The sequence below is a fragment of the Genypterus blacodes genome, unplaced genomic scaffold, assembly GCF_046128005.1.
Source record: "Genypterus blacodes isolate CSIRO-AG114 ecotype Tasmania unplaced genomic scaffold, CSIRO-AGI_Gbla_v1 ptg000062l_1, whole genome shotgun sequence".
Classification (NCBI taxonomy): Eukaryota; Metazoa; Chordata; class Actinopteri; order Ophidiiformes; family Ophidiidae; genus Genypterus; species Genypterus blacodes.
In genome coordinates, this window is record NW_027466874.1 from 3082828 (window position 1) to 3154916 (window position 72089).

At 44.6% G+C, this 72089-nt stretch overlaps 2 protein-coding genes across 3 annotated transcripts in view; both read right to left on the reverse strand.

The window, feature by feature from the left end:
* Positions 1-5386, reverse strand: part of LOC143003676 (disks large homolog 4-like) — a 63707-nt gene extending 58321 nt beyond the window's left edge. For both annotated transcript variants that reach the window (XM_076154451.1, XM_076154450.1), the window contains exons 1-4: positions 5046-5386; positions 3624-3797; positions 1078-1828; positions 906-978 (exon numbers count right to left, since the gene is read on the reverse strand). In XM_076154451.1, the coding sequence (XP_076010566.1) occupies positions 906-978; positions 1078-1828; positions 3624-3797; positions 5046-5064 (1017 nt within the window). In that variant the 5' untranslated portion in view covers positions 5065-5386. The remainder of the gene's footprint in view (positions 1-905; positions 979-1077; positions 1829-3623; positions 3798-5045) is intronic.
* A 6853-nt stretch (positions 5387-12239) lies between these two features.
* On the reverse strand, positions 12240-39614 carry lrrc7 (leucine rich repeat containing 7). The gene is made up of 32 exons (XM_076154412.1): positions 39417-39614; positions 36215-36332; positions 36053-36131; positions 35820-35909; positions 35409-35465; positions 34686-34749; positions 34525-34599; positions 34283-34427; positions 33924-33996; positions 31098-31227; positions 30613-30728; positions 30177-30246; positions 29916-30015; positions 29482-29606; positions 29260-29355; positions 29101-29199; positions 28776-28898; positions 27153-27264; positions 25511-25724; positions 24284-24787; positions 23877-24098; positions 23480-23714; positions 22904-23254; positions 21568-21816; positions 20490-20702; positions 19253-19417; positions 18198-18317; positions 17746-18040; positions 17316-17575; positions 16522-16614; positions 13632-13706; positions 12240-12466 (listed from the first exon to the last, which is right to left on the reverse strand). The coding sequence occupies exons 1-32, from the start codon at positions 39603-39605 to the stop codon at positions 12356-12358; spliced, it is 4968 nt and encodes a 1655-aa protein (XP_076010527.1). The 5' UTR covers positions 39606-39614; the 3' UTR covers positions 12240-12355.
* Positions 39615-72089: the final 32475 nt, after the last annotated feature.

Below are 72089 nucleotides of genomic sequence, written 5' to 3' on the forward strand. Positions count from 1 at the left end.
AGACACCGACTCGGAAACGTGGCAGCTGTGCCAGTGAGCCTCCAACCACCCTGTTGTTCTCCAGCTGTTGTCTTCATTTCGGTGGCAGCTGCTCGACACATATTCCTTCACTTTAAAGAGCGCCGTGGTTTAAATCCACGCGCTGCTCTGTATGTACACAAGCAGGGCTCACACACGCACGCACGCACGCCCCGCTCTGCTGCTTTATCAGGTCATCTGGTTTGGGCTTCATGTGGGAGTGAAAGGTAACAGTGGGAATCACGACGGGTGCTCTACTTAAACTTTGACTGTGGCTGCTGCCAAACTCCCCTCATCGCAACATTGCCCCAATTCATTTAGGGAGCTTGTTTCAAATACTTGTCTCAAACCCGAAACTCACACACAGACACCCCACACACACACCAACACACACAGTTTTCAAATTGTTGCTGCTCCCGTCCTGCTCTACTTTCGTGCCGCTCCGCCCTCCACCCCCGGCCCTCCAGTCATTCGGCACTCCAAGAAGCGGCGGGCTGTGAGGACGGCGACGCTCTTTCATGCATGAGTGAACATGACTACTCGCCTTCAGCAGCTCGATCTGCCACGTGTGAAATGTGTTTTTCCCACAACAGCTCCACAGCGGCGAGCCAGTAAAAGAACACAGAGCCATTTACAGTCAATGCAGCCGAAGCTGAATAGCAAACAACATCAAGGTAAACTGAAATCAACCAAATATCCGCAATAAATCAAAGCAAAATCATCAGGACGAAACGAGCTGCATGAACCCACATTCAGCTCATTCTGAACCATAAATCTGTTCCGATCCAAGCTGATTCTCTCAAACAGCCATGAATATTCTGTCCATGCAAACCAGCACCTTCTCAGTACACAGATCCATCTCGGTCCGACTCAAACCCGCGCCTTACCTTGTTGGGTGTGGGCGGGCTGGTCGGCGTCCTCGGGCTCGCTGGACTGTTAACAGGTCCTGGACTAGTTGGACTAGGGTCAAAAGGGAGAAGGTGTTTAGAGGTCATCTGACAACAAACAGATCGTTTCACAGCAAAGATTCTACAATAAGCTAAAGAGGACACACTGTACCTCAGACGGGGCCCTTTCGGGGGAGGCCCCCCGGCTATTGTGGGGCTGCCAAATGAGAATTTCCCCTGGTTGGGGCTCGATGGGCTTGTGCTGGAGCTGACTTTGCCTCTTCCTGCATCCTTGCTGGAGGCTAGAGTTGCCACGGTGATGGTGGCATCTGTGGCTCTGTTAGACCCTGGGCTGGTGCTAGGAGTGGTGCTGGTGGAGGTGAGTTTGCCTGGAGATGTTGGAGTGGCGATGCCTGGGATGGTGTTGGACACCAGGGCTGAGACGGCGAGAGAGGCCGAGCCGCTTTGTGGATTAGTTCCTGGTGAGACTTCAGAGGCGGTGGAGACAAGGTGTGGCTTTGTTCCGTTCAGAGACGTTTTGGGCCCTGCAGGGATTTCAACATAATTTGCAGGGACTCTGGTGGGTGTGGGAGCAGTTGGAGAGGAGAGCTTGGACGTCTCTGCTGCCAAACCTGTGGAGGCTCCAGTTTGGACGGGAGGAAGAGGGGCGCGATACTTGTGTTTGCCCGCCTGTGATGGAGACGCATCGGACTGCAACGCTGATCCAGGAGACTTTGATGCGGAGGGAACGGGAGGAGCTGGTGCCTTGACTGATTTGGGTCTTGTGGTCAGTGGATGAGACTGGGATTGACCTCCTGAGGCTTGAGGGCTACGGGGGGCAGACAGCTCCCATGGGCCTTCTGTCTGATCCACAGAGCGTTTGCTGTCTGCAAGCAGAGTCAACTCATAGTACTCCTGGATATCTGGAAGAAAAAGAAGAGAGATTACGCTGGTGACGAATAAATTATGGGATTGATTAATAAAATCCTGAATCGATAAAGGAATGATAATTGAATACATATATACATGAGACAGAATGACTAACTTTTTCATTTCAGCGATCAGCTTATAAATACTACCTTAGAACACTCAACTCATTTTAAACATCATATTTTATATTAACGAGCACACAAATCAAGTAATCCTGTACAAAAGCGTGTTCCTGCTGCTTGTAAACAGTCATAACTGTACATACTAACAGAACTTATCCCCGTGTTTGGCTGCCCACCACCTGACCATGGTGAAATAAATAAGTGTGATCATATTCTAGTCTATTGTAATCATTAAAATCCAATTTAATGTGATGTGCTGCTGGCCTCTAGTGGCAGCAGAAAGTTACTGCGCCTGTATTTAAGGTAAACAGTTCCTCAGATATACTATAATATCTTAAAAGTTCTACAGTGAAAGAGAAGAATTAATCACTACTTTAGAAGTTTGCGCACTGACAGAAAGTATTAGGCTGAAACTTTTAGATCAGAGGTTTGGCTTCTTCTTCTCTGCCTTCAGAGCTGACAGGCAATTCTATGCTTCATCATAAAGACGGCAGGTTCCCTCAGACAGACAAGCAGCTCAGAGAGGTTTAGAGAGGCTCAAAGAGGCTCCACGGGCACAGAGGGAGAGAAGAAAGAGGAGGAAGACTAAAACAATTATACGTGAGAAGAAAAGGCAGTGGTTTTGTCCTGGTATGAACACGCCATTTACACGTGCAGAAACATGCTGCAGGAACACACAAGTGTTCATATAGAGTAACACACCACTGAGTATGTGAGGTCGGAAAAAACACTAAGCAACAAAAACCCAAAAAACCCAATAACATATCTGACAGAAACGAAGGTAAAATTAATAAAAGATGCAACTTAAAATGTGTGACTGAAGCGAGTCAAAGGTCAAAGACGAGCACAAACAGAGGAAGTGGGCTTAATGCTGAACAGAGAGCAGCACACACAAGTACACACAAGCACACACACACACACACAAAACACCAGAGGAGCTGAAAGAACTGCAGGTGTGGGTGTGACCAGAAACAGGTGGAACCAGGAAACTAACTATGCACAGACACACACACAAGCACACACACACACACACACACACACACACACACACACACACACACACACACTGCTGACTGCGTCATCTATTAAGCAACAGTTGCTGAACTTAGACACAGACAAACTGGTAACTCTACACAGGAATGTACACTTTCCTAAATGTGTGCCTTCTCACAAAAGCCCTGCGTGTCTCTGTCACTGATCCACTTGATGACTGATCTTCAGATTGTGGTGAACAGACAGGTGATTGCCCAACTCACACATCTCGTGCTAGACATCAGAAAACCAGAGGTCTCACTGTCCCTCTTGTGCCAGTGACTTGACCTTCTGTTCTGTGACCTACATCCTCATGTATATTCGGGCAAAAAAAACCTTGTCCCTGTCCGATATCCTTCATGCTGCAGAACTGAACACACACACAAACACAGACACACTGACACACTGCTGCTCTCCCTTTAAAGACCAAAAGTCCCTATTTCTTTGTAATGACGTGAGCTACGAGAGAGTAAAACTGCTCCACAATCTTCCTTAGATCTTCCTGAAGACAAAACAGATTATTTCAGCTAAATTTAGCAAATTTAAAGGCCAAAACCTAAAAAGAACTACTTAAACTTGAATTGGTTAAACTACTACTACTACTAAAAAACAATGGTTATGAGCGTGTTTTTACCGAGCAGAGCGTTGAACAGCTGGCTCTGGAACACATCGATGACTCTGTCCAGGGACTGACTCAGCTGGTGGTCGTTGTCTTCAGATCCCTGTTTGGTCGGGTTCTGGTTCTGGTGCTGCCTCTGGTCTAGCTTGACCCGATACTGCTGCAGCAGCTCCAGGGCTCGCTGAGCGTCTGAGCACAACGTAAACAAATTAAGAGAGGAAGAGTTTATACAAGATGCAAAAAAAGCTCATAGGTACAGTAAGAATTTATTTGAACAGTTTCTTCAAGCAGGCTGGGTTGGAAAAATCTCACTGAAATGAAATAAAAAGCTACTTGAATAAGAAAAAGTAAAAATAAAATAAAGCAAAAATAGTTGGAAGATGATACTCAAGCCTCTTATTATTATTACTTTTATTAATCATTAATACTACTATCATTAGCCTAATAAAGTTTACTGTGAGCTCTTCAGGAAAATAGCAGAAGAGGATCTGTGTGATTCTCTGCAGAGTTACTATGACTGAATATGAACAAGGCTGTTTCATTTCCATTGAAATATTGACAGTAAATTCTAATGCTCTGAAACTACAACTTTGACAGTGAATAAATGAAACTTAACACTTAACACACAAGAATTTATGGGGTAAAACAAACACAGTTGCAAACACATTCCAGGGCTCTGAACAGCTGATTAAACCGGAAACACTCACAGATCCGCGTCAAAGCGACTAATTGTGTCGATAAACGCCACACTGGCAGCGACAAAGGTCACAATCATATTATAACACTCCATATCTGCCGTTTGTTTGATTATTAACTACAAATGTGTAATATTTCATTGCATTAATCACTCAAAGCGCTTTGACACATACAGTGATAATCAAGTCAATCTCATTCAGCCGTGTGTCTCTTCACGGACACATTAGGCAGCGTAATTACCAGATGCAGGTGATTTATGTAGAAATACAGCTGTAACTGATGATAACATGCCGCCAAATTTACCAGATGGACAGAATAACTCGTCACATTTGTAATGTCACCTTAAGTTAGGTGTTTATGTCAAAAAGCAATTTAACGTAAAAATATCGGTATCTGACCGACATGAACGCAGCGTAAACGAGACATAAGTTGGTTTCGTCTTCAATAAAATGTTGCTTAAATTGTTGCCATACAAGCCGAATTACACACAAGAGGTGGATAATTCCCCAAAGCGTTGAAATAGTGTCAAATATCGTGTGTTTGTGTGTTATTTAGCGATGTGACTTTAAATTAATGAGTTTACAATGGAGCTTTGGTACGAGCGACAGAAAGCTTGTTTATATCCTATGTTCCTAAACACCTCAACGAGTCAGTGCAACTTTCAACAAACTGAACATTGCCTCGCTACCAAACACATATACGACCAAACACAAAGTTATTAAACAAAAACATTTCGCTTACCTTTCTGTCGCACAGGCATTCTGACGGTGACACACACACACACACGCCCTCCCAAGGCTGAGTGTGTATGTGTGTTATCACAGATGTGCGCGTCCGTCCCGGGACACCAACACTAACCACAGCACAGCGACAACCTGCGTGGACGTGTGTGTGCGTGTGCGTGCGTGTGCGTGTGAGAGAGAGAGAGACGGTGAGAGAAAGGTCTGAGAGGCAAGTCGAGTTAAAAATCACAGAGAAGAGAAAGTGTTGTGGACCGCTGACAGAGAGACTCGGACTTGGCCCCCTGCGCGTGTGTGCGTCTCTCTCTCTCTCTCTCTCTCTCCTCCAGCTTGATCTCTTTCACTTTGGTGAAACTTGTTCTTCTCTGCTGCTGACTGTGTCTTCATACAGGTGATCCAGTACTTCGTCCAACCGGTTTTATACGCACAAACACACACATACACACGCACGCCTTAGAAGTCCCCTGAGACACACACACACATGCGCACATCCACCTTAAACAGAGAATCAGAGTGCATTAAAGCAGCTCTGAAGGGCTCTGGATAAGCAGCAGTGTGTTGGTAGTATTGTGATGTTAAGAAGCATATTGTGCGTGTGGATGAAAGGCTGATGTATTCAGGCCTGTGGGCTCTGCTGGAGCTGCAGCACCTCTTCAATGCTCCACCTGAGTGTGTGTGGATTCCACCTTACACACACACACACACACACACACACACACACACACACACACACACACACACACACACACAATAAAAATGTAATAAAACACCAATATGATATATCCAAAAAATTCACGGCGATGAAGGTGCAGTTTGTCATACAGTTCTTTGCAGGTCATCACCTCATATTAGAGTTATAATCAAGTGTTAAGACAGGCAGCCTTCCTGTCTGTGATCATGTGGCCTTATAGATGTGTAGACTGGGTGCTGCAGTGTGGCTCCTCGGCTAATTTCAGTACAGTTGTGATAATGAAATCAACAATTCATCTTCCTCCTCAGACTTGTACCGACACTCCGCAGGTTCATTCCCACCAGCGGCCTGAGCCAGTGAGTCCCACGGTGCAGTTAGTGGTTTTGTTGTGGTAAACGTTGCTTTGTGCTCAGTGGATTAAAGCAGCTCTGTACCGGGTTTGGCCCCATTCTTCAGCTTGATCCACATCCACACAAACACACACACACTGTACCAGAATTACCACAGTTTATCCTAAACAACACACCTGTTTGTACTTTCATATGATGAGAACCAAATGGTCCCACAGTAGATCCGGCAGTGCAATGTTTTGTTTAGGACACAGAACAGATCAACTCAACTGTTTTCCATATATAGTGTATATATCTTTTTTTCACATATATGACAATTGGGGACTTCACATAAAGAATCATATTTATAATAAGAGAAGTGAAGCTTCTGGAGACAAGAATGACACATTAGAGACAGCAGTGTGTGCTAATCATATGCAGGATATACGTCACCTCTGACTGTCAGACATAATTTATTTCAGCCTCTGTGTGTCTGTGGGCGCAGTATGTCCGTCTACAAACATGTACGCGCACGCGCACGCGCGCACACACACACACACACACACACTGAATGCAGGTCATGGAGTATTGTCATTGATCAGCTCACAAGAGCTTATTGACTTATTTGGTGGGTGCATAAAAAACTCTTTCTCTGTATCTCATAGACACAAACGCTCACACACACTGATATCAGCCTAATGTGCCAGTTCGAATGTGTGTGTGGGTAGAATTTATGCATGTTTGTGTATGTGGGTGGGTCAGTCAGCGGACAGAAGCGTCATTTTGTCCAAACTTGTGTGTGTGAAAGACAGAGTAAGAGAGAGAGAGAGAGAGAGAGGGGAAAGAGAACAAAAGCACATCACTCTGCTTTCGTCAGTGTGTGAGTGTGTGTGTGTTATTACCCGATCTATTGTTAATTGTCTGCCTTTACCACAGTAAGCGGGGTTGTTCAATAGAAGTTCTTTATGCCAGCAGCGCTTGGTACAAAACAGACACGGAAGTTTACATCAGACGGACTCTAACACTATATAGTGGTAGATTATAAGGTAGATATACTTCCCAAATACAGCACATGTACACAAACAACATGTACAATATAGAGACTTGTATGATAAAAGCCTGAGTGAGCTGTGCCCCCCCCCCCCCTCTTCCTCTCCTTTATCCTCAATGGACTTCAGCTTGACATTCACACCATAAACCAGTCTTGGCGTCCACGAATAAATGACAAAGTGATAAGATTTATCACCGGCTATAAAGACAGGAAGTGAGCAGAGTTCAGCTGAGGTGATCCTGCAGCGCACTCATGGAGGCAGCATGTATAGCAGGAAGGATTCATACCAAACCTGCTTTCATGTCACGATCAGAGTGACGCCTCTAAATGTTGACCAATGATCTATTTCCTTAAAGAGCCATAAAATTAACACAAATTACTTCATTTCTGTTTCACCATCCTAATAAAAGCATAATACAGCAAAAGTCAAAGGTCAGAGCAGCAGACAGGCTGGGCCCAGAGCACCAGCTAGACTTTCCACGCTGTTCAGGAAATTGTACGCACGTCAATTTACAGAAAATGTCACAAAGTAATTATTATTGATCATTCTAATCGATCCTGTTGTTCAGTAGTGTGCTACGGGTTAAAGCCAGTGGGCCTTATTCTGTCTGTAACAACACTTACCACGGCAGATCCGCCTCCTCCATAAACACAGGACGCCATTTGTCCCCGTTTAATCGACGAAGAAACTCTGCCTGTTTGTGAGGCTGCAGGACAAACAAGTGATCCTCAGCTCGGACGAGTGACAGGAAGAGATGAGATGGAGGGATAGAGAGAGAGAAAGGGAGAGAGAGAGAGGGATGAAAGAAGAGTCAGGTTGTTAGACTAATGGACAGAGACAAAGGAGCGTCTGTCCGGTTTAATCCAGAGATGAGCAGAGGATCTTCATCTCCCTCATCCCTCCATGTTTCCTTCTTTAATCTCATTCTCTTCTGTTTCCTTCTTACCTGTTTCATCCTTTGTTTCTTCTCCTCCGTTCTACCCTTTGATCATCACGGCTCTCTATTGCATCTGTTGCCTTCCTTCCTTAATGTATTTCTCTCTGTTCTCACTTTATACCTCTATCCTTTGCTTCCTTACATCTTCTCCTTTTCCATCCTTTACATCCTCACTTCCACTAATTCTTCCTTTCACCTTCAGTCCTCCTCCTCCTTTACTTTACCCGTCTTCTTTCCTTCCCTGGTTCCTCTCCTTTCTCGCTCACCCTCGCTGCCCCTGTTTCCGCCCCCAAAATTCCATCGGCCCTCCTTAGTTCCTCCTTCCTTCTTTTCGTTCAGTCTTTCTATTATCCCTCTGTTCACTCTTTCATTTCTTTTTGGTCCATTGCTTTCCTTACCTACTCTTCCTTCTACAGTTTGTCTCCTTTCTTATTCATTGATTTCCCTTTAATTAGTTGGGGCATTTCCTTTCTGACTTCCTCCATTCCATTATCCATTCATTTTACCTGTCCTATTCTGTCCCCTCCTTCCTTCTTAACAGAGGAACAGACAGACACACACCCCTCTCTCAGCCCAGTGCACCACAGAGGGTCAGATTACCAATAGTGACATTTTTATTATTTGTACAATAGAGACTTTAGTACATTATTCAAAACACTTCTTATATACTGAAAAATGGTACGTCCCGAAGCCCAAAATTGCTCCAGTATAATCGCTGCACAGCATTTTTTCAATTTTATACATATATTATTTTTTGTAAAAACTGTATCTTAAATAGTATGTACAGATAGCATCTGTAAAATGCATTCTAAACACATGATATATATTATATATACTTCAGCAATTACATTTCTCCGCATTAATACTCAACTTAAAACTGGAAGGATTTCAACTTGCATGTGCAAATAAATAAATAAATAAATAGTTTTGATAAATTGTCACTAAAATCAGTCCAGCTCATAACTCAACGGCGGTTTCTCTCTTCAGAGGTCAAAGTACTTTTGTCACACAACAGAAGAAGCAGCATTCAAGTTGGGTAGGTGTAGGTACTGCAAAAAGCATGAGTACATTCACAATCAATATGAGTCATTTTAAATTGGATTTCATTCACAGCTATGTACAGTGACACTGTCCTCAGCATTTGTTCAGATCCTTATGTAGTTTAAACACATAGAAAATGACTTTTTAGAGTCATATACATATATATAATATATATTTGTATAACACAAATTCACAATTACAGTAGAAATACATTTTATACAGTTTTGGATAGTACATGTGTAGGTCTCCAAGTCATACTGTGCGTACTTCCATCCATAACTTTATTATAAGTGTCCTTATAAAATATCACAATTTTTGAGCAAAGCTAAGGTATATCAATATATTTAGAAAGAATTACCTGAAACATGTAGTAAAAATAATTATATTATCAAACCTTTTTCTCTGTTCTCATCACAATATTCTTTGATATTTCAAACTCTAAATAGGGTTGGGTTGGTACCTGTGGTCAAGCTCACCTAAACTCGCTCAACCACAGGACTAAACTGTGCCATTTTGTGCCCCCTTATTGAATTAACTAAGTTCTAATGCTCATTGGGGGAGGCTGACACAAAATGGCCACAGGATGACACTGTTATGTCAAGTAAAAGCAAAGGACAGTGAAGGATGTTTTGCTCTGGATGAAGGTTACACAGAACAGAACAAAGCTCACTGCTGTAGCGTCTTGGGGACACGTGGTGCACTTACGCACACAGAAAATGGTCGTTTTCGCGCTTTTCCTTATGCCAGGACTTTTTTTTTTTGAGGTGCAATCACCAAGCTTGCATTTTTAAGAGACCACATTGCTTTTAACCCTTTGGCCAGAAAATACCCGTTATCCTTCTCATAGAGACTCGGCTGCTTACACCAGAGTCACAATCTGTTTCTTCCTTCTCTTAAGTGTCAGATAACAACCACCAAACGATCCAAATCCGATTTTAAACATCAAGCAACAATGTGGGCAAAATGCAGTTTCTGTGCGTCCAGATGCATCGTGTAACATTTCCTTAAGTTACTAACACATTGTTGAGTTTTGCCGACGCCTTTGTGGAACAGATCTGATCTTTCCTGATTTGTCTTCAAATGGAAAGTCAGATTCAGTGCAGACTTACCCATGAAGACTAGAGTATCACCCTATGGAACACCTTTCTGATTCTTATAGGGAAAAGTGCTGTTTTCCACAAGGAGGCCAAGGTCAGTTACCAATTAGTTTGTTGCTCAAGAGCACTTTGGCAGGATGGATGCTTACCAAAGCTGGGCCGGCAGTTGCCTGAATCAAAATTAGATGTGTTCTGAATGTGATTACTCATGCTGACTAATGCAGATTGCTGTCTCTGCTTCTTTCCTTACATTAGGAAAAGACTACTAATTTTGCAGAGTGGATTAAAACTATAAATAGAAGTCCCAAAGCTTCAGTCATAACAAATGACTTCAGCTTCAGAGTACTTCCCTTCACACAGAGGCACTAGGCAAGGATGCTCATTGTCTCTTCTGTAACAGAAACCTTAAAAACACAAATGTTAAAGGTGCAAAAATCAATAATAATGAACAAAAAATATCACTTTATGCAGATGAGGTTATTTTATACTTTATAGTGCCAGAAGGGGGGAGGGGAGGGGGGTTTGGGCGATATTGGGGTGATTAAATGAATCTCTTTGAATCAAGTGCTTGTCTCTTGCACGCCACACTGCTGCCCTCACTGTGTGCAGATCAGATCTGGGCCACGAAGAGATGAAGCGCTGGAGTTAAGGGGCTGTGTAAATACACCTCAGCGGAGGCGGTGAGGGTGGTGGTGGGGGTTATGGGGGCTGGGCTGGGCTGGGAGGTTAACATGGCACCAAATGCAGAACATATCGGTCTCACTGCAACTCAGCGGTACAACACAACATCTCAGAGTGATGTTGAGACTAGATTGGTTACGATTGGTTCAGAATGGACAGAGGATGGCTGACAAATACTGAAATCATGCGATGACTTTATCCTCCAAAACTCAAACAGCTACAAAGGGATGTGATGTTGTGACAATACTGGAACATAGAATGTGGGAGTATGGCACAGTTAATGGGAACAACATGTTGTATGTACATGTATACAGCGTGTGTGCTGTAAAGGGTGCACCATAAGTTGTGAAAGGGGGCACTCACGATTAACATCGATTAACAAACTGAGTTTATGTGTGTGTGTGTGTGTGTGTGTGTGTGTGTGTGTGTGCGCGTGTGTATGTGTGTGTATTTTCCTGTGTTGGCAGTGGTGTGTATGTGTAAACATTAGCATGACTTGCTCAATAGATGGCACTGTAGGACAAGTTAGGTTCTGCGGACACACTGGATGGGCAGAACCTCAAAAATATTGCTTTAGCTCTTTCAGCACGGCTGTGCAAGCAAACCGTTTTCCTTAACAGAAGACAAGTAGCAGTGATTTTCTATACAGGGAAAGAAAACTGTGGTTTAATCTATGTGATAAAAAAACTTCCATTTGGAGAAAGTATCCCTGTATGCTCATAGGTGGAGAGATTTAAGAATGGGATTTATCAGCAATAATCATATTAAATCATGAGCTGTCTGTCCAGGCTATATGGAGAGTGCAGCTCTAGATCGCTGCGTCTCTATGTATGTACACAAGGCAGAAAGTCTTAAGAATTCAATTTCTGTACAGTGGAGGCAAGCATACCTGCAGAACAGAACGGAAAGACCAGAACAGGAGATGGCAGAGAAGAGAAGAGGAACACAGAACATGGAGAGTGAACCACAAGCTGCACCAAACAAATGAAGAAAAGTCTAGCATGGGCTGCAAAACCAACAAAATAAAAAAACAGCATGAAGAAAAGGAAAAACACCCCAGAACTCTAAGCAACCAACAAAACTAACCGGTCAGACGAATCAATCAGATGACTGCCCGAGTAACAAACCGACCACAACATCCAAACTGCAGTAGCCCTGTAGGAACTCTATCTCCTCCTGAAGTGTAGAGTCCTCCTGTTAGTCTGTCCACTCGTTGATCAGGTCCCTGACCGCCAACAGACAGACAGGCGGGCAGACAGAGGAGCCGATATGTTTCCTGTGGTACATTTGGCACTAGTATTTGCCTTTGGTCCAGCAATAGGCAAATAAAAGTCACTGTGTTCACCTAAAAAGGTAGAAAGGCGGCTCATTTTTTCAGTTTCACAAGCCTCCAAAAGAGGGCAGGTGGGGTGGCGTGGGATGGCGATGAGCAGAGAAGGAAAGCATTGTTGTGTTTGTTTGTTTGTTTGGATAGAAAACTATTTTAGTGCGTGCTGTTGTCTCTCAGAACCACCAAGTCCACAACCCGCTGGAAACTCTTCAGCAGAGAGACGGCTGTCTCGTGCTCCATGTGTAAAAAACTATGTCCGTTAGCCTGCAAGGCAAACAGGCAGCACAGTCAATAGCATGTGTGAGTGTATGTGTATGCATGCGTGTGTGTGTGTGTGTGTGTGTGTGGTATGTGTGTGTTCAAATGGCTCTGCGAAATATGTGTTAGAAAGTGTGTGAGTAGTGTTATAAGTGTACTTCTATGATTCTGCATGTGTGAACTTTATATGTGTGTGTATGTGTGTGTGTGTGTGAGCATGCAGAAGGGAGGAGGGTCACTGCCATCACTAGCTCTGTAACACATCACTGTAGAGGGGAAGAGAGAGAGAGAGAGGGAGAGGGAGAGAGGGAGAGGAGGAGCTACACAGTCATGCTGCAAGTAGAGAAATAGTAAACAGAACAACAAGCTTTAAGACGTTTCATCCAGCTAAAGTGCACATCTGTGAAGAGAAGAAGAAGGGTGAAGGAGAGGGATGAAGAGAAGAAGAGGGGAGGAAGCTACATCTGTTTATAAAGTACTGACATCTCTCCTTTGACATTGAGGTGCTGCGGCTAATTGTCTATCCTGCAGTAACGTGGGTACATATCTATCAGAGAGATCACACAGACACACACGCTGGAGAGCTGAAGGCTGAGCTGAGTTTAGTTAAGAAATCTGAAGGCTGCTCCCGTTTCAGCAGCGTGTCCTGTCTGTTTCACTATTTAGCAGCATTAAGCTCATTTGTTCAGTGTGAGTATTAATAACAGGCTGCCTTGCGTCCTTTCCTGCATGGCTCCAACATCTAACCTATGATAGGGAGTGATTGATAAGATCTAGTCAAACTGAGTGTATAAACTGAAAAGGCTGTTCACATCTGACTGATCTGATCTTGGCTGTCACAGGCTAATGATGAAGAGAGGGAGAGTCAACAAATACACACACAGAGGCAGAAAATACTGGCAGGAAAATACTGAAGTCTGATACCAAGTAAAGATAACGCCAGGAGAGACTTGAGATAAGATTACTGCTATGAGAGTGAGTGAATATGTCTTGCACCTGGACAACCTTTATGAAAAACTGTACTACAGTGTCCACAACTTCATCTTTTTTGTCCTGCCGAGTGTCCCGCCTCCTTGTGTAAAGAGGAAGAGGAGTGTCAGGAGGGGACAGAGGGCAGCGTGCGGCTCTTTCTGGCCAAAAAGCTCTGTAAGGATGAGTGAGAGGGTGTTACCTGCAGTATCTTGTCTCCAGGCTGCAGGACGGAGGCGGCGGGCCCGTCATGCTGTACCCTAGTAACAAAGATACCCTATAAGTCAAAATGATACACCGTTAGGACAACACAGGGACACGATGGTTTAGAATCTTTGCCTTTCTCACTCTTAGTCTCAGAATACCCCAAAACACTTTAAAAAATTGTTTTTACTCTTCAATCTGAATTTGGAGAGGCATGCAAATTTACTGTTTAAGCATTTGCAATGTTTGGACTAGGATTCATTAAATTTCTTTTTCAAAAAACCCCATTTACTCCTCCCAGTAAGACACAGAATAAACAAAATGGTCCACCAGCTAACTTTATAGGTAAGGATTGGGTGGGGATAGGAGGTAAAGTTAGAAAGATAGAAATATAGATATAGATAAAGTGCCAGAAGAACCAGGGTGGATGGGTACTGACCAGGGGAACAAAGTGGGCAGCAGGAGGACAGAAGCTAATCCAAAAACCCACAGTTTCCTTTAAAAACCCAAGGCAGAGATTGTAAAAACACCAACATCTTTTCACCGAGAGCTGAAAGATGTTTTGAACACAGAGAGTGTAGGACAATGCAGCTGTGCGGACGCCACGCGGTTCAACAGTTCAACAGGTGGTGGACGTGTTGAACACACAGGAGTGAGCTGAACAGAGACATGTGCCACTTAAATAGATAAAGGCACAATGTGGACGTGATACTGCAGTGACTTCTTCATGTAGTACTGCAGTATACAAGTAAAAGCAAAGACAAACACATATATAGCGCATGTTAAAGTGGTTACAGCAGGTTCTTTAGTGACTATAGTTATACAGTGAGCCTCATAAATGTAAACTGCCAAACTGTGAAGCTATTTACACAATAGTGTCGTTCATGTCAGTTTACGGCAACCTGCCATGAATGTAATGTTCCTTTCTGCTTAAAGCTGCATTGCACCTGGAGTGATGAGTGCTTAAATACCTGATGTCAGAATACAAACAGTATGGAGCTCACTGTAAATTATAGATGCGTTTGTTAGCAGCTGTAAATTGTGTTAGTCACAACAATCCAACATTTACAGACTGTAAAGCAGTTGCACACAAAGCTGCAGTGCCCTGCAAAAACCTTCAATCTCCAGAATTTACTTTTTTTTCTTTGCATTCATACTTTTCTTAACTTAATTGTAGCATTGGTAACTTTTTTTGACCACACGTTTACGTTATAGAGTAAAAAAGGAAATATTGAGGAAATTGGGTTTTTGCAACTCAGTGACAACATACAGTAAATATTTTAGAAAGAGAAGAAGAGCACATTTGCTCTGGACAACAGAAGCTCAATATGTGAACACACAGCTTCTCGTCTGACCGAGAACAAAACTTCACTGAGAGAGACGCATCATCTTACATCAGTAGGAGCACAACATCAGATTTTCAACATTTCTTGACCCCCATGTGGCCAAAAGAAAGTGTACATTCTGTTCCTTAAAATGCCTCAGAGGGCAAAAGCCTCCAGTTCAGGTAGTGGCCTGAATCCAAATCAGCCAGAAGAACTCAAACTGATAAAATCACTTAATTTTCTATTTTAGGAACATAATAGCAGCTTCTGTTGATTCTTAGAAATAATTTGAAGACATTATGAACTGATTGTATTTAGGCTCAGCTTATATTCAGAGGCACAGCAGGTTTGGAGGTGCAGCAGCTCTGACTTCATCAAAAACACTCCAGTGTTGCTCGGGCATCAAATCATCATCACAGCCTTTCCTTTATGATCTCCTGTGAGTCATTCTAAGACCTGACCTGGAATTATGACCTGTGTTACACTTTCTTAATACATTTTTTTAAACAAAGACATAAATGGGATTCCGATTTCAAAACATCAACGTTTTCATTTTTCTGGGTCTGTTTCCTTTTACAATTAACAAGCTGACCACTAGGGGGAGACTCAGTCCTGTGGATCGATTGTGGCGGTTGCTGGCTCCAGGATCACAACCATAGATGTATTATTTATTGGTGGAGCTGTTTTCAGACACATTGATTTTAACTACTCACACTACAGCTCAATGTAATTCATCCTGATGACTGTTAAATGCATCAAGAAACCACTTTATATGTAATGTTAATCTGCAATGTAAGATTATGTAAAGAAAACCACAGATAACTCAATTTAACAGCTATTTCCGTGTATCCTAACTGATTCTCCTCCTCTGCATCAGCTTCATGTGCTGCCTGTGTGTATATCAATAAGCTACTGGTAGAAGCTGTACAGAGTTAAATGGGGACAGGAATCAACAGGAATGTTTAAAGGACTCTTCATACAGGCCTCCTATTTCTGACCAGGTAGTCTAGTCTGTTAGTCAGCATACAGGGCATCCTGTCATAGGTTCCATTCCTACATCAAAGTGGTGAACATCTAAAATCACCCACAGTGTCCTAGAACTAAGCACGCTTCCTAAAATAAATGTCAGCGCTCTGTGAGCAGCCTTGAGCCGGAGCAGCTCCTTTAGAGCGGCTACAGCACCATGTTTCTAGGACAGAGCACCATGTGGAGGAGGCCTGGGGGAACGGCGCCCCCAACAGGCATCACCATACAGCCACACGGACAGAATCAGCTGAAAAGTACAAGTACACAATTTTCCAAGAGAGGAAAGAAGTAATGTAATTTGTAATGTAATCACAAAAGTTGTATTTGTATGCATTCTATATAATACACCATTCATGACGTGTTCAACTCATAGCACATCGGACAATACAGACTCCAAGTTAACCAAGTCAACTGCTGCCCCACAGAGAGACGGACAGATAGACAAAAGACTGCGGTAACGAGCAGCAGTTGCCATGGCAACTCTGAGGTAAAGCCGGGGAAGCTGTGATTGGCCGGCAAGCTGGGGTCAGGTCGTACCATGTCGGAGGGTTTGAAGGGGTTCCCCTGGCCGCTGATGCCACCAGAGATACTGAAACCAAGACCAGGGTTCTTCTCTATTCTTACACACATCTAGAGAGAGGAAAGAGAGGAGAGAGACAAAGATGGATAGAGAGAGAGAGAGAGAGAGAGACAGTGAGAGACGAAGGGAGAGAGAAAGAGAGAGAGAGGAGAGAGAGTGAGAGAGGAGGGCGGAAAGTGTGACAGGGAGGGAGAGAGAGAGAGAGAGAGGGGAGGAAGAAGGTGAAAGTCAACTAAAAACTACACAACCCAACAATCTCTTTGCCTATGACAGCATACTCCTCAGCGACTTATGATATTTGTCCAACAGCACAAAGACATAAGTTATGTAAAAGCTTATATAAAGCTTGGCGTGTCTAATGGATTCCAGAACATCACATTGCAGTTCATGCAATCTACAAACTATTGTGAGAAAGAACCAGGGAAGTTACTGTGTGACTCTTTTTGAGCCTGGACATGTTTTGTAGCAGAGCCAGAGCTTCAACAAATCTAAGGCCAGGTTCCTGTGTCACACTAACCTAAATTTGGAAACAAATTTAGCTTGTCAAACCATTCACCTTTACTCATATTGGTACTGAACAGACCTACATCCACACAACTAATAGCTTCTCTAACATAGTTACTGTATATTTAGACATCAGGACAGCACTTTTCCAAGATCATACAAAATGTGTTTGCTACATTTGTGATGCAAACGCTGCGGGGAAGAGAGAGGGGAAGAGAGAGAGAGGGAGAGAGACAGGCACACACACCTGTTCCTGATAACCATCTGTACTCTTCTGTCCTTTAGTCTGCAGGAGGCAGCGTGCACTCTGGGGTCGCGGGTTGGTGTGTGTGGTCATTACAACCTGGTTGCTGTGGACCATGCCGTGGTTGCCATGGTACTGGGGGTTGGTGGACGGGAGGGAGGATTGATGGGGGGTGTGCGGGTTGTACTGGGACTGGTTCCCAGACGGGGACATGACCATGGACATCCCGGCGCTGGAATAACCCTGGCTAGCAGCTGACATGGCTAGATCGAAAAAAAAACACGGGACACTTCTTATACTAAAAAGCAGAAAAACGGTGACGTATAGACTCAACTAAATGTTTCAGCCAGAATATGTAACTCCACATTACATTATTTCAACTCCTAATACATCTCTACAGGCTCCAGCTCAACCACGGATGAACCAGCTTTACCTTGAGGCATGGTGCTTTGGTATTGCCCCGACCCCCCAGAAGGTATAACTGACATGGCCATGCCTTGCTGGTACTGGCCCCCCTTGCTGATCATCCCGCTCTCGTAGCCCTGTTGAGCAACCACGCGATGAGGGGTAGTGGATGAGGAGGACGAAGAGGAGGTGACGATCATGGTGTTGTGTGAAGGATTGTGGTGTGAAGGATTGTGGTGTGAAGGATTGTGGTGGGAGGGGTTGTGGTGGGAGGGGTTGTGGTGGGAGGGATTGTGGTGGGAAGGATTGTGGGAGTGGCCGCTCTGTGGAAAGAGAAGCGGCATTGTTATACACACATACACACCAGAGAGAATAGCGGAAAATGCATTTATTGGAAATGAACATATACTGTAGAAATGCTTGTATGTTATGTCATTGGCATGGCTTTAGTAGCTTTAGCCAAAACTAGCAGGATCTCACCTTCTTGATGATGTTGTCAGGCGGGACATCCCTCCTGCCAAGTGAGTATGGAACCCACTGACTGCCCCCTGACAGCCCCTCCTGGTCATTGTCCAGCATGGCAGCCTGCTGAGAGGGCGTCTATGAGACAGAGACAGAGACAGAGCAACTGTTACAAAAAGGATCATTCAACCCTTTTGTTGTTAAGACATTCCACCTTTTATCACCGTCTCTGCCGTTTCAGATGTTCAGATGAAGTATGAAGACATTTGTAAGGTCTCATTTGCAAGTGTTCCCAGGCTTTTTTGTGCAGCAGTCACAGACAAATACATGAATAACTAAATAAAACGTTGATACTTACGAGTAGAAAATCAGCCAAAGCATCGGTACACCTTGCTACAGTGAGGCAGCAATACAGTAATTTTTGAATTTTTACTGATTTTATGATTAAAGAGCCGGGATAATTCATAGAAATACGTGGTAACCACACAACGCTATGCTACATGTGTGAAACAAAGTGTGTGTGTGAGAGAGAGACACAAAACAGAGAGGTTGGACGAGACAAGAATACTTGAGAGAGCAGGTCAGAACTTTCACTTTAAATAAACTGATTAATCAACTGAATGGGACCGAATACAGTTGAAAATATCACCCAGATTTCATACCTTTATAATTTATAGTCATTCTAAAAACCAGCCTTAGTTTTTGCGTGTGATTTATGATTAGTTTACCTGACATTAGGTTAGACTTTATTATTCCCACATGGGAAAATGCAACTGAGGAAATATTTTCAGTTTTTATGTGGCTTTCAAACACGTCGAGAAAGAATTTTGGGATATTAAAAGTAAAACTAAGGCATGTGAGGCGAGTTCACTAACACATCTAGCCTGAGATGGTGGATGAGGCAGTTATAATAACCTCACTTATGATAGGAATAATAGCACACTGTTTAATAATAGTGCACGGTAGCTGCAGAAGGCTGAAGAGGCACAGGCAGCTATTCTCTATAATTACCCATGTGTGCAGTGATAACAGTTGTACCAGGGGTTCATCGTTCTCAGTGGGATACTCACAGCGTTAGCAGATGGAGGAGGAGGTAGTGGCAGCCAGCGGCCAGCAGGGGGCTCATGCTTAGTGTTATTGTATAGGTTAAAGTTCAAAGTGCTGCTGCGCCCCTGGCCGTGACCCCCGCCCTGACAGAGCATGCCCAGCGTGAGCGTGTTGTGCTTTAGGACACCACTCTGATTGGAGAAGACAATATCACATGACATGGGTGAATGCAGGGGGAGGGGGCGGAGCCCGCACAGCGGGCTTCAGCGTGGTGACAACACACAAACAAACAAACAGCAATAACACCAATAAAACAAAAAACAACAACAACAGTGCAGAGTTGCTGAAAGCACAGAGAAATGTTAGCTTGTGATCGATCAATACACACAGAGAACATTGTGTCATACAAGAGACAAGTGGGGGATAAATTCATGTCAACAGTAGTTTGTATAGTTGCTTCCATTTTACTAAGGTAGTAAGATATAGTAATATTTATATAAACAATAAGCCAAATGTGTCAAACCTGATTGTCAGTGTCCTGTTTTGGTATTTTTGTTTAGACAACGTTGCACCATGTGGCATGTGATATATGAAGAGATCCTAAACAGGGCAATTCAATGTAAAACTGACAGTGTGTGCTTTTCCTATCATAATGAACAACTTCATCACAAATTGTGAATAGAAGCGGCAGCATCTAGGTGCCATAATTTGTTTTTATAAGGAAAAGCTTGTCAGATTGTCACCCAGCTACATGAAAACCTGTGTGTATCTTCGGTCTTTTTCCTGTAATGATCTTTTACCAGGGGTGAAAGTACCTTATCCTCCTAAACAAGGGATTGCCTTGACATTTTGACATCTTGAAAAGTAAAAAAATGTACTATCAAAATGTCAAAATAAACTGGGTTGACTGTAATTGCTAAATGTAAAATCCTGAAATAACAACACATTACTAATTTCTACTTGATTCACTCAGGTTTTTAAGGCTCAACATAGGGACATGTTATGCATCACAATGCAGATATGTTTGCATTGTATTGCTGGAATCGCGATTTCTTCAACACATATCCACAGTAGTGACTGTGCAGTAGGTCAGGCTGACAGAGCGACAGTGTGAGGGGGAAACATGCAGCCAGACACACATCTGGTCAACCGTACAACACGGACTCACACAGGTACAGACAGAGAGAGAATGCTGTATGTGTGTGTGTGTGTGAGAGAGCATCTTCCCGCTTCAGTGTGACTGTGTGTGGAGCACTGACATACCCTGTCCAATCGCTTGGCCTCTATGTGCCTGAGCAGCTGTTGCCTCCAGTCAGCAGGCATCTTGGAGGTGATGTCCTCAGGTTTCAGTGGTACGGCCGGTCTTATTTTGATGGTGTCATCACTTGGTTTCTCAGGGCAGGTGGCAAGAGTATAGTCAGGAGGAACCTTCTCCAGCAGGGCGGCCATGGTGGGACGAGCTGACACGGGACGCGCCTGAAGACAAAGAGTTGCATAACGAAATATGAGCTGGACCTGAAATGTTTTGTGCTTGTCATAATAACAACTTTGTTTTTTCACATAAACGCTGTTGCCTCCTGATGTAAAGAGGATGATACTTCTCCACTGGGAGGTGTTTAAGAGGCATCCTGATGCCCAAAACATTTCTATGTAAAGGAGCAGAGGTTCTTCTCTTAGTTCCTTCCTAATCTCCAACCTCCACTGCTTCCCAAAGCAGAAGTGCTGACTGACTCTACGCAGTCCAAGTCATTACAGTCCAACACCAGACCTGCGTTAGATAAATGCAATTTTGCAAATATTACTGCCTGAAGTGCATTTGTCTCGGCTCTGCTCCTTCGTTAAAGGATCCAGTGGAAACCGTTTGTGTGTTGGATCATGTCGCTCTGACTGGGAGGAAACCTTGGGGCAGACCCAGAACGAGATAATGGAATTATTTATGGCGCTGGGAACACCTGGATTTGGAGGATGTGGGGGCAGCAAAGGACACAAAGATACTGAGCTTAGTCAGCTCCTGCCAGGGTTTGTTAAAATTAGAAGTAGATATATTATTTTCTTAATCCATCATGATGAAGACGACACATAAATATGTGAACCCAAATGACCTTACCAAATCTCAGATATATCAAATCAAACGCTGACTGTCACTGATACATACATACATATACATACATACGTACATACGTACATACATAATAGACGTTGGACGTTTTTCCAGCTGTTCTGACAGTGGACCTGCACGGCTGCAAACATTTCATTCATACTTGAGTTGACAAAAGTGAACGAACACATTTTATTGTAAAGTAGCACTTGGATAGCTTACATCAGCTGACAGAGAGTCTACCTGAGATGCTCCATAGGTCTCACTACTGTAGCTCCTGGCAGACAGGGGGCGCCGCTGAGTCAGGCTCTTGGTTGGGTAACCAATCATTGGCTTCTTCTGTTCCTGGTAGGTGGGGTAGTCATCATCATAGCGACCGTTTCGCTTGCTGTGCATCAACTGGCTCTGGCTGTCTGCCATGTTGGTTAGAGCAGAAGAGTGGTCCATGGGAGAGGAGTAGGCAAGAGGGCGACCGTAGAGAGGAGGGTCCATCTGAGGAATGGGAAGGAATGGAAAGGAAAGGGAAGGAATGGAAAGAACAGGTCAAGCATCAGGCCAAGCAACAGGCCATAGAATTTACAACAAAGTGTAACAACCTTAACCCTAGATCAATTATTTTCTCATTCTCATGAATACTAATGAACTATTAATCCGTAAGCATAAAGGAATTGTCAATGGTTCCTTATTGTGGACAGAGTAATATAACACAATGATTATTACACAAGACCCTGTCTGGGTTAATCCCACAATAATCACCCGCAAACAATACATCATTGTGCTTATTATAAGGGCACTTACCAAAGAAATAACGTCACACGGTACATTAATTTTACATTAATAATTACAAGCTTCTGATGAGAAAAGCCGTCCCGTTGGTCTTACTGTGTGCTAGCTTAGCAACCGTGCTGCTATGTCAACAATGGCAGCAGAGTCAAGCTTACAAGCTATTTAGAGTTTAAGTTAAATCGCACATTTACATTTAATTAGTAAATACAACTCAGGATGCAGCGGTTAACTTCTTGTCGTATTTCAGTTAAACCTGTCATGTCTTTACAGTTTTAAGAAGACACTGCTAGTTTGAAGTGGTGATGCTAGTTAGCTAGCTAGGAATAGTCATTATGAAGAAAATAATTGGGACAATTGTGGCCATGATACAGGCTCAAATTACAGTGGTGAAAGTATAAAATTATATAAAGGTACTTTTTTAGTTTTCATCTCACTGCTCAGTAAAGTTTGGGAAATGTAAATCAAATCTGAAAGATGTCAGTATTCATTGCCTCTTACAGGCAGCTTCACCTGAAAACACATCAGCATGTTAGTTGTTTCTGTCAGCTAATGTTGGTTATAATTTATGCTGTCTAAAAATGAAAACAAAAAAATGCATTTAGACATCGTCTTATTCACAAACTCACAGCTATGAAACGCTGACAGGCAGCTTATACGTGGGAGCAGCGTCTGTGACATTTCTGGGAGGTTGTGTGGGATAATTTAACTCACAGCTCCGCTCCGTCTATTTATTGGACAAATCCATCGCTGTCAGACACACATACATATTTCTGCCCACAGAAAATCATCCTACCTGCTGTCTGTACTGAGCTTCTTGCAGTGCCTCCTGCTGGGCTTCATGGACTCTGCGGAACAAGGCGAGCTCTGTGGAGCTCACCAGTGAATCTGCTCTTCTCAAAAACCCTGGCCTGGACCGCTGTGAGGGGATTGGATGCTGCAGCTGAGCGGACAAGCCGTCCTGGGTGATCGGCAACTGGGGGAAGGAGAACATCTCCAGTGGTGGATACGCACGGTAACGAGGGCTCACTAGCTCCTTTGGTAAAGTCTTCCCTGGCTGGTTGATGTACTCCAGGGCCTTCGCCGAGTGGTTCATGTAATCAGGTGTGTTGGGGAAGGGGGGAGGGGCCCGGCGGTCCATGGTCACCTGATTGGTTAGAAATGGGAAACGATAATTCCAATTTCATGACATCATCACACACATCCACATATTTTTTGTGGTTACACTGCATGACAAACCTACAATCTCCTCAGGAAAATCATGCTTGTTATGATTTGTCGCCTGTGGACAAGTTGTGATATCAATTTTGAATTTGAGCCCTACGTTCATCCTTCTCGTATCACTAAATTGAGAGAGAGTGGTGCTGCTAACCTGGGGGTTGTAGTTCTGGTCAAAGTGGTAGGCCTTGTGTGGGATGGCAGGTTTTTGGTTGTGTCCCAGCTGGTTCTGGTTGCTGGTATGATGTCCTGGGAAGCCCATTTCATCGTCTAACATGGGGGCAGACTGGGATCGAGCCATGTTGGTCTGCTCCATAGAGCAGGACATCTCTGGTCGGTCTAAACTTGTCTGCTGTTCAATGGATGAACTGTAGGTATCCATGGGAATGCTGTAAGGAAAAGCGACAGTGAGACTAATGAGCTTACAATCACCTGACCTACCTGATATAAGATAAGATAAGATAAGCAATTCACACAATGTTTAGAGGGGACGCAGGGGTACATGTGATACTGTATTGATGTTCTGTTTAAAAAGGTAATACTAAACTTACCTGTACACCTTGTAGGAGCCTATGTCAATCTCATCAATGCTCTGCGACTTTTTAAACCTTGACCTCGTCTCCTTCATCATTGGGGACAGGCGGTCCGAGCTTTTACTCATCATGATGGTCACCTTGTTGCCACCAGAGACACTGAGCTGCTCCTTCCTGTTCTCACCTTGATTGTCATGGTAGGTCCAGCTGCCGGGCAACTGCCCTGCACCTTGTTCAAGCCTAGGAGCAAAAAGCAAGGAAGGGTCATGATATAAGAAACTACAACAAGATCATAGTATGTTAAAGAAATCCAATTCTGGGTGACAGCATAATACACTGAAGGATACAAATAGTGCTGTGGCTTTTCTTCTTATTGTACGTCTCAGCAATCATTTAAATAACCAATCATTTATCCATTCTGGTACCTTGTATCAATGTCCTTGCGGTCAGGGTTGGGGCTAGACGAGGGCGTCAGGTCCAGCTTAGAGGGAAACGCGGTTCTGTCCTCCAGTGGGCTGGGGGTTCGAGTCCAGTTCTGCCAGGGGTTCTGTGATGCTTGAGAGCCCTGTGGGTCATTGTCTGGGGTGGACCGTTGGTTACCATGGAAGGGAAGCGTCTGGGTGTCCAGCTCCAAAGGGACTCCTACGATTCGCTCTTGCCTGAGGAGGGGGCGACGCCCGTGTGCTGACTGGCTGCGGGGTTTGGAGCCCAATGGGGGGTTTCCCTGGCTCGTGGTGGACACCGGGGGGTTCATAGGGGACTCCTCAGCATCAAAACCTGTGTTGTCATAGTGAGGGGCGTCGGTCCAATCAAAAGGCTCACTCAGTGGCCGTCGATCACCACGCTGTTGCAGCGTTCCTGAAGGTGGGGTTTCTCTCTGAGACAGCAGGGGCTTGGAATCAATGGGCTTGGGGAATGACTGGGCAAGTCTACACAGAAACAAAACATTAAACAGAAATTATGCTGTGCAAAATAAACAGAATAATGCTGAAATACCATGGAAATGATTATGCAGATTCAATAATCACCATGATATGTCCCAGAGCCTAGAACAGAAATGATTAAAGCCTTAAACCTCCCATGCAGCTTAGTGGTTGCAAATACACAATAGACTGTGATTTGCACAATGTCTGAATCACCCCAGAGAAAATCATATAACAACCTTAATGTCAACAAATACCAAAGTGAGCTTTCCTCTCTCAGGGGCTCAGAACATAGAGGATGAGACGGAGGACAGAGAGGGACAATGAGATGAGTTTTAAACATAATTAGAGCCACAGCATGAAAGTGATAGAGCAAAGAAAACCACTGGATTCCTGTGTGAAGTGTGAGTCTTTAGATCGGTTATGTGGGATCATAATGGCATTGAAGAGGAGGAAAAGGAAACAGAGGGAGAGAGAGGGAGAGCATTCTGCAGCATTCTAATGAGTTTGCCTGACCTTGACTTGAGCAGAAATGAGGAACACACAAACACAGAGGGAAGGAGGAGAGTACATATGGATGATGGAGAGAGGAGATGGAAGGGGATAAAATGAAAGAGGAGAGGGATGATGGATTTCTGGAAAGAGGAATTTAAGTGAAAGCCACAGATGAAACTGAAAATGAAGTAGGCGTGTGTGTGTGTGTGTTAGGTGTGCTGATTATGTGTATACCTGTTGGTCCAGTGAGTCTGAGGAGCCTGATCCTTGCTGGGAGTTGGCAGGGCCGGATTGTGTGGGTGCGCGTGAGACATTGGGTGTGAATGTGCGTTGGCAGGGGGGTTGGAGGAGCCGGATGAGCCCTGCGAGGGAGAGTAATCCGAATATGTAGCAGAGGAGCCACTGTGGTTCAGACAGTGGAGCTTATCCACCTCCTCATCTGTGGACTCTGAAGATCCAGCGGGACACAGAGAAATAGAGGGGTCACTTGAAATGTCACATCATCTGCAGTTATCTTCTACTTGCACTTAGATCGCCTTTATCTCACACAGTCTCAAGAGTAGCACTTCTGTCGAGCTCTCGACTTGAAACAAGATGGCAGTCACAGTTAAAGCAACAGTCGCAGAGAGAATGCGATCCAGACCCACAACCCCCACAGGTCCCCCGAAATGGGAACATGAGACAGTTCAGGTGCTCCAAATCAGAATCCGCCAGTAGGCGGCGCTGATGTGCTGTTCTTCACTGAGAAAGCTTCCCTGGCTATAACTTTCACACAAGTGTTTCTTTTTTTGGGCTGTTATCATTGTGCACATTATTATTTATTGTTTCATACTTCAGTAGCCAAGTTTTGTCCTGCAATAATGAGATATGTTCTCATTGTGGCTGGTGCTTGGACTGTATATCATAGCTGAAAATGCACTTTCTTGGTCTGCTAACCTGTTTTTAATCCCAGATACCAGAAGTGCTCGAATAATATTCAGTCCACTGCACTAAGGCAAAGACATGGCCTGGATATGAGAAATGGGTTTTTAATCTTTATTTAACCAGCCAGGTCCCATTGAAACCACAAACAGTTTTATTTTCGTATTTTCGCAATGGTGACCTGGAAACAAAACAGCATCAAAACCAAACAGTCATCTCTCTCAAAGGCAAAAAGCAAAGGAATGAAGCTGTAGACCAGCAGCCTCATGGATACAGAGCAAATCGAGCTGCTTGTTAAATTTGCCATACACAGATCCTCCATTAAGCATTCACACCCACCAAGGCGGACCAGCACTTTGATCTTTAATCACGTTACCATAGATTAACATGAGGGAGCTTGGCCTGATTCAGTCCCAATGGGAGCTTTAAATTTGATAGAAGTACACTTTGTCACAGAGAAGAGATGATTAAATATTGTGTTGAGTAGTTGGGATTAGGGTCTAAACCACTTAGCACAAAGAGATTGTTTGATAGGGCAGTAAAATTAGCTCTGGGACCGTTAATTAAGTCTCTTTGCTATAAGTTTATTTTGCAAGAAACTTAAACTATTGCTCAGGTTGGTTGTGGTCCTCTTCCTTCCTCTGTGACGTGCTGAAATTAATCTACTTGCCACCATGACTAATTAATGGACACTATTAACAACAGGCCCCAAGCGCTTTACAACAGAGCACATTCATTTACTGGATGTACGCGTGCAGCTGTGTGTGTGTGCGACATGTGTGTGTAAGAGCTTATGCGCAGGGGTTTGGACCACATGCACCCAATGAGCTAAATCATCAGGTTTGGAAGGTGCTGAGAGATGGAATATGTGCAGTGTGCTGTGGGTCACAAGGTTTGAGAACCACAGCCTCACTGCGTCTGTTCTGTGTTGCTGTGCAGTGCGCAGGTGGAGTACCTTTCTTCTCCTTGCCCAGCAGCACCACCTTGGGTTTGTACATGGGAGGCTCCACCAGGGTTGGCCTCATGTCGGAGATGCGGATGTCGTTGGGGGAGCCGCCCATCGAGTCCTGCAGAAAGACAGAAAAACTTGTTCGGTCTCCGGTTTCAGATTGAGAGCAGCGTTTCCAAGCAAACCAGGTCTAAGAAAACAAGGCCAGAAGGATCTTACGATTACATCACGGCTGGAAATCTGGGCCATAATCAATGTTAACAAAAGGTTTTAGTGCCGCTCCTTCTCCTCCTCCTCCTTTTGTGTTGTTAGCAGGTCTTTCCCTCACACTCACACACACACACACACACACACACACACACACAAACACACACACACACACACTTCTCAGCCTTGTTTCTTTATGCTTTGTGAATTCCTAAGGAGAACAGTCCACACTTGGCCTTTGATTGGCTTCCCACTTGAAAGGGAATCCACTCCTTTAATCCACTCCATCCACTCTCTCTCTTAGCCTCTTTGTTGCACCTTTGCCGTCTTTGGTCTGTTCTCAACCTGGCATCACATCTGAAGCGCTGAGGTAACTCCATCAATTGCTACATCAACTGCTTGTGTGAAGTGTGTGTGACAGATCGAACTAATGAAAGCATGTAAACAACAGCAGCATGTGAGAGTGTGTCTGACAGTAGGAGGGGACAAGCCAAAAGAAGATTAAGAGGGTTTCGTACTACAGGTTGAAACTAATGTCCATGTTCACGATCACCACCCGTGAAATTAAGATTAACGCCGCAGAGCTCAGTGTGAGGAGGAGCTAAATGTGACTGTAAACAGCTGCTCAGAGGTCAAGTCAGCGCAGCACGTCAGGCTGTTTAGCGATCGACCTTCGATTTGCCGGCTGACATGACAGCCACTGCCCGACGTTTCCTCCGCTAACTTAATCAGGGACTCGAACAAATTACGAAGAGACAATCTTGGCTGCTTAATGTGTTCCCATGTCAATGTCACTGCCATTTACAGCTTAGTGAAGGACGCATCACACACACACACACACACACATAGTGGAGAGTGAACAGGAGGGGAAATGTAGTTGAAATCTAAAGCAGGTCATAACATTTTTGAGACCTTACTTTTATAGCCCAGAGTCTAGACCTTCAGGATTCGGGGCTGTGATTGGATCATAGTGTCAGTGTGTGAACATAATGCTTAAGCAGCCTAAGAGGAAAGCTGGGAACAGACTCTTTTAATGGCCATCAGATGCTGTTAGCGTTAACACTGTCAGACATGCAAACCACAATTTGTCGATTTTGTGTGTGTGTGTGTGTGAGAGCGTGTTCAAGTTTATAAAGGACTGCACATAGGTCCACATGACAGACTTGTTGACCTCATAGTGAAGGACATTTGTAGTCATAAGCCTTTTTGGGTGAAAGCATAGCAGCTGTCAGGGTTGGCCCTCGAGTTTCAGGGGCTACCACAGGCTAGGTTGTCTTATAACATTTTATTTTGAGAGGACTTTATCAGATATTTCCTAGTTTCTGAATTATTGTGTCAAAACTGTTTACGTCCTGCTTCAGTTCATGTTGTTCAGGTGAGCCTAAATAAAGGATTCATATGTGTGTGTCCATCGTCAGTCACCTCAGAGCTCTCTGTCAGGTCCTCTTTGTCCTTCCTCTTGGGTATGTCAATGCCAGAGTTATGAATCGGTCCCTGATCCATTAGCTGGGTCTGAGAGAAGTCCTGCATCTCTCTGTCCGTCACCTGCAAACACACACACACGTACTTTGAGTCATGTATTGAAGCAGAACAGCTGCTTTTTCAAAGACATCACAGCCTTCATACATGAATCCTATTTGAGCAAACCGTGATGTATTTCTGAGCTTGTATGCTTTGTTGCTGCTTGTGTGTGTCATGTCTGATGGTTCTGAATGTATTTGCAATTCTTTGTGTGTGTGCGTCTAACCTCTTTTGGAGGCAGGGGCCAGGGGGGTTCATATGGTTCCTTGCTGAGATGCGTGTGTTCCATGTTGGTCCCTGCCGAGGTGGCGGTTCCCGTGCTCAGCTGGTGCTGGTGCTGATGCTGGTGCTGATGCTGGTGCTGGTGCTGGTGCACATGGCCGGCGTGCACACTCTTACCCACGAGGCTTTGCACTGACTTGACCATGTTCTTAAGGTCCTCCGGGTACGGAGTCGGGTAGCGCTTGAGGTTAATTTCAACCTACGTGCAAATATGCAAAGGGAAACTGTTGCTTTTACCTTTGACCTTTGCTTTGCATTTGGACTGAGCCCACATTTGTTTAAAGAGAGAGAGAGAGAGAGAGTGAGAGAGACAAAGAGAGCTGACCTTGACTTTCCCAGAGTTGTCTTCCTCTTCCTTTTTGTCCTCAAAGTCAAAGGCCACAGTCATCCTCTGCTGTCTCTGCTCCTCCCACAGTGTAGGATTAAAGCTGTCACTATCTGACTGGTAATCTGTAAACACACACACACACACACACATTCACACACAATTTATAGTGCATCATTGCGGAATTGGAGATGGTCAGATGTACTCATATCAACAAACATGCACACACACAAGTACCAGCACACACTCTGTTTACCAAATCATACGTTATGCTCACAAATATCAAAAGTGTATTTACACCAAAGGTATTCGTGTATGCAGTTGACATGTTGTGACACACACACACACACACACACACACACACACACACACACACACACACACACACACACACACACACACACACACACACACACACACACACACACACGTACCCTCATCATGTCGTGGTTGCTGAGGAAACATGTAGTTGGTCAGAACCTTCTGTTTGGTTTCTGGGTGGGCTTCTGTCTGCAGTGGGATCAGAGCCTTGGACTGCAAACACACACACATACACATGCATATTTGTAACTTTTGACCAACTAAATTGATTGAGAAATCCAATGCCTAACTGATGCTAAATTAAAAAATAATGTTGTTATTGATAAGGCTATCACTCTGCGTCTCAGTGAGTGTGTGTGGGAAAGTAAAGATACCTGATTGTCAGAAAGCCAGAGAGCTGCCAGGTCCTTCAGTTTGGTGAAGGTGAACGGTAGATTCTTTAACCTGAGAGAGCGAGAGAGCGAGAGAGAGAGCGAGCGAGAGAGAGAGAGAGGGAGAGCGAGCAGGGGGGAGTGAGAGAGGGAAGGGGGGGACGAACAGAATAAAGATGTTTCTTCTGCCCACACACTGTACAGCCTGCGGAGCATGTAACCATGGCAACACTCTCACTCGATCCCTTGGTTACTGAAGGCCTTGAGTGCAGCTCCAGAACACAAATTGTCATTGACAAAGTGTCGTCTGCCATTATGTGTTTATGTATGTGTGTGTGTGTGTGTGTGTGTGTATGGATGTGCACCTATTGTCACATATGACTCATATCTTGAGAAGGAAGCATGAAGCATGAGTATGTGTGTGTATGTGTGTGTGTACCTGTTGTCACTGAGGTTAAGGACTCGTAGTTTGGTCATCTGTCCAATCTCGTCAGGAAGGAACTCCAGCTTGTTGGATCGCAGCGACATGACCGTCACGTTCTTACAGTTACCGATCTGACACAGACACACACACAAGTTTCTCTGTGGTCATTCTGTGTACGCTGCTTCGTATACACTTACACAATTACGTCTCTCTTTCACTTGAAGCGCTGTGGCCATTAAATATATAATGTAATTAAAACAGCAGCAGCTCTAATTTGATTCCTCTCACACACACACACACACAAACACGCACACGCACACACACACGCACACAGCAGTAGGCCATATCGTCACCAAACAACATTACTGCACTGCGAACACCAATGTACACTTAATATCCAGGCAGCAGTGGGATTTGTAAGGCAATACACAATCGTCAATGCGTGTATGGGTGGGTGTGTGTTTGTGTGTGTGTGTGTGTGTGTGTGTGTGTCTCCTTACCTCCCTGGGCAGCTCTGTGAGGAAGTTTTCGTCGGCGGCGAAGGTCCGCAGGCTGTGCAGGTAGCCGATAGTGGGCGGCAACGACTCCAACTCGTTACAACTGCAGTCCAACTCCTCCAGCAGAGACAGACTGAGAGAATAGGAGAGAACAGCAGGGAGAGAGGAAGATCAATGGCTGCATAGGCCACAGATCTCCACGGCAACTGCTTAAATGACCATAGATACAAGTCTTATTATGAGAAGCCGAGGAACTGGGCATGTTGGTGAACGGAGAGAGAGAAAGGAGCTCACGGCAGGGAGCCTACAGGGTAGCCCGGCCGCCATCACCGGCCTAGCAGCACGCTAACAGCAGGCTAATGCTAATGAGACAACAATTCCACATTAATGTACTGTCACTGTTAACATTACGTTAGCCTGCTGTTATTACTCTCAACGGACTGGACCATCTGGGCCACCATACGGCCTGACAGGAGAGGAGAGAAGACAAGAGAAGAGAAGAGGAGAGGAGAGGAGAGGAGAGGAGAGGAGAGGAGAGGAGAGGAGAGGAGAGGAGAGACGCTCATCCTCTGCTTGGATATTGGGTGTGTATGTGTGTCGTGTCATGGTGTCTCCACCTCATGGTGTCTCCACCTGGTGATGCAGTAAAGACTCATAGCTCCAGTTGTGGTTATGATTCTTAGTTTTGACATTTCTCTTGACTTGTAGCAAAGATGAAGGCGTTAGTTTCAGTCCTGAGTGAGTAGATAATGACTGAACACAGCTGCACTTCAGGCGGCAAAACTCCTCCACCGAAGCAGAATCCTCTGTAGAACCTTTACAACAAACACGCTGCCTAAAGCAACACTTTGCCTAAACTGTCACACTTAAACAAAACAAATGCAAATGTACGGATGTCATCAGATGATTTGACTGTGTGGAGGTAGTTTGGTGCCGCCGCCACAATGTGAGAGGAGTTCTGGGTTCAAATCTCAGCTCGAGGACCTGTTTGTGTTCAAGTTTCCTCCAGGAAGGACTGAACGAACAAACAATCGTGGCATCCTAGAAGTCTCTGGATTCACCATCTCGGCCCTGATTTGATGATATTTCACAGCAGCAATAACTGACACATACACAAACTGTATATATGTAGAGTGAGAAGCTTTTCATATCTCAGTCTATGGTTTGAAACTGTTATAGTTATGGTATTAAATCAAAGTAAATCCGTCCTCTTTAGCTCCACATACACCTGGAAAACCCTTCAGAACACTTTAGCAACAGTCAGGGAATTCCAGGTTCTTTCACTCAATGTGTCTACAGAGGATTAAACAGCATAAGAGAGAAGGAAAAGGAAAACAAAGGATGTGTATAGACCTTTTCCACCTGCTTCCACAATGTCACATGACAGAACTGCTGTGGTGGGCAGATCTCTGTGTTTTGCCTTTAGCTGCTGTGGCATTTATTGCTTGTTTCTTGGTGAATGATTTGTATACAATCATGAAAAAAGAAGGTAAATTGCAGCATTGTCTAATTGAATGAAGTCACAATGTTACAAGTAGGATTATAGGTGGAAAAGGTCTATTAAATGTGTATAAAATCTATTTGTGTCTCAGCTGAGGCACATATTTATTACACACAGGATATAACTGAAAGAAAGCAACTTATCTACTGATTCAGCTCTATGCATTTATATATACAGTATATACAGCACTTATCTTATAGCAGCAGCAGCACAAGTACATGGTTATCAGATGTACTTACGGGTTGAGGTGAAAGAGAATATTTACATACACACACACTGAATCTTAAACACTTAGACAGACTTATATTTGTCTATGAATGATTTGGAGGAACAATAATCTCATCATACTTATCATTAATAGGCAACACACAGCTAAAGGGAGTTTACTATCAATGATAAAGGGGACGTATCCAAACTACTGCAGTACCTTATTGAAGCTAAAATCCGGGAGTTGTTCAGGAAGACTAAATGTTTTCAGAGCGTTCAGATGCAAATGTTGTACACAGAGTGACATTCGTCTGGTCTAAATTGTGAAGTGTTGAGTTTAATCCATCACAGAAAGCCTAAATTACATTGTAATCTCAAACATAATCTAAATTATTACACAGGTTTCTAGTGCAGTAGCTTTCCACTTTCTGGTTTTACGTTTCAAACTGCATGAAGGAACCGATGCTATTTATTGAAAATCAAAATCAGCTCATCTAACATTTCTGAAAGACGTACAGTCGAATTCACGTTCTCAGTTTGCACATTTCCTTCTGAAAACGTCAAATCAATTGAACAAATCTTCACTCATAATTTCAAAAGCAACTAATCCGATTGCTGCGACTGAATTTGGACTGAGATGGATTAGAATAACAATCACATTACTGTAATCCTTTTACATGCAATCATTTCATTCCCAGCCGTCTGCAGGTTTTTAGCAGGGCTGGGTTCAGTTTACAATTTAGAATGTGGATTATGATGAAATATTACATTTAAATTGAATTAAGCAGGTAAACACACAAATAAACCACAATATGATCTAATTGGTGGAGATTGAAATTGAGTTTCTGTTTAGTTTGCATGTAATCTCCCCTGTGATTGTATCTGAAACGCAGTGGAACACATGTCTGCCTCTGAACGCACCCCTGGATCCACAAGGCTCTAATGTTACTCACCCTTGCTTGGGCTTCGCACTAACGCCAACGCAGCAATCATAACACACAAAACCCACCAATCATCAGCCAGCAAAACAACACAGCAATGTAAACAAGGGAAACAACAATTAAAACCTCTGTGTGTGCGCGCGTGTATGCATGTGTATGTGTGTGCGCGTCGTTTCTTACCTCCCGATTGTGTTAGGCAGTGAGGTCAGCTGGTTGTCATCTACCTTCAGTGTCGTCATCTTTTTCAACATTCCTGCACACACACACACACACACACACACACACACACAGGTGGACTTAATTTCACTTAACTTCACTGTATTTTCACAAACTGCTGCTACTTCAAACTCTCACACACACACCCACACATCTTCACACGTGACTGCTGTGTGTCGCACGGCTCTGCAAACAGGCTCAAAAAGCTTCCATTTGTAGGAAGTGACTCATGGCTGGTTGAGCTTTCACGTATGTTTATGAACGCTTGAGTGTGCATGACAGTGTGTGTGTGTGTGTGTGTGTTTGTGTGTGTGTGTGTGTACCTATTGAGTCAGGGAGGTGCTGCAGCATGTTGGAGGATAGCAGCAGATCTTCCAAGGCCTCGCAGCCTGAGATATCCGTGTCCAACGACTCGATTCGATTCTTTGCCAAATCCAGGTACCTCAACTGGCGAAGCTTCCCTATCGACTGGTGGGAGAATGGACAGATGGAGAAAGTGAAGGACAAGACGGCGACGAGTCTGTTTCCCATTGGGCTTGACACCTTGCAGCGTTTGTGTTCTTACCCCTGGTATGCACTGTAGAGAGTTGTTATCCAGCCACAGCTCCTTTAGGTTGTGTATCTGTTCCAACACCTCCGGCTAGCAGACCAAACGCATGTCAAAACAGAAAAACACTTCTTCTCACACACACACACACATACACTACTGTGACGGAAATTTCTCACCATTTCAGAGAATTCATTGCTACCCAGATCCAACCTCTCTAACTGGGACAGTCTGTGGATGGACCTGAGAGGACAGGAGAGGACATATAGAGAGGACATTGTATCATATAACATAATAATAAGCTTTCTGAGGGAATGGAACCTCAAATCGCAATTGCTTTGATGCACATTGATCCACTTCTTCTATTCTATAATGCAGCACCATTGTGCACAATGAGTGAAAACAGGCATGTGTCCACAAATATAGGTCCTGTAAATCATGTATATGTGATAAATAAGGTAAAAGGTCATATGTGCAGGAGCAGGTGTAGCTTTCTTAACTATTACCATCACATTATCAGTGTGATGGCTGCTGTTGGTCTCCAGCTTTGGTTGTTTGTGCTCAGCCCAGGTGGGATCTGAACACAAAGCTCAGCCACGTAACGGGAGCCATTTAAAACTGTTAAGGCCAGCGTGTTTTCATCAGTGTTTGTCAGCACCTGCCAGGGATAAATATAGTTTTAATGGAGTCACCTGGGAGAGCGAGCCTAAACCCAGCGATATCACCGAGCATCTGCCTGTGTGTGTGTGCTGCAATTAGTAGAGCGTAAGGAATTAAATTCTTTATTTTTATTTCACAAATAAGCACACACACGTCATGCCGAACACACACACGCGCATACACACGCACACACAGGCAACACGCACACAGGCACACGCACACACACACAGGTGTTGTCTTACTTTGGCATGGTTTTCAGGTGGTTCTCTCTCAGCTCCAGGATCCGTAGTTTGGAGAGTCTAACAAACAGAAGACATATAAGTGGAATTTACTGTGTTTATTCTTTGTCGACGCAGGCCAGCGGTTCAGCTTAAGAGAATTAATTAATCAAACAGCTGGCTTACAACAGATGATCAATATCCTCCTAAATATTGCCACTGTTTCACTAACAGTGCTGAAAAATGAGTTCTTCTTTTCATTAACATTCAGCTCTCTCAAAGCAAATATCCCTTAAATCAGACCCTCAAGAGCCAGAAACATGAAAACAAGACATCATATCCCACACAGTCACTCACACACACACACACACACACCCACACACACACATACATACATAAACACACAGTGATTATCACACGCATGGCTTTCTTTACCTGCCAAAGTTAGCTGGCAGATACTCCAGGAAGGCATCGTTTAAGAAGAGCTGGGTCAGATTCAGGAGCTGCGTGAAACCATCTGGGAGTCTGAGGAAAGAAAGAGCGGAAGAAAGACAGAGAGAGAGAGAGAGAGAGAGAGAGAGAGAGAGAGAGAGAGAGAGTGGAAGAACTTCAGCAGTGGTAACAGCAGCAAAATGTGTGTCACTGTAGGTTATGTGTTTGCATCTCACTTGGTGATGGGATTGACGCTGGCCTCCACCACAGACAGGCCTTTACAACATTTGATGTTGTCTGGAAACTCCTGGATACCTATTGGAAAGAGAGAGATGACAATGATGATGATGATGAAGAAGATGGTGGCGATGATAACTTCAGGAAGTGTGTTTTTGTACCGTTTTTACTGATGTCCAGCTCTTTGAGGTTGACCAGGCTGGCGATGGTGGTGGGCAGGTTGGACAGGTCGTTGTCAGGCATGCTCAGCTTCTTCAAGGCCTGGCAGTTAAAGAGTTGCTATGGAAACGCAAAGAGAGGGGGAGGGCAGGCAGGGATATTATGGTCTGTTGGCAAAGTGACACAGATGTTTTGCAAGAAAGGTTGAGAAAAGGAAGAGAGGAAGCGAGCTGGAGGCACGCAGCGCTTAATGTGCTGGAAAAAAGCTTTTTCATTTTAGCTGTTTTTTCTTTTATGAATAATGCAAATTAATCTCCTGCATGATGAATACACAAATGGAAACAGAAGAATGAAGCAGCTAATGTTACAGGCTTTGGCTCTGCTCAGGGGGAGATTAGTGTGTGTTCACTCAATGTACATTTAGTCATTTTGCGAAATAGGTTCTATCCTCAACATTCTTTGCAAATACTGTAACATGCACTTCAACAAAGGACGGTTCACAGACGGTGTACCTTTCCCCCTGAGGCACCATCTCTCCCAAAAACACCTGCTATGTTCTGATTGGTCAGAATCAGGTGTAACATGTTGGTGTCAAAATGTTACAGATGTAGATGATAAATCACAATAAAGCCTTTAGGGTGGATTTGTTTGAACTGGGCAGATTGTTACCCGGCTTGGGCACACGTGACTGATCTAAAGAATTGATTGATTGATTTCAGCCTCATTTGATGTTACCACACAGTGTCAGAGGGTCTATGCAGCCGAGTAATTGCCTAAATTTGAAGCGATCGACTGGATGGCCCACAAGTGCAAGTGACACAACATGACCAAAGAGAGCAGGGGGGGGGGTTTGGAGGGGCTGTGTGTGTGTGTGTGGGGGTACACTACGAATACCGATTGCAGGTACTGTGCAGAGGATTTAAATGTGTAATGTGAGTTGACACACGCCCAGGATTATCACGCTTTCAACATGTTCATCCTCCTCAAACTGTAAACATCTGACTGAAGAAACAAGGGAACAAAGATCTTCACCGTGACAGAGCAGCGATGGTAATGTAAATTTCACCAGATAGATGTATTTGAAACTGTAATATGTGTTTTGGGAATACTCATTTCCATGGCAACACAGGAAACAATGATGACACCTTGAATCAGAGGTGAACACTGTTGCCTCACAAGATGTGTTATCTCTGCTCGCCATGGTTGTTAGCTTGGCCTCTCCTATACACACATACACACACACTGGCTCTCACACACAAACATGTACACACTGAAAACTCACTCAAAATCACACAGTCAAGTACTCAGACACTTAAGAAGCTCTCGACACACTTACGTAAAGGCCAATCACTCTGGCACCATTGAAAGCTCTTACATAATCTTGGACAGGACAGACACACACACACACACACACACACACACACACACACACACACACACACAACATGGCCCACCACTTACAGCGGCCCATTAAACTGTCTTCATTCATGCAGGTTATATTTAGAAATCCAGTTCAACATCTCTGTCAAACCAGGGCAGGATATCCACCAAACCAGGCGGCAGAGTCTCAGAAAGCAACCTGCGCTCCTGCGTGAAATAGTTTATGTGAGGGAGCGCTTGGTTATTTTTAGCCGCACAGGCAGCGTCGCTTTAGGGACGGCAAGGTCAATCTGTCAGTCAGGCCAGGCTGTCGGCATTTTTTTTACTCCAGAGTGAAATATCTCCACAACGGCCGGCTGGATGGATGGATGGGCTTTGAATTCAGCACGGTCGCCCGAATCCCTATGAGTTGCTCAGCGACACTTTCAAATCACGCCACGCTTGCATCACACGGGATGGGACATGAACACGACAAAGATGGGAAACAAAGGCTTCAATCTGCTCAACACTGAATTAAGGGTAACATTAATGACATTGGTGTCACTGGAGGAGCCTCATTTAGTTTTCCAGGGTAGGAGTTTTTGCTCAAAAGCAGCAGCATTACCGTCTGAGAGCTCTGCAGCAGCTCAATCTCCATCTTCTCTCATACTGACAGGGGACAACACATGACTAGTTACTTGACATTTTGCAGATGCACAGCAGTCAGATCACGATCGCGTAGCCGCGGGTGTGCAAATGCCACCCAAACCCTCAGCCTGCACATCCGGATGAGATGACAATTTGTTTTGTTGCTGTTGTTGTTCATTAGTAACGTTATGGACTGTGCCTGATGATTTCTCTATGGTAAACAGGAAATGAAACGTTTCGTCAGACAAATAATGACTCTCCTTGATGCAAAGTAGGCGCATTACAGAGCTATTGGCTAAGTTCCGTCCCGATTACAGGAAGGAGGTGTTTTTTTAGACGAATGGTACGGGAGATAAATGGACCGTACTAAAGCGCTTTACAACGACCTCGCATTCGCCCATTCACACACTGATGGCAGGGTCGTACCATGCGAGGAGACAATCTGCACATCAGGAGCAGTTAGGGGCTTCAGTGTCCTCAACATGCTCCCTAGAAAGAGTCCTGAATTGAACCAGGAGCCAGAGCCGTGACACTGTGTGTTTGGTTTAAACAGGACGCTGCAGTTTGTGTCGACCCTGTCAACACTTACGCACCAGTGTTGAAGAGGACAGATTTAGCGGATTTGAGAGGCTGGTGGCATCTCGGACAGTTTGGTGACAAGTATGAAGCTTTGTCAAAGCCCTGTGACAGCTACACACACAGCTACACACACACACACACACACACAGCTAAGCTCTTTATATTAGCTGTAGACCATCGGTGAGCTGTCATGAAGCTCTATTGAAGACCCCACACTCTGCTGTAGGCTATTTGTAGACACAGACGACTTATTTGTGTCGTTGATGACAGTGGCAATGGTTTTGTGTAGTTACATCATTTTAATGCAACACTGGTATTATGGTTTGAGCTTAAATGAAGTGAAAGCAGGGTGGTTGTCTCTAAGCTTCGGTTCTTACTTTATTGGTCCCAGCTAGAAAATACATCCCCTGCATTTGTCTCATACAAACTATAAGTTGCATTGGGCTAGGCTTCTTCCTACTGCAACTTCAGATCTATAGCTTAGTGCCTTGGTCAATGGCAAGGGCAGGAGCATTAACCTACCATCCACAGGGAAACCATGAGAGTAAACATGGAAACTCTACACAGAAAGGACTTGTAGTGTTGGTAGGTAGAGTCAGCAGAAAGCAGCAGACTTACTTTGGGGAGTTCTTCAATCTGGTTGGCGTCGAGGTAGAGCTCCTCCAGAGTTCTCTCGAAGCTGAAGATCTCCTTGGGGACCTGCTGTAGGCTGCAGTGGGAGTAATCCAACACGGAGATCACTTCCTCCTCGCCCCGGAAACAACGGCACGGCACCAGCCGGCCAATCAGCTTCCGCTTAGTGGTCATCTCCAGACACTGAACTAAAGACAGGAAGTGGAGAGGAAAGAGTCAAAATCTATCGTGTCATTCATTCCTTCAGTCATTTTTGCTATACATAGTTGGGGCACAAAAGCAGTAAAAAGGGTTTGAAACATGAAAATGGTATTAAAATTTGCAGTAAAATGTGTGGGATATTTTTTTAAAGACCTATGTCAGATTAATTGTTAGTTGCGTCCGAATTGCATTAATTAATCAAATATTTCACTGCTTCTGATGAGTCATCCAACAAATTGTTGCACAAAGGAACAAGCGCTCACAAATCACACAGTTTGAGTTTTTCTAATGTGCAGGGGAAGATCAGAGGCGTTGATTTAATCCTTTGGGCATCAAGATTGCCAGAGTTTTTATGACTTCGCAGCCATGAGGATTAATTTGACACTTAGATCAGCCAGATCAGCCTTATGAGAGTGCAAACAAGTCATCAATCAACACCCGCTCCAAATAAATCACACATCCACAACATTGGCTGGGTGCTGATTTATGGAGGTGTTGGCGATGACTAAAGTACAATTTCACAAATTCCAGACAAAGTTCTATTTGTCATTTTAAACACCATTTAAAATAGATAATAAATGATGCAAGTAAATATTACAGTTATACTTATTATTTACACTTTGTTAATGGGTAATACAGCACAGCAGCTTCTGAAAAGCTTCTTATCTTTGCAGTTAAGAACACAATTACACAGCAGGAACATTTCTTTAAAAACAAAATGGCCTCATCCACTCAATTCCACAATTCAATCTAAACCCATATATTCTTTATTATATATTTTGTCATAATTTTCCATGTCCACTGTATATTCCATGTATAAGTGAAAGCTATATACAACAAAAAGGGGACTTACGGGTTTTCTGATATAAAGATCATAACACGGACTATCCAGCTAGTGGCACTGTAGCACTCAATAATAGGAAGGAGGATAGTTACTGTCCTCACCCGACTGGCACTGGAGGTAACTGCGTAACGACGTAGCTTAACCAGATGCTAAACTTTTACCCACGTCATCTGTAGCTACAATCTACTAATACTGACACATACTTGCCATATTCTGACAAAACTGACAGAACTACAGCATGTTGATACGTGTGATAGTGACTGACTGACCAATCACAACTCAGCGCCTTCACCAAACAGATATCAATATCCAGGAATAGAACTTGAAAGCCTGAATGGACACAGCAGCAGACCAATAAACAGAGCTGGAGTCCTGCCCGACTCTGGACCAGGCTGCTAGAAATGGAGCGGAATTTCACCAACAAAGACGAATTGACATGAAAGCATGAAAGGTTTCTGTGATGACAAATTTGACTGAATGAGTGGGAAGTTATGATACAAATTATTATTTAGTTTCAGTTTTATTTTGAGTTTCAGTCCTCGCCTGCTAAGTCAAGTTGCACTTAGCAATCTTTCTGTGAATGTCTTAATCTGGTCTGGGAGTCCTGTATCACCGACTTTGCCACATACAACCGAACACACAGAAACATCACAGAATGAGCGTATCTGACATTTCTGACCGCATGTGTGTATCTGCGCTGACATTCATACCTTCAACTGGCCAAAAGCACGGAGCCATTTCATTGCAAACCACACATCCGCGCTAGGGCTTCAACAGGTGTGTGTGTGTGCGTGTGTGTGTGTGTATATGAGTGATTGGGACTAGTCATTGATGCCCACGAAGGATGGTGTGTGGTCAGCATACAGGTGGCTGTACATTCGTCATTAGGACAGACTGAAAATCAACCTCAACAAACTGCCCCCTGATGGTCATCTAGCGCAGTGTTTTTCTACCTTTTTTGAGTCAAGACACATTTTTTACATTAAAAATACCGGCGCCACACCACCAACCAAAAGTGTTTCAAAATGACACATTTACAATGACAATTAGCCAATAGTCTCTCAATTTATTTGTACTCACTCAGTTACAATGGCTTTGTAGGCAGGTAGTATTAATGTCTCTGCCACAGTGTGTGGCTATTTTGATTTGGCTACAAGTTCAACTACTAAGTAACTAGCTTTGAGAGCGCTCACCAGACACCTTTATAGTTTTTCTCATAAAAGTTGCCTGTTCCTCCATGTTTTTTCGCAGGCGAACATTATATTCTGTGTTCTTGCTTTCAAGTGACGGGTATTTTGTTTGGAGATGGCGTTTAAGCTAGCAGGGGACCATGACACTGTTATTAAGCTTTTCCCCACACACCAAGCATGACGGAGTCGGTGCATCAGTATCCCCGGTGAAAGTAAACCCAAACGAAAGATTCGCTGTATTTGCTTGAGCTCACCGTTTTTGCTTTCTTTCGACCACCACTCATTTTACTCTCTTCATCTGGGTAAGAATTTTGTCCAGGGCTCAGTTGGAAGTCTTCATTATTCCTTCCTTTTCTTTCAAATATTCATCCATCGCTGTACGTCTTGTCACCGACACCTCTCGCGCGCATCACTAATTCTATTGTCCCAAATTAACACGGTCATTATTGCGCTACTGCCACCTACTGGGCAGGTCAGCCAGTGCACATGGAAGAGGATTGAATTATTTCGCCAGTCACTACATTGCAGGCACAGAGGCACAACCGTGGCAAATTATTTGCAGTAACTACATAAGGAGTCAGAAGGAGAACATGAGAGAGGGAGGCCATGAGGCTCAGAGATAAGACCTGCTGCTTTATCACACACACACACACACACACACACACACACACACACACACACACACACACACACACACACACACACACACACACACACACACACAGGGGCATCTCCAGCATGTGGCCGGTGCAGATGAATTGGAGCGATAGTGGCCCTGATCTGGAGCTTTGTGAGGACGCTGCATGCTATCCGTGCTAGCTAGTTGCAGTGCGCTGGGATCAAACAGAGACGCTGCAGATTTTCCAGAGCAGTTTATCTTTAACGGGTCAAGAACATTATTATCCAGAGTGGAGTTCAAAGCAGGTTTACTGCTTCTCTACATGTGAACGCAGGACACAGCTTGTTTCTGGTGCCTTTTTCCATGTGTTGACACCTTACACATGGAGTTCATCTCTAAAGCAAATGTTTGAACCTGTAACATGCTGAATTTTCCAAATGAGAGCTGCACACTAAAAGAAGTTTACTTTACACATAAGTATGTCAGTAGGTTGGTCTACATTTACATTAAATGGGGAAATCAGTGTGTTCTGATGATAAACACACACACACTGGATGCAGCCTCTGACCAAACACAACACTAAGAGGAGGTGAAGACTCCATTGATAAAAAAGTTGCTAAATCCCTTCACATCCCTTTCACAGTCTTTCTTATATTATTTCTGAAACGTGATCATTTCTTTATTTCATGTTCCGTAGCAAATATGTTAATATATTTTTGGGGAAAAATGTTCCAACAGAGGCGATAATAAAAGACTGAACTGTAACTGGAGTGTTAACGATTCACTCAATGACAAACAGTAAATATCAGCCGACCATCTGTGAAACAAACTGTATTTATTGTTTGTGGATATTGCAGCCGCTTGATTATGTTCTCACAGCCTATTGATGTTACAGCTTATGGGCAAAGGCGCAGAGTCAGCTAAAAATAACTGAGGGAGAGGAGGAAGATGAGGAAGACGGGAGCAGGGCTGATGTTTTACATGAAGCTGGTGCTAGAACAGCAGAGATGACGGCAACGTATTTGGAGCAAAATGGCAAAGATGAAGGTTTGACTGAATGAGGCGGTGGGACGTGACTTTAAGAAGCAAGAGAAGAAGACAGGATGCAGAGAGAGAAGAAGACAGGATGCAGAGAGAGAAGAAGACAGGATGCAGAGAGAGAAGAAGACAGGATGCAGAGAGAGAAGAAGACAGGTCGCAGAGAGAGAAGACAGGGAAAGAAGACAGGACGCAGAGAGAGAAGAAGACAGGACGCAGAGAGAGCAGAAGGCAGGGAGAAGAAGAAGACAGGACGCAGAGAGAGCAGAAGGCAGGGAGAAGAAGACGACAGAACGCAGGGAGAAAAGAAGGCAGGGAGAAGAAGACAGGATGCAGAGAGAGGAGAAGGCAGGATGCAGAGAGAAGATGAAAGGATGCAGACAAACACACACACACTGCAATATGGATTTGAGCAAAAGAAAAAGATGAGAGGAACTTGTGTCTTGAACTTTGAGTAAAATGTAAAAGTTAAAAGTTAGTGCTAGGAAAAGTCATAAGATCAGTATAGATCCCTCTGAAATGTTCTCAAGTAAATATATAAAGTCTCACAAAGTGGAAATTTACCACAATCTCAACTCATCCATCCATCATCCACTTAAATACTCTATGTGTAAGTTTGAGAGGAAAACAGACAAAAGTTATCTGCTTCTCTTTTCTCGCTGTGATGTTTCTGCCTGTGTGTGTTCTGACGGGGAAACAGAGCTGAATGTGTCGGTGTGTGTCTGGATGCCCGGCGAGCCTGCAGCCGCAGAGCAGGGAGAGTCAGAGAGAGAGACGCCACCAATAGGGCCAAACCAGGAAGTGTGTGTGGTTGGCTGTGATAGCTCTCACTGCTGCTATGGAAACAGCATGACGGAGCAGACTGACTCTGCAGAGCTTCCAAAACTACATGTGCAACACACACACACACACACACACACACACACACACACACACACACACACACACACACACACACACACACACACACACACACACACACACACTTTCACCTGTGTCCACATCAGCGTTATGATCATGATACAGAAAATAAAGATGCAGCGAGAGATTCTGCAAGAACTGAAAATTACATCATTGGCGTCACCTACAAACACACACCCACCCACACACAATTCACACACACACACACACAGATCCACTTTCAGCCACCCAACCACCCACCCACCCACACGCACTCATACACATACACATACACATACACATACACAAACACACACACACACACACACACACACACACACACACACACACACACACACACACACACACACACACACACACACACAGGGCACACACATGTGTTCATGGTGGTACCATTTGTCATCCTTAGGATCACTTCACACACTATCCTTCTTTCTCTCTCCGTATTGAAGTGTGTATGCGTGTGTGTTTGTTTGAGTGTGTGTATCATGTACAGCAGCTCCAGCGGGTGAATTCCCCAAGGTCTCATGACAGCCATCGGCCATCACTTCACGTGCAGCCTTGCCATCACCATAGTAACTGCTGCCATAGTGACTGTCTCCCAGGAGCCGGATGTATTTTTACTCTCTCTCTCTCTCTCTCTCTCTCTCTCTCTCTCGCTCTCTCTCTCTCTCTCTCTCTCTATCTCTCTCTCATAAAGCAGAACATGCTGCACACAGTGGGTGATTGCTCCACATTTGGTAAAGCTTCACATCACTTCTTTATCTCCTTTATCGCACCTTAACAAGCTTCATCTCCTGTGGTCAAGGCCTCACTTTCTCTAAGTCACCTCACCTCAGGTCTCTGCACTCGCTCTCAATTGAGCACACACACACACACACACACACCGTCACACACAAGCATGTACTGCAAAAACAGACGCACGCAAATCCCCCCCACACCCTCACACAAATCTGTGTTGACAGACATGCGTCGTATTGCATTAACAGACAGACACAGACACAGACAGACAGACAGACAGACACACACACACACACACACACACACACACACACACACAGAAAATGGATGATTCGGTTGCATATCCCAGTGCTACAATAATTGTCAAGTGTGTGTGTAAATGTGTGTGCCTGTTTGTGTGTGTGTATGATTGTGTATGTGGGAGGCAGTTAGCTAAAAAGCATCCAGGAACAGCTTGTGCTGTCGGTTTTAAATTCATTAAATAGCTACTTACAGCAGATAACTACAGACTCACGCACACACACGCACAAACACAGAATGGAGGGAAGAACTTCATCACTTGCAAACCTCCTTCATTTCTCGACCAGCCAGGCAGACATTTGCTGCATTAAAATGTTGTCAGGAATTTCCAGTTGCACATGAACGCCCACTCAAGTGAGAAGCAAGGAATGAATGAACCAGAAAGCAAGCAGATGAATGAAAGAAACTTCTGAATCTGTCATTTATGGACATTTATGTAACAGCTGAACAACTATGCAGAACTGATTTGATGATTGTTTAATCATCAATCAATTGTAACAGTTTCACAAAGCTCTGCAACGACCAATGACAGAATCTGAAGTTTGTTTCAGGGTCCATTTCCTTTTCCGTGACGGCCCTGTTTAGAACTTCTTGAGGCCTTGAAAGCAGCACAAGCAACAGCAACCAAACTATTCACAATCGAGAGAGATGTTTCATTCAAGAAAAACAAATATTTTTCAAGGACGCCGCCCGTGTAGTTTCCCATGAAAAGTACCACATCTCTCTAGTGCCTCCTACTGATAGAATCTGATCTGGGAAAAACCTTTGATCCTCCCGAAATACTTCCATTCACCACAAGGGGACATGCTCACATAGATGAAAGAGATGCAAAATTTCATGAGGTGGAGCTTCACTTATACTTCAAGTCTTTAGTGAGTGAACCTGTTTTCATTAAATCTATGAGTAAACCTCCTGCCTTAGCTGGAGCAGTTAAAGAATCCAGACTCTTTGCTGACTCGTGGCCTTTGCGTCTTGGTGCTCCTGTCTGTTTCCACGCTCGCAGCTAATCTGTCTTCCATAGTGGCTCCAGGTGGCACGTCTGTAAAACCCAATGGCCCTTACATTACTGACACTAAAAATAACAAACGGCCGACACCACAAAACACCAAACAGCTGACAACTGGCCGGCACACAAAATGTGGGAATCAATTATGTTGAGACCCAAACACGCATGAACACATGTATGACATACATATACAAAATGAGTAAACCGGAGTAATATAAACCATGAATACAGGCTCTTGAATGGGCTGGAAAGACGTTTCCGATGACAAAAGTTACTTTGGTGCAGCAACTTTAGAGCCTTAGTGTCAAACAGAGACAAGTGATAGACAGAAAGCCCTGCAGACAACAGTGGGATGTATAAATAGTAACCGAGACAGACGGATAAACAGGCAGCGTGACTGAGAGTCAGACAGAGACGAGGACGGAGACGAGGACGGAGACTCATCCTGTCACAGAGGAGCACGGCTGGTTACCGCAGCGACACATCTGCATACGCCGCGGAATGTATTATTATGCCGGACAACGCAGAGGAATCCATAAACAGGAACAGTACTGAAATCCACACAGTACAACATATTCCATCCCAAGCTCAGGCCTCATGCGTTCAGAACTCCATCCAAATGCGTTTTCCACAGTTTACCGGAGATCCGTCCAGTCATCAGTCTAGGCAAAGTATCCCAGATGTTTCTCCACCTCGCCACCACATCCTTCCTGCTCCATCTGGGCCACACCAAGATGTTCCTAGGGCCCAGACGGGACACATACTGGCATATATCCCCTCTGGCGTGCTCCTGGGTCCACCGCCCTTTGGACTCCAACCTGGCCAAGGGAGGGGATCCAAGACCCAGGGACGGCACGCTCCTTGATGAGGAGTGCTGACCTTCATCTCATCATCCATGCCTTTGTGACATCATGATGTTAGATACATTTGATTCAACGACAACAAGGCTGAAACGGGACGGTTGGCGCTGGCAACAGCAACGTCTTGAGTTACATTTAAGATCTTAAACTGCAGTAATTAGTTAATAGCATCTACAGTTGCCAGATACATATGGAGTGAAACAGGAATATGTGCTCCATTATTATGAGATAATGCAGCTGAGCCGTGATCCAGCTGGATGATACATTCACACACAAACATATTGTGTTTTCCATATGAAAGCCGCCTTTGTTTAGATGAGGCTGTAGTATCAGACCATTCTGCTCAGCTCACTATGTTTCAGTCTCTCTCTCTCTCTCTCTCTCTCTCTCTCTCTCTCTCTCTCTCTCTCTCTCTCTCTCTCTCTCTCTCTCTCTCTTTCCAGGCCAGGCCTTCCTTATTTTTCCATGTTCTGTTCTTTTCTGGGGTGGTGCTCAGTGGCCCAGTTCTGCCTGAGATGCCCCGGCTCCTCTCCTCTCCTTTTGTCTCTCTTTCTCTCTTTCTCTCTTTCTCTCCTCTCACCCCTTTCTCTTTCCTCTTCTCCCCAACTCTCTCAGTGCTCTCTCCTCCTCCTCTCCGTCTTGTTTGTGTTGAACTTTTCTCCCTCTCTCTCTTTCGCCATCCCACCCCCGACCAAGAGACAGAGCAGGGAAGCCATCTTATATCATCCACAGCTATCTTTCTTCCTCTTTGGAGGAGGCCGCCTAAGTCGGAATCCATTTGTAAATGCCAGAGCCGGATTCATCCCGACCCCTCAGCTCCTGTTTGATTGCTGTAAAAAATCTGTGGGTGAGAAACTAAACGACATCTGGATTCATCTCGTCTCACAGATGGAGAAGGTTCCACTTTGCTCACTCAGACCTCAGTAACACTCATAAACCCATTGAAGCCTAAACCATCAGCTGACCCAGAGGGATGAATGTTCTCGAACCTCCCACCCTCCATTTGCTAAGTCGCTAGTTTGTTCACTTGATCAAGCACCTGCCAGAACTTACTTAAGATTAAAAACTGGGTTGAACTGCTGAAAAATACACAACCCCCAGTATGTATAAGCACAATATACAGCAGAGCATCCTCAGGTATGAAGATGTTTGAGGTCTTAATATAACATCGTTTTTATGTCCCTGCAATATAATGAGCATTCAAGAACTTTCGGCAAAAACATTTTTAATAACTTCATATTCTGCACCTAAGCCTGAGAGATGAACCTTGACAGAGCTGCTAAATACACAAATCAGCCAAACTACTGAATGTTTGAATAAATCTTCACTAATGAAAAAATGCAAATGCAGGAGAATATTATAATTTTAAAAACCAACTCCAATTAACTGAATAAACCAAATGAAATGTGTCTCAGCAGAGGTTTGAGGGTTTGAGTGACGCCTGATCCTGCCACACTGGCTCCTGTGTGTATCTCCGGCTCCCGGTTAATACACACCAACGCCGCCTGATGACTAATGATTCCACTGTTCACATCATTCAGACAGAGTTTTACAAGCAAACACGGGCGACGGTATGAAAAGTAATTGGGCTTCCAGTGAACCGTAAAGACGAAACACAGAGAGACGCTGTCACAGCTCAGACTGACTGACTGACTGTGTGTGTGTATGTGTGTGTGTGTGTGTGTTGTTTATATATCCATTTATTTTAAATCCCCGTGATGCGATACAAGCAACGACTCAAATCCTCCGAGCAAGGAGAAACGATGGAGCGCGCGCACACACACACACACACACACACACACACACACACACACACACACACACACACACACACACACACACACACAGGCATGAATACAGCATCATATCCCACAGCCTGTAGCTACTGACCCAGACAGTATGAAGTATAATGTATTTATAGATCATAACAGACTGGAGATGGTGATTGGATCGAACATTTAGGTTGTACTAAAGTGTAACCGAGGTCATTTGTACCATCAAACCCTAACAAATGTCTCCATGGTTTCCGTCCTTATCGCCTCACAGGGCTACCGGAGCATAAATCTGAGCAAACCCAGTGGACCTGTCTGAGTGGACTAATATGGGTCTGGACACTATGACCCTCGCAGCAGCACGTGAGCTTCACACACACACACACTCTGAGCAGGCAGAGCTACAATGGGAAAGACTTTGTGCTTGTTTCCTCTTCCTGCGGTGTCACCAGTAGGTTTAGACTGCAGAACTCCAGCTTTAATCTCATTAGATGCACACACGCACGCACGTACACACGTACTTACACACACGCACGCACGCACGCGCGCACACACACACACACACACACACACACACACACACACACAGTCCTAATTGCAAAGAACAGTTCACCTTCACCTGAAAAACTCTCATGCACACTGAGGGACCTGCTGATATCTGGAACAGCCTCTCTCTCTCTCTCTCTCTCTCTCTCTCTCTCTCTGGCCGGGAGTCAATCTTTCTTTCCTTCTTTTTTCTTACTGCCAGCTGATAGCCGTGCATGGGTGTCTGGATCTCTATTCATGCGTTCACTGCCATCTATCACCTGCTGCTGCTGCCTCGGTCACTCCTCCTGCCCTGCTCTCCTTTCTTCACCCTCCCCTCCCTTCTTCCTTCATCCTCTCAATTCTTCCTCCCTCGCTCTCTGTTTATCTTCTTTGGTGTGAAAGCTAATTTGATCTTATTGCATTCAGTGTTTTGAAGCGGGAATCAAACCAGCAACCTCAGACTGGCAGTGCTCTCTCTAACCATGTTCTCCTCACATCACATCACTGTTTTTCCATTTGCATAAAATCCTTTGGTAAGTTTATCCCTAAAGCTTGACTTAATAGCCCATTGAAACCACATTATGAGTCGTTGCTATGGTAACCAGTGACACAATTGCCTTAAATTACCATAAAAGACTAATTAAAAGGCCTTGGGTAGGAGCACCATTTTGACAATCAGCTGAACATTCATTCAGGTGAGGTAAATGGAAAGAAGAAGAAAGGAAAAGAAAAGAAAAGAAAAGAAAAGAAAGGAAAGGAAAGGAAAGGAAAGGAAAGGTAAGGAAAGGAAAGGAAAGGAAATGAAAGGAATCTTTTGCATCAGACGTTTGCAGATGGGGCGTGAGCTTAAGGAGACTCAAAAGGCCTGTCTTCATTCAGTGTGCACAGTGGGGATTCAGCAAGGGAGAGTAGAAGAGGATGTGCTTGTTCTTTTTTTGCACATTAAAGCAATACAAATGTTCCAAAATAGACTGTAAAATGGAAATAAGAACACGGGAGTATGTCTCCTTCAAGAGGACGAGATCAGCTTTCACCTGAATGTGCAAAAAACTAAAGGAGTGAAATTAACAAGGAGTCAAATAGCTTCCTTTCTGAGCAGCGTGACGGCTGGCAGCAGAGCAGTGAAGCCTGTGGGAGAAGCCGAGTCAGCTCAGTCACGGAGACGAGGCAGATCTGTGAGGACGTGAGGCTCAGAGTCACGACAGAAACACAGCTTCAAGACAACACCGTCGCCGCGGAGACGTGGGCAACACCAGCCAAATCCGGCCCCGGTCAAGTCACAGAGCTAGACGACTTCACCACCTCCCACGCGCCTGCTCACCGCCACCTCTGACCCTCAGCATCCACAGAGCTCTCACGCACCACAGATCAGCTTTTTCAGGGATATTTTAACTTTAGTGATGAATCTTCACACTTGAGTTGAAACTGTTGTGTTGGCTAAAAGGAACGAAACGTCACCGACACAATCACGCTGCATACAGTCTGTACTTGCTATTTGTCACTCCACCACCTACTTCACTCTCTCTCTCCCTCCCCTGTGTGTGTGTGTCAACCCAGCGACATTATTTATACTTTAGACTTTCAACAATTTACTTCATTGGAAACTTACAATATGCCAGAAATGTGTGTGTGAGTGAGTGCAGTGAGTGTGAATCCTAACCTGTGTTATTAAGATATGAGCGCTGGAACAGGAGCCATGTTTGGACTTGGCACTGGTCCTTCGCTCCTCGTTGGAGCTGCTGCAGCCTAATTGTGTAAGAACACGTTGCCTTGGCAGCTGCTGCCTTCTTATTCTTCATCATTAAATCCAATTTCACTATTAGATGTCAGTTGTTATTTTTTTTGTTTCCTTTTCATTGAGTTTTTTGTTCGAGTCATTTGTTTGCCAGTAACATTTTTCACAATTCAGTGCATTCAGTCCTCAGCCATCCTCCTTCTTCCCACACAGCTTAACCAGTTACTGCACATCTGGATCGTTCCATCAGAAAATGTGTAAACCCTAACCAAGAAATTGAAACATCTTCACACGACTCAGCTAATATTATCCGAAACGAGTACATTTGCATTTCAAAAGACAAGCTAGAAGGGAATATAAGTCTGAGGTATTAAGCATATTATATGTGCGCACATCATCTGGCAGAAAGGAATGCAAATGAGCTCTATTCACCACACAAACAGGCTGCCATACGAGCTCAGCATGACAGGCGGTCCAATGGACACCTATAGAGCCCATAGGACCTGTGGGAGCTGGCCTACATACTGTACAATACAGAGAGAGAGAGGGAGAGAGAGGGAGAGAGAGGGAGAGAGGGAGAGAGAGAGGGAAGAGAGAGTGAGAGGGAGAGGGAGAGGGAGAGAGAGAGAGAGGGGAGAGAGAGAGAGAGAGGGAGAGGGAGAGAGAGAGGGGGGAGAGAGAGAGAGAGGGAGAGGGAGAGGGAGAGGGAGAGGGAGAGGGAGAGAGAGGAAGAGACAGATGCAACAAGAGGGTGAGAGAGAAACAGGGAGTGTTCAACGATGCTGAATGCACGGTTGCTATAGTTTGCATCTCTCTTTCTCTCTCTCTCTCTTTCTCTCACACACGCACACATACACACATACGTAGACACAGACACACAAACACACACTCACACACACATAGGCCCACATCAGTCAATTGATGGAAGGAAAAGATTTTGCCATTGGACCTGCTTTAATCACAGTCAGCAGTTCTCTCTCTCTCCCCCCCCCTCCCCCCCCCCCCCCCTCTCTCTGTTCCTCACTCACATACACGCAGGGATGGCTGCACATACTTAACACAGTATACTGCATAGACACACACGCACCCTCCTCCTCGGTCACATCCATACATCAGCCTCTCCACTGAGTCTCTTTGATGAGATGTAAAGAAAAACACTGTCAAACTAAATGACCACATCACCACTCGACCTGGACTTGACCTCATGAAGGAACGCGATCAAACAACGGAGCTCAAACCCTTCAAGTAGGCTGCCTGTAATCATACTGAAGACACTCATGAAAGAATTAATGTTGCCAACACAAAGGGCAGCAACTTCACCGAGACAAACTTCTGGATGGATGCATGTTTGCCTTCTCCTTCATGTATGCAACCTCTCCAGTCACTACGACCATTCTAATGCCGATATGAGTCAAAGCGAGAGGAGCCTGGAGAACGAGGACGTTGGGGAGGTTGGGTGACATTTCCAGCCTTATGTACTGAAGTTGTACGTGGTCTGACAGATCTGATTACATTCAGAATAACAATACATTCCTCCAGCGAATTCACGACTCCTCCCACCCGCGAACATGGATTCCTATCAGGAGGAGGAGGAGGATGAGGATTCTACCAAAGTGAGTTGTATATTCTGTAGCTTTAACATACAATCTAAAGGTCCAGATAACGAGACTTAGCGTACATGCAAATTGTGAAAGGAGCTCCAATTCAAAGGTCTTTCATTGTTTGGCCTGCCAGTTAATTGTGTCCTCTAAGCTCTGGCAGCAGTTCAGCTCTGGGCCAGACTGTCTTTGGCCTGTGTGAGGACACCAAAGACCCCGGGTGGATGAGAACTCTTCTGCTTCTAATTTAGCGCCTTAATCTCAGCAGCAATAACTCACTGCTGGGTAATTGTTAATGTTTAATGTTCATAACTTGGTGCTTTATTGTCCCACTGCACTGGGGACAGATGACCGTTACACAGAGACACTGCAGAGATGATAAAACGCCAAAGACCCACTAACTCCAGCAGGCAGAGACAGGAAGTCTCCCACTCATTTCCTGTCTGATAGCCAATGACAGCTGAGCGGAGAGACAGATGCTCTCGGCTCTCCGCTCTGATTCCCCACCTGTTCCTCCTCTCTGCTCTTCAGTTTTGATCTCTAAAGATTTCTCTCTTGAGCTGAGTGTCACAAGTGATTGTTGAAGATGATACAGCATCACATTAGTCATTTCTCACACAAAGCAGTAGTATATCAAAGAACTGTCAGTACATTTACACACACCCAGTATTCGTATTTGTCCTTCCTGCCATAAAAGGCATCAATATGATACCACTATACTCCCAATATGCATGGAGTCTGTTACTCTGAGTAGGAATACTTCCACTTGTGCCAGTTTCAATCACATGCAGGTGAAAACTAATAAAAAAAACACAAATTACCTTAAATATAATATAATGAAATGTTTTAGCATGCATGTAAACATACTGATTGACGGCTCCGTCCCATTTAGTTATGTCAGACGTCCCAAAGCTAGGATCGAAACCATTGCTGTTGATGATTCATGGCATTGATGACAAGTGAATGACTGGACTTCTGCCTCCACAGTTTTGTTTTACCTGCTTGTCACAGCGATGATGCTTCACCAGGCATCCCACCAACGGACGCACAACCCCCTTAACATCACACAGTCTGACACACACTATGAGAACAGGCTGTCATGCGGAGGACTGAACCTCACCTGGATGGACCCTGAACCCACTTCCTGCTCCATCACACCAACATTTCTATCTGAATTGCTCATTAAAGTTGCATCAGGTGGATAAACGTTTCCCACATCAGTGACCACCGGGCTGGATCCCTCCTCCAGTCACCTCAGCTGAACTCTCCTCCTCCTCCTCCGCTCGTTTCTTCCCGTGTTGTCATTTTCCGAGGTGTTTTCTTTCCCCGTCTCCTCACAGCCACTGTGGGCCCGTAAATCCCCGGGAGACGCTGTATATGGAATTAAGCTTGTGGAAATAAACTCCACGCCGAATCTGTTGGTAACTACACACCAAGTTGCTGCCTTCCATCTCATCTTGCTCGCTCATAAACGGGGGGGATGTGCTTATTTTCTGTTCCAGCGTGATGGCTATTATTAATAGAGTTCAATAGGCTTAAATTACCTCCATGCTGAATCCCCCTGAGTGCTGAAACGGATGAGAGGATTTTGAAGACTCTAATAAAGGCCTGAGGGTCTCTCTCTCTCCCTCTCTCTCTCCCTCTCCCTCTCCCTCTCTCTCCCTCTCCCTCTCTCTCTCACCACAGGCTGCTCAGGCCCATGTCTCACTACGCGGTGGCCGACGGCAACACGTGGATGACCGACCCACGCGGGTGTGCTGGCGGTCCCGTCTCCCCGGGAAACCAAAACCTCTCCGTTGTTGAAATGATGCTGTAGTGGGGCAGGATGGTCGACAGGCGTCAGATAGTTCCTGTTCTTTATGAAAACGTAAATATTGACATCATCGCTCTTGGGCTGACTTTTTAAGAAGTTGGCTGTCTGTCTGCAGCACAAACACTATTTCACTCAACGTACTAAGTCTTATCCTCTCGGCGTAACTAAGTTTACGAAAGTGACTGTTCTCAATTTTAGGAGCCATCTTTGAAATTAAGTTTAAATGTCAGGTTCAGAACTTAGCAGCTCTTCGTCTCGGGCAGGGCGATGAATGACTCACAGGGGGGCGATTCCACTTCCTTTAGTGCACCAGCGTCCCATTACAGCTGCACGGCTGTGAGGTGAACTGCAGGTAAAAGCCCCAAACAAGTCGGCGCGTTAATGAGCTTCTGCACATTTAGCACCCACGCGTCGCTTTATACCGCTTCCTCTGATCTGATCTGAACCTGAACCAGGCACTGCAAGGAGTCCTGACAAATGGGTGTGTGTGTGCGTGTGTGTTTGTGGCACCAAACCTTTGTCATTTCAAACAGCTCTGGCCAAAAAAGGAGATGTTTATGAATGAGGGAATATGGTTTCTGGCAACATTAAATCTGGCCCTTAACATTCACAGTACATTGTGAATTTTCAATAGTAATGATATTCAACATTATATATAGTGAATTTACATTAAAGCAAATATTCACACACTAAAAACCAACTTGGATGAGCAAAACGTATACGATGCATTACAATATGTGTTGCCAAGGGTGACAATGCAATCAATCAATCCTGTTATGAGCAAAACTCAAAACACGACGAGCAACAGAATCAAACCACAAGAAACATAAGAAACACATCCGCCACCACGAGCAGGAGACGTAATTGAGAATCAGCTGTGAGTCTTCGTGCCGGAGGCGGAATGAAATAACGCGGACGAGGACTCTGGCACAAACACGCCGCTCGTGTCTGCGCTGGAGCACAAACGCCACAGAAGAGGATGAAGTAATGAGGAAATATAGCTGCAATAAAGGGAGTGATTTAGAAAAGCACTCAACTCTGACACAGTGAGAGCCGGAAGTCGTTGTGCTGCCTGTTTCCATTCCTTCAAACACATTTTCTCATGTAAATGTGCGTCGTTTTGGTGTGTGACGCATTTGGGTTAAGGCCTAAAAACCAACACTGTTTCTATAGGAAACGGGTATTTTATGAAACTGAAAATATTAACTCTAATAAATTTATGGTACTTAAAATATCACATAGAGTTACATCATGTTCACTTCACATTCACACAGCAGCTCTGTGGAAGCTAAGAAAAACTCTCAGCCAAAGTAAAAAACGGAGCTTGGCCAATTCCCACCATGCTGGAAACATGGAGGCAACATGGAGGTGCGCACACACACACACACACACATATGCACACATACGCACACACAAATCCTTGCAGACTCAGCAGCAGCACTAGGTCACACTGTATGACACACTAGAAAAGTGTGAAACACTCAGCTCCACTATCAGCACACTCACTCTCACACACACACACACACACACACACACACACACACACACACACACACACACACACACACACACACACACACACACACACACACACACACACACACACACACACACACACACTGAGCTTCACGCTGGGTCTCTTCAGGTTTCTTTATAACTGTGCATGTTAACAATGGTTTCTGACAAATCATCCGTTGACTCAATAACTTATTCAGGAGTCCAGACGTCTTAAGTGTGAAACCTCTGCTGCACATGAAGTGAAGTGCTGGCGTGACATTCTGCCATGATTCTGTTTGCCCCTCTCCGCTCCTCCCTTTGTTCCTCCAGTGTTTGGGTGTGTCTCCCCTTTGTTTCAGCTTCCCTCTCGACTGTCTAATGTCTACAATCAGTCCAGGGGAGGAAGACGAAGGAAGGAAGAACCGTCCAGGAAGTGACGAAAATCTAACAATACATTATATACTGTACTATACTGTACTACATTATACATTTTTAGGGTTTGAGTTATAGAGCCTGAATGTGCAGATACACAAAAAAAGAAGAAATCCAAGGTCCGAACTGACGACAGAGTGAAACGTTTAGACTCCCCATGAACATGGGCAACTTCTTTAGTTCATTTGAATCCCTTGGAGTTGTGTGTAGAACTTCTGAATCAAAGGCACCAGAGGAAAGACCCGCTCCTGTTTGAATAGAACCAGCATCTCTCCCAACGTTCCCTGGATCTTCTGTTGTGATCTCAACAGTGCCTGCCCGCCTTTTTGGAACCTTTCTGGACCCTTTTCATCAACCTCTCTTGCCTTGACTTGTGATCTATCTGCCATTCTTTCAGCCCAACAATGTCTCTGCTTTCTTCCCCATCCTCTCACTTTTGCAAAGAAGCATTGGCCTCATCCTGGCACCCACACCTCCTCCTCTTCTTCCCTTATCACCATCCGGTAATCTTCTTTAGTGCTCTGCTCGCCGTTACACTGGATGAGGAGACTTAAAGTTGAGGTGGAGCTCTATAGCCTGAACCTCTGCACGCCGAAATAGAAACTGCCCAGTGAGCCATTGTTGTGGAGATTAAACTCTGCAGTTAAAGCCCAAGGCGTCATATGGCTGCGCTGCACTGTGGCAAGAGTGTATTATGCACTTTAGACTGCAACTCAAAGCAATAGTTAGATTGGGTTTGTAAAGCCTGATAGTTACACCTGATCAAGTCTACAGAACGTCAGCCATGATCAGAGTCCTTGATGTTCTTACAACAGCATGCAAATGAGCTCAACACACGCAAAATCAGATTTAAATAGATAAATGAAAACACAACCATCGAAAGCGAAATCGTCAAAGACAGCTTAAGATGTAATTAAATATTCAGCACCGCTATTCATTTCTCTGCATCACTAAAATGGAACAGGATGCACATGTCTTTTATTTGGGCCAAAAAAAAATTATGTCACCCTTGAGAGGACACTCTGCAAAGGAGGTAACCATGGCAACATTGTCACTGAGACAGGAGGGAACTAATGGATGTTCCCAAATGAATCTGTGCTCGCATCCAAAGAAGTCGTGTAAAAATAGTTAAATGGGAACAGAAATGAGACGAGTGCAGTGACGGCAGGAGTGTGTGAACCTGCAGCACAGCTTCATCCAGCCTTCATCGCTCCTTAAGAGCCACGTTCAAGAACAGCAGGAGATTTAGATGAAATATAGGTTAAATAGGGATATTAAAAGTGAGTAGATTGGGAAAATTCTGCTTAGATTCCCAAAGTTTAAATCCTAAAAAATACAAGAATTATTTGGTAATATCTGAAAAGAAGCAGCATTTTATCTCGGTAAATTCAGGACTGAGACTCTTCGTCATCATCAGCACCATCGTCAGTACTAATGACACCTATATATCACAATCTCCAACACCACAGCCATCATCCTCCTTCATATCATCATCACTCATTCTCATCAATGTTACAAGCTTCTTCATCGTCATAACATTTTTCATCACTGCGATCATCATCATCATCATCACGACACAACAGTGTAGATGCACTGGCATCTCTATCCCCCTTTACTCTCCTTCCCCTGGCACATCACCATGACGATTGGCGCTGGTTCCATGGATACAGTCACTAGGCAACCAGCAGCATCAGCAGCAGTGTCCTGACAGAGCATAGTGGAGCAGCAGAGAGAGCAGCAGATAGAGCAGCAGGCAGAGCAGCAGAGCCGATGTCCTCTAGCTGCACGCAACTTTGCTCTCAGTGAGGAAAGATGTTCGTGTGGTTGTTGGATCTCGGCTCTGAATCCTCTTCACATGCGACGCTAGAGGGGCTTCCTTTAGAGCGACACAGGCCAATACCTCCACCAATGAGCTTGCAGCTTGGGCTAAATTGGAATGATGTAAGGACCCGACGTATTGGCCATAAGAATGATGCAACTCTGTGATCTCGACAGAAACTCAGTCAAATATAACAATGAACACGAAATAACTGCTTTAACTGTGACTGCAGCTTCAAATATGGATACAGCTCCCCCCCCCTCTCTCTCTCTCTCTCTCTCTCTCACTCTCCCTCTTTCTCTCCCTCTCCCTTTCTCTCTCTGTGCCTCTGTCTGTAACAAGCACTGGAAGGCCGCTACAGAATTCTTGATGGTAAAAATAGAATATGTGTACACTGCATATGCACACTGTTTCCAAGAGAGAGGTGATACAGAAAAGACACAACGGTCTGTATGAAAAATTACACAAAACACTGAAAATAGAACCATCAGACGTAAATAGAAACGTCATGAAACCACTGATGATTGATTGATTTGTAGTCCTCTCAAAAAGAAACATGGACAAGGGTCGATTGATAAGTTTTGATCCTGATATTCTTTGTGGAACTCATATATTTCCCCTGGTGTTGCTGCACATCAACTGCATTCATTTGACCTCAGTGGTTGTAACATGCACACAGCACATAAACCCAGGAGGCTGCAAGATGGACAAACTGAACACACAACATACAGCGCACTGTGTATGCTTGCTGGCTGCTACCTGTGACGCTCTGGCGTGGAAGAAGAAGGAGATAATGTCAAAAAATAAATCTCTCCACACTGGGCTCAGGAGTTATCAATCAACATCCTTACGCCTCTCTGTGCTTTAAGATAACAGCGGGGCGACAAATGAGAGCCCATCATCTGAAAAATTATGAAGTGGAAAAATAAAAGCTTTTAGCCTTGTAGAAGCAATAAAACCGTTTAGCTGCTACATTGTACAGCTTTGTCATTACAATCTGCCCATTGCCACGGATGGAATGAGCATGATGGAGTGATTGAACTAAATAATGATGGCACGATGGACTAATAAGGGCTGACTGCTGGATTTAACAGGTAAATGGAGAGAGAGAGATAGAGAAAGGGAGAGAGAGCGGCAGGGACGGAGAGAGTCGGATAGAGGGAGAGAGAGAAGGGGGAGAGTTGGAGAGAGGGAGAGAGGGAGAGGGAGAGAGAGGGGGGGCGATGATGATATATGATGCAGTGTCATATCCCCTCCTGTCTTAACATGTAGCCCCCAGCTTTAATGTCATGATAGCCTCATACCACCATGTATATCATAGCACTCTCTTTCTCTCTCTCTCTCTCTCCCTCCCTCCCTCTCTCTCCCTCCCTCTCCCCCTCTATCTCTCTCCCTCTCTCCCCCCATCTCACCCCCCCTTTCTCTCACTCTCTTTCTCTGCCCCTTTCTCTTTCTCTTCCCCCCTCTCTCTCCCGCGTTCTCCCTCTCTCCCCCTCTTACTCTCTCTCTCTCTCTCTCTCTGCAGTCATGGCTCTTTCATTAGCTCATCACAGAGCTTTAAAGGGCCTGTGGATGAAGCTCTCACAGCCAGAGGGTGAACATGAAGATTAGAAACACATCTATATCTGCCACACAGTTTGCAGCTCAGTGACATGTTTGAAATGATGTCATGTCTACTGTGGTCGCGTGCATACATGTGTGCTTCCTCCATAAAGGCAGGAATGTTGGAGCCTGATCCTCAGCTAATTAATCACATCATCAAACAGATTCCTCCAGTGGAATGGAATCACAGCGTGTAACAGATGCTGCTACATCCCCGCATGATCGACATTAAGGTGATTATCGATGATTATTCCTGAAGGCACGTGCATAATTGATATCAATTACAGGTGGAATGACAGAACGTATGAATATTCAGCAGGTTCTTACGCTGCAGAGTCGAGTAGTTATCCATCTGACAGGCTGCTACTGCTGCTGCTGCTGCTGCTGCTGCTGGAATCCGCGCTTTAAAATAAGGAAATCCTCCGCAGCACCGGACGGGATCAGTGTACCGGGGTGAACCGAACCGGCGTGGAACCAGGACAAGCACCTTCCCCCGCTGCCAGCCGCATCTTCACCCCCGGGGCCCGCAGCACGGAGGAGAGGAGCGCAGCGGCGGATTAATCCCAAAGTCGGTATGAAAAGAAGAAAGAGGAAAAGAAAAAAGAAAACGCGCCGGGTTCGGTTCCCCTCAGTGCTCCACGGAGAACCGGGAGAGAAGACGGATCCGTGTTCGAGTCTCAGCGCGGAGAGCAGCGGCTTCCTTCCTTCCCCTTCTCTCTCTCTCTCTCTCTCTCTCTCTCTCTCCCTCTCCCTCTCTTTCCGTTACCGAAGAAACCCGCTGCAGGGAAAACACGTTCAGCAGGAGCGTCACCTCCCAGCGTGTGTGAGAGAGAGAAAGAGAGAGGGAGAGAGAGAGAGAGAGAGAGAGAGAGGGAGAGAGAGAGAGAGAGAGAGAGAGAGAGAGAGAGAGGGGGGGGGTGGCGAGAGAGAGAGAATGAAGATGGAACCAGGACAGAGCAGGTGTGTGTTGAGCCTGTTCCTCTGCATGCCAGCATATCCCCTTGTGTGTGTGTGCTTGAGGGAGCTTATCCCACACCTGCACATATGTATAGTCCTGCAAAACACACGCAGGCAGGCACACACAGGCACACGAGCACACAGGCACACACACTCACACTCTGTCTACCATGTAAAGGTAATGAGTTGTAATTAATAACCTTTTCCTTGTGGTTGATCCTCTTTCTCTCTGTTGTGTGTGTATGCCAAGTAATCTGTGTGGGCAGATATCATTGTAATGGCCTGATGGTGCAGGAGAGGATGTTAAACTGGAAGCCTCAGCCCACACACACACACACAGGTCAGAGGTCACAGCAGGTCCAACTGATGAGCCTCTACTCGGCCCCAATAGTTCATAGGAACCATTAGTTTCCTTCATTAAAACTTTTCAGGTAGCTACTCTACTCCACTCTACTCTTCTTTTCTCTGCTCTACCCTGCAGTCATAGTATCCTTTACCGTCTGTGCCAGTTGGCGTTGCCAGGAAGACGCTCCAGTTAAACCCGGACTGCAGCACTGGGATTGTCCGAGATTGACTGAGATTAACAACAGTCTGTGAGAGAATAAGAGCCCAGCAGCCAGAGCGGCTTTCTATCAGTCATGAAGCAAACTCTCCTTCTTTCCTCTGGCCTCTCTGCTGACAGGCCCAAACTCTGGAGACGCTCACACATTCACCACTCGGGCCGGCACACGTTTACTTCAACATCACCTCCTTCACCTGCAGGACTCACGTTTCTGCTCCGTTCAAACTCGGCGCTGTAATAGCTAAAGATATTAAGTAATAGCTAACATTTTTGGATTGTGTTTGTTGCCTGGCAACAACAGCAGCCAAATTTAGAGGGCTTCATGCATTTTAGTTTCAAAATAAGATATCTTGCACAGTGATCAAGTGGTACCTAAAATGGATGACAACATAAACATGGTGTTTTTTTTATGAAGGGTGGAGCACAAACAGAGAGAGAGGGAGAGAGAGAGAGCGAGAGAGAGACAGACAGACAGACAGACAGACAGACAGACAGACAGAGACAGAGAGAGAGAGGGAAGGGAGAGAGAGTGAGAGAAGAAAACAGCTGATCAGTTTCGATATTATTGATGAAAGTGGAATGGAGCGCTTGACCCTGTGTGTGTGTGTGATGACATGGTGCCTGATGTGGCTGCGTCTCATAAAGGCAGTGAGCCACAGGAGAACACACTTTACAGTGATTCAAAATCAATACCAGCAAAGCTTTACTGGGCTTTGTGTCGCGTCTGTTAATAAGATGCTGCTCCTCATGTGGTCACTGCCCGCAATTGTCTCATGAAACAGTAGCTGTTATTAGTCCAGATTGAGTTATGGATCAGCTCCTTCACCCTCGTGGCTCGTGTTACAGCCCTTTGTCTGGGAGAGAATGAGGAATTAAGGACCAGATAAAGAAAGTACAAGGCACCGACATGTTATTCCTCCATTATCAAGCAGCAGAAATCCGTTTATCTCTCAATCTGTGAGGCGACGCTGCCAAGGTGCCGGTGTGCTGCCACAGCTCCATCAGGTAAACCACAGATATCTGCTAGGCAAAGGCAGCCTGGAGTTTTGTAGAACGAGATGTCATATTTTACTTTTATATTATGCCATTTTTATAGCTTAGTATATTGGGGAGTATTTGTGGAAGATCGTCAAAATAAGAGCCTCCTGTAAGCCGAACCCACTGCACCTGAAGACTCATTTTTGATGAGTCCATCGCTTCCACAACATGTTTACATCAACACAACTGAAAACACGTGATAAGACCCAGGAAAGTCAGTTTGCGGCCCCTTTTATTGCTTCAAATGTATGTGGGCTGAAATGATCACGTCTCATAAAGGTCTTACTCTCAGGTAACTCAGACGAGCTATATTAAAGTTAAACAAGAAACAGCGTTTTACACTCTGTTACTCTTCGGTCGTCCCAAATCATTTTAAGTGAGCCAAGTTCTGCCCACAGGTGCTATTTAGGGAAGCTTGGATTTAGCTGATTTCTGCCCACAGGATCTATTCTGGGCGTGTGTGTTAAGAGAGGCGACGTGGATCAGCTCTAAAACACAGGTCACACCCCTGTAAATGTGAAGAGCTCAGCTATTCGGGGCTTTATAATTGCTCAGCCTCTTCATCAGCTAATGCCGAGTCGCTCAGTGTGGGCTGGGAAATTTAATAATGATGTTCATAACATCACAACATCACACCTGCACTGCAACATCAGCTGGCAAACCAGAGAATCACCTGCAAGAGACCCAGGTAAAGCTGCAAACTCTCACTCACTCTGCCTCTGTGTGTGTGTGTGTGTGTGTGTGTGTGTGTGTGTGTGTGTGTGTGTGTGTGTGTGTGTGTGCTGTCGCACATAACTGAATCATACATTACAATGGACGTCAGCTGGACGATGAACGATTTCTAGTCATACTGGCAGTTGCACAAGTGTAGACACACATAAACACACACACACACAGAAAGTCTTGGAGGCAGTAACAGCCAGCCACACATAATGATTTGATGGTCACTTCGGCTGAGCAGGATAATGGATGTGTGTGTGGAGAGGGAAGGTGGCTGTCAAGACCAGTGTCATTACAGGTACACACACACACACACACACACACACACACACACACACACACACACACACACACACACACACACACACACACACACACACACACACACACACACACACACACACACACACACACACACACTAACACACACACACACACACACATCCCAGAGGGACTGGGAGCTGATCCCCTGCAGGTAGCAGGATGTCATGCAGTGAACTGACAGCCCAATGAGGAGCCAACTAAAGAATCGTAACATTGAAATCACTGAAGCCTCAATAGTTGCTTCCTGTTGAGATGTTCGCTAATTCAATGTTGCCAAGCAACAAACACAATTCCAGCCAGAATGGAGAGCTTTGGCCAAATTTACTTGGCAACACTATTTTGCAGCAGGGAGTAAAATAAGTTACTGAAGGATTAATGCCTCCAAATGTTGCAGTGTCACATTATGAAGGTTGAGAGGAACAGCGTGGGTGTGAAGAGTCCACATAAGACGAGTCCAAAGGCTGTGCAAGGGCTGGACCAATGAGATACACTGCTAAAAGATCACAGAAGACAAAGCGGATATAATCATATATATATAATTACAGACTATATCAGCACTATAACATACTGCTTATTTACCAGAATACAACAGACAGAGTTCAATCATTGGCTGAAAATGTTAAACTGGAACTCAAATGCATCCATACAGTGCACGCCAAACATAACACTTCCATATAGTGCAGGTAAATGATTCATTGTGGTTTCCATAATACATAAGTCAGAGCAGCCAGGGACGGTGCCTCTACTGCCACACACAGCAACAAAGGGTTAAACTCTGCTTGTTAGACGCTCTGCTAGTCCCAGCGTCTATAGACAGAACTAGGGGTGTTGCAATTTAGGTAGATGAAACTGAATTGAATTTGTTTACAGGGGTTCTAACACACGTCCTCGCTCAGGTTCACTAGTGATACACTCCTTTGGGTTAGACAAGCTTGGACACAGCTATGCAGAGGTGTGTACAGACCCGCCACTGGCCTTCAGCAGCCTCTTGCCTTGTTTATGCCCGGGGCCAGCTCTGCTACATGCATCACTATCAGCCACAACAATGTCCACTAAGTGGTCAAACAGTCCTTAAGATACTGAAATCTCCTGTGGTAAATGCTTGGGTCGTGTTTGTTTCATTGATTCGATAGCGTTTCTCACATTGGAGATGATTGCGTAATGGCTGTGTGAGATCTTTTGGAGTGAAAGTGGGATCTGTCAGTGGCTCTTCTCCCTCAGCACGCCCGCCTCTGAGGGGATACACCACTAACTGATTGGAGCGTTAGAGAGAAGACGAGCAGAGAGCGGCGCAGTAGGCAGCTTGTCCCACGGTCTTCTTCCTGCCAATATGAAATATCCACCGTTGCTATGGAGACTCACTTTCATGAATCACAGCGTTCCTTTTTTTTTCTTCTCACCGGGTGTGAAAAGCTGCAGTTTTAAGCCGTCTTGTGCGTTGTGCCCATGATGTGTCTGTATCGTAAGCTGCAAGATCTGTTAGGTATTAGGTGGGAAAGAGGCGTTTCAGTCCGCTCCCACTGACATGACTAATTGGGTTGCGAGTTAGCTGGGTTGGTAAGGACGGACTGACAGCAGAGAGAGATGAGAGCAATGTGTGGGCTGATGTGGGTTAGATGGTCGCTGAGCCGGCGTTTGGACCGGGTGATGTGTTGCGACATGATGGAGATGCAGAGAGAAGCAGTAAAGAGTTGAAGCATTGATTCCGTACATATGTAAGGGCGCAGATTGAGACGCTTGTCACTCAGAAGCCTGAACATCTCAGAACGGAACATAAACGTATATTTATAGGTTCTAATTTACCACAAATGACACGTGTCCCTCCTCGCGCTCTCCCTCATTCTTATCCTGAAGTACATTCATCTCCATACTGCGTCGTCCCTTATATATGTGCCGTTTTGTGAATGGATGTTGCTAGGTAACTGGAGTGCAGTAAAGCGTGAACTGCTGGGTTCTTGTATTTAGTATGATTGAGGATGACGACAACAGTTTAAAATAGGAGATGAATTACATATGTGCACAGAGAAGCTGTGCCACTTTACATACGTCACGGTTATTAGTCTGACACAAAGCAGATGTAGATCCGTTAATATGTCGACATGTGTTGCAGTTGGCTGTATGGGCGACATGTTATACTGTTATACTGTTATAACTGTTATACTGTTATACTGTTACACTGCAGAATGTAATGCTGAAGCTCCCAGGCCAGGTTTTTACCTCACGAGTGTCTGAGGTTGGTCATATTTGGTTTGTCGAGCCTTTTACACTCAAAAAAGTAGTAAAAAAGCAAAAGTAGCTTCTTTTTTTTTGCATATTAAAGCATTGCATAGGTTTCAAAACAGCATCTAAACACACTAATGTCCTCATGAATGCTTATTAACATGCAGGTTCCCACATGATTTGAAGATGTTGTGATGCCTTCTGGTGCCGACCCAAGCAATGGAATACTTAGCCCCATCAGTGGTAAACCTCTGATACACAGCTGAACTGCTAGTATGTTGTTTGTTCCGTGTAACAATGGATTTTAATGAATATTTCAGTCCCCAGGGGCTGCAGCTGCAGCATATTTGCTTGTAAAGAATACAGGCAAACTCTGCCTGTATTTCTTTGTCTATTTTTATAGTATGATTGCACCGCATACAGTAAAACAGTATCATCAGTATATAGAGTCAGTGAGCAATGTTAGAAGATTAAAGCGACAAATAAAGCACAAAGAACATCAGAGGAAGAATTAAAGAATGAAAGAATGTCTTGTGTGCCGATCAAGGTCAAGTTCTACAATCTAGAATCTCCACAAACTGCACGGAAGGGACAACTTTAATCTGAAACACACACGCGCACACACGCAAACACACACACACACACACACACACACACACACACACACACACACACACACACACACACTCTTATTTTTGAAGGACAAGGTCTCGTTCAAGCTCATCTGGTCACAGTGCTTTATTATTTAATAAGAGTTATACAGCAGAGGCGTAGGTACCCAGATGGTCTGAGCAGATATTAATTCCTCTAAATATCACCGTGTGCTTCCTTATTAATGAGCTCAGAGGCAAAGCGTCCTGACCTCGCCGCTCAGACCTGGAGTGCACCCTTTCAAAATGAAATTCATCGGACACTTTGCACATTTATACTAAGATTGAATCAAATGTATTCTATTGTTTATATATGTTGTTGTGTATAACTGTTTTTGTATTCACTGATCCTGCTTCATTCATATGGAGCCATAGAATGAATGGAAAGCTGGATTTGTCAGACACACACACACACATCCACACACATGCACAACCTCCTGTCCCGCGTGTGCGTTTTCCGGCCGTGTTTATCGTTTGATTAACCAGCGTATGTGCAATCATATTGTAATTAGTGGTGTAACAGCCCTTTACAGCTGTGTGGCAGAGCGACGGCGTCACATCCAGTTAATTATGCGACACAATCAGCTCCCAATCTGCACTCACAACCCTTTAAGAATTTCTCTTCTTCTCCTGCTCCTCTCTCTCCTTCTCCTTCTCTCATCTTATCTTTCTCCTCCTGCCTCTTCCTCCTTCTCTTTGTCCCGTCCTCTCTGATCTTTCATTCATCTATTCATCAGATTTAAGTCTTTGACGATTTTTGTTCACATTCCTTCCTTTCATTTCTGTTTTTCCCCTCTATTTCTAAGAGAGGAGACAAGTTTACTATTTATCTCTCTGCTATATTTTTAATGTGTGTGTTGTGTCAAATAAGTACTTTAGATAGACGAATGAATCTCTCTCTCTCTCTCACACACACACACACACACACACACACACACACACACACACACACACACACATTCAGCCTTTCACTGCCATGCCTCCTCTCACTCTCACTTGCATCAGCACTTCTGCCTCCTGATGAATATATGAATGAGATTAAAACAGAGCCACACACACTCACACGCATGCATGCACACACACTCTGTCACTCGCTCTCTTCTCTTCACTACATGGGGACATAAACATTTTATCGTTTCCATTTTTCAACTTCCAGCGACAGCGTCTGCTGTCCTGAAAGCTTCACCTCCTTATTTCTACTCAAACAAAACGACATCAAAACAGAGCAGATTAAGTGGAGGCCATTTGTTTTGCCTTTAAAGAAACTTGAAGTCACAGGAGCTTAAAGCAGAGTAAAAAGCCACCTAATGAGCAGCCTTACGGTCAGGAAGTCTCACTGTGTGACAACAACTTTGATTCTCCGCCTTAAATCAGCCCAAATAAGCACAACAACAAATAAATAATGCAGCTAACAAGCGTGTTTTACCTCCAGCGAGGATCCTTTTCCCTATTTACAATGGAGGAGGAGCCTTGTCCTGTGTGTGTGTCTCTATGTGTGTGTGTCATAAACCTTTTTCTCAGAGCCCGAAGGTATAATTGGCCCTTAAGGTCGGGACAAAGAAGGACAGACGAAGGATTAAAGACAACGCTGGAGGACAGCGGGGAGGAAGAGATGAAAGCTGCAGGAGAAGCTTCAGGAGAGAGAGACACGACAACAAAACAGATGTGAGGAGTGAGTGAGAGAGAGAGAGAGAGAGAGGATGCTGTGAGGCAGGAATGAAACTAAACTTCTCCCTTCTTCTTCTTCTTCTTTTCATCCTTTCTCTCTCTGTCTTTCACTATGCTGTGAGCTCTCTGTTGCTATGGCAACCTGCTCCTGCCATCGCTTAAGAAAGAGAGGATACCTGAAGAGAGGGGAGGAGAGGTCGATGAACATGAGAGAGATGGATGGCTACGTTGATGCGCACAATAACGCAATTGTTGCCAATATAATGAGTCATTTAACATAAATTGACGAGCCTCTTTTACACGGACGCTTATCTCAGGTGTCAGGTGAGAAGTTTGACGGCTCCAGCTGCCAAGATGGATTAGGCAGGCAGCTGAACCATGGGACACGTCGTAGTTTCTTGGAGATTATATGAGAACCTCTTGCCAAAGCATTTCATTCATTCATTCATGTTTCTAGCTGCTGATCTCTTCTGTCTCTCAAAGCTCTGAGCTGTGCGTCTCATCCGTTCCATTTGAAAGTCAAGAGTCATTGGTGATCTTCTCCCATCACATCACATCAGCTCACCTGCCTCTGCGGCGCATCCGGGCCGACTTTTACAATCTTACATTACAGCTTGATTGGCAACAGACAGAATACTTTTAGCTACGGTCCCAGTGCCAGGAAGGGAAAAGTCAAAATTGCTTTCTTAAGTGGGATTAAGATAGGATTTTCCCATTCGGATGCTGCTGTAATGTGGGCCCAGGAGTCATTCTCACAGTTGTTCACAAAGCCATTAACTCTGTTCAGTCAGTTCAGACACAAGATTCTCTCCCATGGGGCTGATTCGCAATTGCATCAATTACCACGGTCCTGCCCAACTGTTCTCATTTGGAGAAGAAATTACACTCACAAAGGGGTTATTAAGGCAAACACCGCTCACAAAAGAGCCTATTTAAAGGGGCATTCCCCCCCTCAAAACAAAGCTGGAAATATCCAAAACATAAGCACATATCTCCTGAAACTGGAAACAGTCAGGCTCCACTCGGTTTAATTTAAGAATAAGAGTGTATGCATGTGAATCGTGCCATTGTGTTGTGTTAATTACAGCTCAGTGGTGTCGGTGGGAGGATGGCAGAGCTCACAGACTCAGAGGGGAAACTGTGAGAAGAAACATCGTTCCCAAGGGGCCCAGTCGTCGTAAGATTGCGATTATTATTGTCAGCATTGAACACAGTTATAGCTCAGCTGGGGGGGGGGGAAACAGGTGAAACTGTTCCATTCATGTCCTGTTTTCATTTAACCCTTTGGCCTCAGCACACATAGTCACTGGGTCAGGCACGATACACACACCTGAGCTCTCAATCAAGTGCATTCACACTCATCATGTCGTAATAACTGAATGAAAAAACATACAAATGAAAACTGTAGATTCAGCCTATCTATAGATTTATCAATTTTTTAAACACAGAAAGTTACATTTAGGTGCTTGGAGCTAAATCAAGCCTTTCCTTATAAAGTTAGAGCCATTTTTATTACAGCCATGCTCCATTTCCATATGTTCTCCACCAGGGGGCGTGACCAGGTTCAGTGTGAAACAAAGCAACTAGTGAGTGACTTGGAACAGTCACCATCATGACGTACAACCATGAAATCCTCACAGCCTCGCACAAAAAACAAACAAAGAACGTCTCAAAGCTACAAATCTGGAGGAGGAGAATTTAGAAATGTTGAGACGTGGAGGTCACCTGAGTAGTTTCGCTCTGTAGTGCCTCAACTCTGCAGAATGATGAGTAAGTGGTTGAAGTACTAGTTGGATTTCACTCCGACTAAAAAAAAAGCATGACACACTAAATATTACATTTGCCAGCCCTTGATACATCCTGAGAGATCATTTCAGCCTGGCATGTCAGTACAGTGGCACATGATGACACACAAACACACTAGAGCTTCAGGTAGAATAAATGTCAGTATGTGTCGTCACCCCAATATGACTTCCCAACCCTCCTCCACAGTTAAGTGTGTGTGTGTGTGTGTGTGTGAGTCATGAATGAAACGCTGCTTGAAGTAGGCATGTGGTATCTTAGTGCATCATCCTTATCGACTCAATGGGATTGGATATCGTTGACCCACTACCACACATCATCGCACGGGTCTGAGATGAGATCTAGCCATTCCGATTGGGCCGCCACGGTCAAATAACTCCCTCTCTTTCCCTGACTCATCCAACAGGATGAGTAGGACTGGTTTCCATAGCAACAGCAGGTAAAAGGGTGTGGGGGGAGAGAGAGGAGAGAGAGGAGAGAGGGAGGGAAAATGACAGAGGGAGCGCGGCAGTGAGGGAGTGCAGCCATTCAAGTTGGCCCACGTATGACCACACACACACGCGCACACACACAAATATACAAAGGTCACATTCTCATGGTTACTCAATGTTAAACTGCAATGCCATAAGCCAGGACTATGAACCATGTATACTGATCCACCCGAGTTATAAGAGAATAAAATAATAATAAGTAATAAGCTCATAATATCCTCGGAGTAGATTTGATGAATGACTTTAATGAATTGTTTCAGCCTCAGTGTGTAGTCATGTAAAACTGTTCTGTCTCCTTCTGTTTCTACCTCAAGATCAGCTGGAGTGATGCCGGGCGCAGAACACAACACAATGCAGCACAACACAATACAACACAACACAATACAATACAGCACAACACAGCACAACACAGCACTGATTCAAAATGAGGCTGTTGTTGAGTTGTTGCCTTTAATAAGTCAAACTGTATGTGTGTGTGTGTGTGTGTGTGAAAGTGATTTTGATTTATCGTGCAGCCTGAAGTACTTTGGAGTGTTTGTTGGAGAGAGTAAAATGTTTTGTGCTTTATGTGCATTCGTGTGTGTGTGTGTGTGTGTGTGCATTCAGCTTGTAACTCTCCTCTCCTTTCCTCTCCTCTCCTCTCCTCTCATTCCAGACAAAAACCTTAACTCAATATGCAAAGACTCATACAGCAGCAGCGAGGAAGGCTTACGTCTCTGTCATCAGTCAGTCAGTGTGTGAGGCAGCTTGGTTCAGCCGCAGCAGCGACGCAGCAATCAGAAGGAAAGGAGTAGTTTAAGAAATGGGAATGATGGAACCATAAAGTTCTCTCGCAGCTCTATGAATATTTTGTGGTATATAAAGAGATGGAAATGGACTCATCACTCTGTATGGAGCTCTCAGCTGAACACCGTGCAGCTCTGCCATAATGGCAACATAATACAGAATACAGAGGGATCATAATACAGAACACAGGGGAGGAGTTTCAGGACAGCAGACTGAGCCGATGTGAAGGTCGAGTGGAGCAAAAAGGCTGAGGGGACATTTCTTTAGGGAACACATCATCACATGTTTGGTATTTACCCTTATTTATATAATGTAATATAAGAGCAAATAAGCATGGAACATTGTCAATATTGCAAAATGTGAGGTTCACATCAAACAACCCGAAGGTCCTGAACTTCCCTTAAAGCTTTGATTGATTTGGTTCTTCACTTCTAGAGCACATTGCTGGTTCACACACTCAGTAAGCATGAGGCTGGAGCACAGCTGACCTGTGAGAACAGAGCCTGACAGGGCCTAAAACTGCCTGTTTTCACACAGTGTGCACAGTGGTGCATCAAAGCATTGATAGGGTTTCAAAGTCAAAGTAGACCATTAATGTAAAAGAACACAGATAATGATGTCTCGTTTAACCGCAACACACACACACTGAAAAGCAAAGTGGTGTTTTGTGCACACACACATTTATATCCAATGACATAAGCCTTGTGTTACCAGTATGATGTTTGTCTGTGTGTCCGTGTGTGTCCATGTGTGTGTGTTCGTGTGTGTGTGTCCGTGTGTGCATACGTGCATACGTGTGTCTTAAATCCTTACCTGTGCTGTCAGCCAATCAGCCAATGAGGGTTCAGATTGCTGCTGCGTGAGGTGAACCAGCTGTCAGTCACCCTGGAGATCAGTAGTGGGTGGAGCCTATATCCCCGGGT

Excerpts from the sequence above, each read along its gene's own strand:
- lrrc7 (XM_076154412.1), bottom strand. The coding sequence starts at position 39,605 with ATGACCACTAAGCGGAAGCTGATTGGCCGGCTGGTGCCGTGCCGTTGT. Across the intron at positions 21,817-22,903 it reads AAGCTCAGTACAGACAGCAG|ATGGACCCTCCTCTCTACGG; the intron begins GTAGGATGATTT and ends CCCATTCCTCAG. Across the intron at positions 18,041-18,197 it reads CTGACAACATCATCAAGAAG|AGCGGCCACTCCCACAATCC; the intron begins GTGAGATCCTGC and ends CTCTTTCCACAG.